Source organism: Apteryx mantelli, chromosome 20 (genome assembly GCF_036417845.1).
Source record: "Apteryx mantelli isolate bAptMan1 chromosome 20, bAptMan1.hap1, whole genome shotgun sequence".
Lineage (NCBI taxonomy): Eukaryota > Metazoa > Chordata > Aves > Apterygiformes > Apterygidae > Apteryx > Apteryx mantelli.
The window spans coordinates 16,099,870-16,168,142 of NC_089997.1; the positions used below are offsets into that span (position 1 = coordinate 16,099,870).

Sequence of the window (68,273 nt, forward strand, 5' to 3'; positions counted from 1 at the left end):
TGGGCCCCTCAGACATCTGGGTCTCCCCGGACGCCTGGGCCCTTCCAGGACGCCTGGGCCCCTCGGACATCTGGGCCCTTCCAGGACTCCTGGGCCCTTCCAGGACTCCTGGGCCCCTCGGACACCTGGGCCCCCCGGACGCCTGGGCCCTTCCAGGACTCCTGGGCCCCTCGGACACCTGGGCCCTTTGGACATCTCAGTCTCCCAGGACGCCTGGGCCCTTCCAGGACTCCTGGGCCCCTTGGACATCTGGGCCCCCCCGGACGCCTGGGCCCTTCCAGGACGCCTGGGCCCCTCGGACATCTGGGTCTCCCCAGACGCCTGGGCCCTTCCAGGACTCCTGGGCCCCTCGGACATCTGGGTCTCCCGGACATCTGGGTCTCCAGGACGCCTGGGCCCCTCGGACGCCTGGGCCCCTCGGACATCTGGGCCCCCCCGGACGCCTGGGCCCTTCCAGGACGCCTGGGCCCCTCGGACATCTGGGTCTCCCCGGACGCCTGGGCCCTTCCAGGACTCCTGGGCCCCTTGGACACCTGGGTCCCGCCGGACACCTGGGCCCTTCCAGGACGCCTGGGCCCCTCGGACATCTGGGTCTCCCCGGACGCCTGGGCCCTTCCAGGACTCCTGGGCCCCTTGGACACCTGGGTCCCGCCGGACACCTGGGCCCTTCCAGGACGCCTGGGCCCCTCGGACATCTGGGTCTCCCCGGACGCCTGGGCCCTTCCAGGACGCCTGGGCCCCTCGGACATCTGGGTCTCCAGGACGCCTGGGCCCTTCCAGGACTCCTGGGCCCCTCGGACATCTGGGTCTCCCTCGGACGCCTGGGCCCTTCCAGGACGCCTGGGCCCCTCGGACATCTGGGTCCCCCCGGACGCCTGGGCCCTTCCAGGACTCCTGGGCCCCTTGGACATCTGGGTCTCCAGGACGCCTGGGCCCTTCCAGGACTCCTGGGCCCCTCGGACATCTGGGTCCCCCCGGACGCCTGGGCCCTTCCAGGACGCCTGGGCCCCTCGGACATCTGGGTCTCCCCGGACGCCTGGGCCCTTCCAGGACGCCTGGGCCCTTCCAGGACGCCTGGGCCCCTCGGACATCTGGGTCTCCAGGACGCCTGGGCCCCTCCGACATCTGGGTCCCCCCAGACGCCTGGGCCCTTCCAGGACGCCTGGGCCCTTCCAGGACTCCTGGGCCCCTCGGACGCCTGGGCCCTTCCAGGACTCCTGGGCCCCTCGGACATCTGGGTCTCCCCGGACATCTGGGTCTCCAGGACGCCTGGGCCCCTCGGACGCCTGGGCCCCTCGGACATCTGGGTCCCCCCGGACGCCTGGGCCCTTCCAGGACGCCTGGGCCCCTCGGACATCTGGGTCTCCCCGGACGCCTGGGCCCTTCCAGGACGCCTGGGCCCTTCCAGGACTACTGGGCCCCTCGGACATCTGGGCCCTTCCAGGACTCCTGGGCCCCTCGGACATCTGGGTCTCCCCGGACACCTGGGCCCTTCCAGGACGCCTGGGCCCCTCGGACATCTGGGCCCCCCGGACGCCTGGGCCCTTCCAGGACTCCGGGGCCCCTTGGACACCTGGGTCCCGCCGGACGCCTGGGCCCTTCCAGGACGCCTGGGCCCTTCTAGGACGCCTGGGCCCCTCGGACATCTGGGTCCCCCCGGACGCCTGGGCCCTTCCAGGACGCCTGGGCCCCTCGGACACCTGGGCCCTTCCAGGACTCCTGGGCCCCTCGGACACCTGGGTCCCCCCGGACGCCTGGGCCCTTCCAGGACGCCTGGGCCCCTCAGACATCTGGGTCTCCCCGGACGCCTGGGCCCTTCCAGGACGCCTGGGCCCCTCGGACATCTGGGCCCTTCCAGGACTCCTGGGCCCTTCCAGGACTCCTGGGCCCCTCGGACACCTGGGTCCCGCCGGACGCCTGGGCCCTTCCAGGACGCCTGGGCCCCTCGGACACCTGGGCCCTTTGGACATCTCAGTCTCCCAGGACGCCTGGGCCCTTCCAGGACTCCTGGGCCCCTTGGACATCTGGGCCCCCCCGGACGCCTGGGCCCTTCCAGGACGCCTGGGCCCCTCGGACATCTGGGTCTCCCCAGACGCCTGGGCCCTTCCAGGACGCCTGGGCCCCTCGGACATCTGGGTCTCCCGGACATCTGGGTCTCCAGGACGCCTGGGCCCCTCGGACGCCTGGGCCCCTCGGACATCTGGGCCCCCCCGGACGCCTGGGCCCTTCCAGGACGCCTGGGCCCCTCGGACACCTGGGTCTCCCCGGACGCCTGGGCCCTTCCAGGACTCCTGGGCCCCTTGGACACCTGGGTCCCGCCGGACACCTGGGCCCTTCCAGGACGCCTGGGCCCCTCGGACATCTGGGTCTCCCCGGACGCCTGGGCCCTTCCAGGACTCCTGGGCCCCTTGGACACCTGGGTCCCGCCGGACACCTGGGCCCTTCCAGGACGCCTGGGCCCCTCGGACATCTGGGTCTCCCCGGACGCCTGGGCCCTTCCAGGACGCCTGGGCCCCTCGGACATCTGGGTCTCCAGGACGCCTGGGCCCTTCCAGGACTCCTGGGCCCCTCGGACATCTGGGTCTCCCTCGGACGCCTGGGCCCTTCCAGGACGCCTGGGCCCCTCGGACATCTGGGTCCCCCCGGACGCCTGGGCCCTTCCAGGACTCCTGGGCCCCTTGGACATCTGGGCTCTTCCAGGACGCCTGGGCCCTTTCAGGACGCCTGGGCCCCTCGGACATCTGGGCTCTTCCAGGACGCCTGGGCCCCTCGGACATCTGGGTCTCCCTCGGACGCCTGGGCCCTTCCAGGACTCCTGGGCCCCTCGGACATCTGGGTCTCCCTCGGACGCCTGGGCTCTTCCAGGACGCCTGGGCCCCTCGGACATCTGGGTCTCCCTCGGACGCCTGGGCCCTTCCAGGACTCCTGGGCCCCTCGGACATCTGGGTCTCCCTCGGACGCCTGGGCCCTTCCAGGACTCCTGGGCCCCTCGGACATCTGGGCCCCTCGGACATCTGGGTCGCCCCGGACGCCTGGGCCCTTCCAGGACTCCTGGGCCCCTCGGACACCTGGGTCTCCCCGGACGCCTGGGCCCTTCCAGGATGCCTGGGCCCCTCGGACACCTGGGTCTCCCCGGATGCCTGGGCCCTTCCAGGACGCTTTCCGCCCCTCGCGCCTCACCGGGAGGGTTCCCTTCGCCCACGCTCCTTTAGACGCGACCCGTCGAGCAAGGCTGGGACTAAGGTCGGACCCAGCCGCGGAATGATGCGGAATCCGAACGGAAAACCGACCTTTTTTAGGGAAGACGGTGGAGGAGGAGGGATGCGCCCGCCTGCCGGACGAGCCGCTGGTCGGACGGTTTCGGTGCCGGCTCGGGGCGGGCGGGTGGGTGCTGGGTGCTGCCTGCCCACGTCCCCCGTGGGGAGCTCCACAGCTGCCCTTCCGGCTCGGAGGTTTGCTCCGGAGCGTCGGCGCACCGGCTGCCCTGGTGGCTCCAAGGCCAAGGCCAAGGCCAAGACTAACGCCAAGACCAAGACTAACGCCAAGGCCAAGACCAAGACTAAGGGCAAGACCAAGGCCAAGGCCAAGACTAACGCCAAGACCAAGACTAAGGCCAAGACCAAGGCCAAGGCCAAGGCCAAGGCCAATATCAAGCCCAAGACCCAGAGCAAGGTCAAGACCAAGGCCAAGACCAAGACTAAGGCCAAGGCCAAAGCCAAGAGCTAGGCCAAGGCCAACATCAAGGCCAAGAGCAAGGCCAAGGCCAAGAGCAAGGCCAAGGCCAAGGCCAAGACTAAAGCCAAGGCCAAGACCAAGGCCAAGGCCAAGACCAAGACTAAGACTACAGCCAAGACCAAGGCCAAGACCAAGACTAAGGCCAAGGCCAAGGCCAAGAAGGCTCTTCAACATGAGTGACCTCACCACCATCACTGGAGCTTTTCTGCCTCCACCTCCACCTCTGGCTCCTCTTTCTCCATGCCCAAATGTCTCCCCGGCTCCTTCCTGCCGTCACCTTGGGCACCATGGCTGCCCCACAGCTGCCTGCGGGAGGACTACAGCTCCCAGCATGCCCTGCAATACCATGGCCGCCCCACAGCTGCCTGCGGGAGGACTACAGCTCCCAGCAGGCCCCACGGCACCATGGCCACCCCACAGCTGCCTGCGGGAGGACTACAGCTCCCAGCATGCCCTGCAGCACCATGGCCGCCATGAGGCCGAGGACGGGCGGGTCTCGGGGCCGTTGGGGCCCTGGAGCAGTTTGGGGCTGTTTTGGGGTCCGGGTCTGGGGATGACCATAGAGATGGGGCTGAGGGTGTCCTAGACGGTCGCTCCTCCAGGCGACCATAGAGACATGCTGGAGGCTAGACCAGAGGTGCTGCCTGGCCATAGAGATGGGGCTGAGGGTGTCCCAGACAGTCGCTCTTCCAGGCGACCATAGAGATATGCTGAGGCTGGACCAGAAGAGCCACCTGCCCATAGAGACGGGAGGGTGTTCCAGACAGTTTTTCCTCCTGGCAACCATAGAGATGCGCTGGAGGCTGGACCAGAGGTGCCACCTGGCCATAGAGATGGGGCAGAGGGTGTCCCAGACGGTCGCTCCTCCAGGCGACCATAGAGACATGCTGGAGGCCAGCCCAGAGGTGCTGCCTAACCATAGAGCTGGAGCACACCGTGTCCTAGATGGTCGCTCCTCCCGGCAACCATAGAGATGAGCTGGAGGTCGGACCAGAGGTGCTGATTCACCATAGAGATGGGGCCGAGGGTGTCCTGGACAGTCGCTCCTCCAGGCGACCATAGAGATATGCTGGAGGCCGGCCCAGAGGTGCTGCCTAATCATAGGGCTGGAGCACACCGTGTCCTAGATGGTCGCTCCTCCCAGCAACCATAGAGATGTGCTGGAGGTCGGACCAGAGGTGCTGCCTGACCATAGAGATGGGACTGAGGGTGTCCCGGACAGTCGCTCCTCCAGGCGACCATAGAGACGCGCAGGAGGCCTGCCCAGAGGAGCCATCTGGCCATAGAGACGGTGTGGGCAGAGCGCCCCCAACCATAGAGCTGCGGCACACACCCCCCAGCCCGCCCACCCCTCCCGCCGCGGCTGCTCTGGTCCGCGCTCTTGGTGGCCGGGAGGGGGCGGGGCTGAGGGCGGGCGTTATGCAAATGAGGCGGCCGGGGGGCTTTTCCCGGCGGCATTTGCGCAGCGCTGGCAGCGGCAGTATTGGGGTGGGGGGGGGGGGAGGCGCCCGGACACCTGGGCCCCTCGGACACGGGGTGAAGGTGGGGGGCAGCTTGGGGGGCAGCCGGACGCCTGGGCCCCCTGAATGCCTGCGGCGCCCGGACGCCTGGGCCCCTCCATTGCCTGGGTGCCGCGTCCACGCGCTGAGGGGGAGGCGGCTGGGGGGGGCTCGGACGCCTGGGCCCCTCGGACGCCTGGGCCCCTGGGACATGGGGTGGGGGCACTTGGGTGCCTGGGTTGCCCGGACGCCTGGGCCCCTCACGGCAAAGGGTGGGAAGGTTTGGTCAGGTGGGAGCAGGGGGCCCAGGCGTCCGGGGGAATCGGGGGACCCAGGCATCCGGGGCAGCCTCCAGCCGACCCCCCTTTCCCATATCCAGAGGGCCCAGGAGTCCAGGAGGGGCCCAGGCGTCCTGGAAGGCCCAGATGTCCGAGGGGCCCAGGCGTCCTGGAAGGGCCCAGGCGTCCGGGTGTGTCCTCCCCCTCCCCCACCCCGCAGCGCCTGCACAGGGGGCCCAGGCGTCCGGGGCCACCCAAAGGGCCCAGGCGTCCGGGCTCCCTCCCCAGCCCCTCGCTGCCTCTCTGCAGGGCCCAGGCCTCCGAGGGGCCCAGGCGTCCGGGGCACCCAGACACTCCAGCGCTCTCTGACCCATGTACTGGGGGCCCCGCACACCTGGGCCCCTCGGACGCCTGGGCCCCTCCTGCACCAGGGCAGGGGTTCGGCTGGGCAGAGAGGCCAGGATGCCTGGGCCCCCTGAATGCCCGGGTCTCCCGGACGCCTGGGCCCCTCGGACGCCTGGGCCCCCTGCACGTGTGCTGCAGGGTGGGGGCTGGGGACACTGCAGGACGCCTGGGCCCCTCGGACGTGGGGGGGGAAGGGGGGTCCGGGGGTGTCCGAGGGGCCCAGGCGTCCGGGCGCCCCCGTACATGGGTCAGGGGGAGCCTGAATGCCCAGGTCTCCCGGACGCCTGGGCCCCTCGGACATGGTGTGAGGTGGGGGACGCCCAGACACCTGGGCCCCGCAGGGATTTGGGTGCCCCCAATTCCCCCGGACGCCTGGGCCCCTCGCGGCAAAGGGTGGGAAGGTTTGGTCGGGTGGGAGCAGGGGGCCCAGGCATCCGGGGGCATCCGAGGGGCCCAGGCGTCCGGGTGCAGCCCCAGCCCCCACCCTGCAGCACACGCGCAGGAGGCCCAGGCGTCCAAGGGGCCCAGGCGTCCGGGAGACCCGGGCATTCAGGGGGCCCAGGCATCCTGGGGGGAAGCAGGTGTCCGGCAGCATTCGAGGGGCCCAGGTGTCCGGGCCCCCATACAAGGCTCGGGGGGGGGGGGGCCTGAGTGTCTGGATGCCCGGATGCCTGGGCCCCTTGGAGCCCCCCAGCCCCGTGGACGAGGGGCCCAGGCGTCCGGGGGAGTCAGGGGGACCCAATTCCCCGAGGGGCCCAGGCGTCCGGGGAACCCCCCCCCCCAATGCAGCCCCTCCCATATCAGTGCACAGAGGGCCCAGGCGTCCGGGCGTCCCCACCTCACACCGTGTCCGAGGGGCCCAGGCGTCCGGGGGCATCCGAGGGGCCCAGGCATCCAGGGCAGCCCCCAGCCGACCCCCCTTCCCCGTGTCCAGAGGGCCCAGGCATCCAGGAGGGGCCCAGGCGTCCGAGGGGCCCAGGCGTCCGGGAGACCTGGGCATTCAGGCACCGCCCGACCCATGTACAGCGGCTCCCGGACGCCTGGGCCCCTCGTCCATGGCATGAGGTGGTAGGTTGCCCGGATGCCTGGGCCCCTCAGAGCATTGGGTCTCCCGGACGCCTGGGCCCTTCCAGGACGCTTTCCGCCCCTCGCGCCTCACCGGGAGGGTTCCCTTCGCCCACGCTCCTTTAGACGCGACCCGTCGAGCAAGGCTGGGACTAAGGTCGGATCCAGCCGCGGAATGATGCGGAATCCGAACGGAAAACCGACCTTTTTTAGGGAAGACGGTGGAGGAGGAGGGATGCGCCCGCCTGCCGGACGAGCCGCTGGTCGGACGGTTTCGGTGCCGGCTCGGGGCGGGCGGGTGGGTGCTGGGTGCTGCCTGCCCACGTCCCCCGTGGGGAGCTCCACAGCTGCCCTTCCGGCTCGGAGGTTTGCTCCGGAGCGTCGGCGCACCGGCTGCCCTGGTGGCTCCAAGGCCAAGGCCAAGACCAAGACCAAGGCCAAGGCCAAGGCCAAGACCAAGACTAAGGCCAAGACCAAGGCCAAGGCCAAGACCAAGGCCAAGATCAAGGCCAAGGCCAAGGCCAAGACTAACGCCAAGACCAAGGCCAAGGCCAAGCCCAAGACCAAGACCAAGGCCAAGACCAAGGCCAAGGCCAATATCAAGGCCAAGACCCAGAGCAAGGTCAAGACCAAGGCCAAGACCAAGACTAAGGCCAAGGCCAAAGCCAAGAGCAAGGCCAAGGCCAACATCAAGGCCAAGACTAAGGCCAAGGCCAAGATCAAGACTAAGGCCAAGACCAAGACCAAGGCCAAGGCTAAAAGCAAGCCAAGGCCAATATCAAGGCCAAGACCAAGGCCAAGACTAAGGCCAAGGCCAAGATCAAGACTAAGGCCAAGACCAAGGCCAAGGCCAAGGCTAAAACCAAGCCAAGGCCAAGGCCAAGAGCAAGACCAAGGCCAAGAACAAGACCAAGGACAAGGACAAGACCAAGGCCAAGACCAAGACTAAGGCCAAGACCAAGAGCAAGGCCAAGACCAAGAGCAAGGCCAAGACTAAGGCCAAGGCCAAGACTAAAGCCAAAGCCAAGGCCAAGGCCAAGACCAAGACCAGACTACAGCCAAGACCAAGGCCAAGTGACCTCGCCACCATCGCTGGAGCTTTTCTGCCTCCACCTCCACCTCTGGCTCCTCTTTCTCCATGCCCAAATGTCTCCCCGGCTCCTTCCTGCCGTCGCCTTGGGCACCATGGCTGCCCCACAGCTGCCTGCGGGAGGACTACAGCTCCCAGCATGCCCCGCGGCACCATGGCTGCCCCACAGCTGCCTGCGGGAGGACTACAGCTCCCAGCATGCCCCATGGCACCATGGCTGCCCCACAGCTGCCTGCGGGAGGACTACAGCTCCCAGCATGCCCCGCGGCACCATGGCCACCACAAGGCCGAGGTCGGGCAGGGCTCGGGGCTGTTGGGGCCCTGCAGCAGTTTGGGGCTGTTTTGGGTTCCAGGTCTGGGGGTGACCATAGAGACGGGGCTGAGGGTGTCCTAGACGGTCGCTCCTCCAGGTGACCATAGAGATGTGCTGGAGGTCGGACCAGAGGAGCCACTTGACCATAGAGACAGAGCAGAGGGTGTCCTGGACGTTCGCTCCTCCAGGCGACCATAGAGACACGCTGGAGGCTAGACCAGAGGTGCTGCCTGGCCATAGAGATGGGGCTGAGGGTGTCCCAGACAGTCGCTCTTCCAGGTGACCATAGAGATATGCTGGAGGCTGGACCAGAAGAGCCACCTGCCCTTAGAGACGGGAGGGTGTCCCAGACAGTTTTTCCTTCTGGCAACCATAGAGATGCGGTGGAGGCTGGACCAGAGGTGCCACCTGCCCATAGAGATGGGGCAGAGGGCGTCCCAGACGGTCGCTCCTCCAGGCGACCATAGAGACATGCTGGAGGCCGGCCCAGAGGTGCTGCCTAATCATAGAGCTGGAGCACACCGTGTCCTAGATGGTCGCTCCTCCCGGCAATGATAGAGATGTGCTGGAGGTCGGACCAGAGGTGCTGCCTGACCATAGAGATGGGGGCCGAGGGTGTCCCGGACAGTCGCTCCTCCAGGCAACCATAGAGACATGCAGGAGGCCTGCCCAGAGGAGCCACCTGACCATAGAGATGGTGTGGGCAGAGCGTTCCCCCAACCATAGAGCCGCTGCACCCCCCCCAGCACGACCCCCCCCTCCCGCCGCGGCCGCTCTGGTCCGCACTCTCTGTGTCCGGGAGGGGGCGGGGCCTCGGGCGGGTGTTATGCAAATGAGGCGGCCAGGGGGGGCGTTTCCCGGCGCCCTTTGCGCGGAGCTGGCAGCAGCGGTATTGGGGCGGGGGGGGGGGGGGCTCGGACGCCTGGGCCCCTCGGACGCCTGGGCCCCTCCTGCCCCAGGGGAGGGGTTGGGCTGGGCAGCAACACCAGGACGCCTGGGCCCCTCGGACGCCTGGGCCCGCTCTGAACGAGGGGAAGGGAGGGACCTGGGGCTCTGGGGGGGTCCGAGGGGCCCAGGCGTCCGGGGGGATCGGGGGCACCCAATTCCCCAAGGGGCCCAGGCGTCCGGGCAAGATCCCACCTCACACCATGTCCAAGGGGCCCAGGTGTCCGAGGGGCCCAGGCGTCCGGGCACCCCCAACCCACCCCCCCTTCCTTCGTGTACCGAGGACGCCTGGGCCCCTAGGAGAATTGCGTCTCCCGGACGCCTGGGCCCCCCCAATGGCCCTGGGCCCCCCCAAGCTCTGAGGGGCCCAGGCGTCCGGGCCCGTACCAAGATTTTCCCCCCTCCCCCTGTGTGCACGGGGCCCAGGCGTCCGGGGAAACCGGCTCTCCGAGGGGCCCAGGGGTCTGGGCAGCCCCTCCAGGCCGCTCCCCCCCCCCCACGTGTACGGGGGCCCAGGTGTCCGGGCATCTTGGGAGCCTCCCTCCCCACCCAGTGCAGGAGGGGCCCAGGCGTCCGAGGGGCCCAGGCGTCCGGGAGGACCCAGATGTCCGAGGGGCCCAGGCGTCCTGGAAGGGCCCAGGCGTCCGGGGAGACCCAGATGTCCGAGGGGCCCAGAAGTCCTGGAAGGGCCCAGGCGTCCTGGAGATCCAGATGTCCAAGGGGCCCAGGCGTCCGGGCTCCCCCAAACAGGCCCCCCCTTCCCTTCTGTACAGAGGACGCCTGGGTCCCCCGGACGCCTGGGCCCCCTGTGCAGGTGCTGCGGGGTGGGGGAGGGGGAGGACACACCCGGACGCCTGGGCCCTTCCAGGACGCTTTCCGCCCCTCGCGCCTCACCGGGAGGGTTCCCTTCGCCCACGCTCCTTTAGACGCGACCCGTCGAGCAAGGCTGGGACTAAGGTCGGACCCAGCCGCGGAATGATGCGGAATCCGAACGGAAAACCGACCTTTTTTAGGGAAGACGGTGGAGGAGGAGGGATGCGCCCGCCTGCCGGACGAGCCGCTGGTCGGACGGTTTCGGTGCCGGCTCGGGGCGGGCGGGTGGGTGCTGGGTGCTGCCTGCCCACGTCCCCCGTGGGGAGCTCCACAGCTGCCCTTCCGGCTCGGAGGTTTGCTCCGGAGCGTCGGCGCACCGGCTGCCCTGGTGGCTCCAAGGCCAAGGCCAAAGCCAAGACCAAGACTAAGGCCAAGACCAAGGCCAAGGCCAAGACTAAGGCCAAGGCCAACATCAAGGCCAACATCAAGGCCAAGACCAAGACCAAGGCCAAGACTAAGGCCAAGGCCAACATCAAGACAAGGCCAAGGCCAAGGCCAGGACCAAGACCAAGGCCAACATCAAGGCCAAGGCCATGACCAAGGCCATGACCAAGGCCAACATCAAGGCCAAGACTAAGACTAAGGCCAAGGCCAACATCAAGGCCAAGGCCAAGAGCAAGGCGAAGACCAAGGCGAAGGCCAAGGCCAAGACTAAAGCCAAGGCCAAGGCCAATTCCAAGACCAAGGCCAAGACCAAGGCCAAGACCAAGACTAAGGCCAAGGCCAAGGCCAAGAAGGTTCTGCAACACAAGTGACCTCGCCACCATCGCTGGAGCTTTTCTGCCTCCACCTCCACCTCTGGCTCCTCTTTCTCCATGCCCAAATGTCTCCCCGGCTCCTTCCTGCTGCCACCTTGGGCACCATGGCTGCCCCACTGCTGCCTGCAGGAGGACTACAGCTCCCAGCATGCCCTGCGGCACCATGGCTGCCCCACAGCTGCCTGCGGGAGGACTACAGCTCCCAGCATGCCCCGCAGCACCATGGCTGCCCCACAGCTGCCTGCGGGAGGACTACAGCTCCCAGCATGCCCCGCGGCACCATGGCCGCCACGAGGCCGAGGTCGGGTGGGGCTCGGGGCTGTTGGGGCCCTGCAGCAGTTTGGGGCTGTTTTGGGGTCCGGGTCTGGGGGTGACCATAGAGACGGGGCTGAGGGTGTCCTAGACGGTCGCTCCTCCAGGTGACCATAGAGACGTGCTGGAGGCCCACCCAGAGGAGCCATCTGACCATAGAGACGAGGCAGAGGGTGTCCGAGATGGTCGCTCCTCCAGGTGACCATAGAGACATGCTGGAGGCTAGACCAGAGGTGCTGCCTGGCCATAGAGATGGGGCTGAGGGTGTCCCAGACAGTTGCTCTTCCTGGCGACCATAGAGATATGCTGGAGGCTGGACCAGAAGAACCACCTGCCCATAGAGACGGGCAGGTGTCCCAGGCAGTTTTTCCTCCTGGCAACCATAGAGATGCGCTGGAGGCTGGACCAGAGGTGCCACCTGGCCATAGAGATGGGGCAGAGGGTGTCCTAGATGGTTGCTCCTCCAGGCGACCATAGAGACATGCTGGAGGCCCACCCAGAGGAGCCACATGACCATAGAGACGAGATTGGGGGGGGTCCCAGGCGGTCGCTCCTCCAGGCGACCATAGAGACATGCTGGAGGCCCACCCAGAGGAGCCACATGACCATAGAGACGAGATTTGGGGGGGTCCCAGACGGTCGCTCCTCCAGGCGACCATAGAGACATGCTGGAGGCCGGTGCAGAGGTGCTGCCTAATCACAGAGCTGGAGCACACCGTGTCCTAGATGGTTGCTCCTCCCGGCAACCATAGAGATGTGCTGGAGGTCGGACCAGAGGTGCTGATTCACCATAGAGATGGGGCCGAGCGTGTCCCGGACAGTCGCTCCTCCAGGCGACCATAGAGGCACGCAGGAGGCCCGCCCAGAGGAGCTGCCGGGCCATAGAGACGGTGTGGGCAGAACGCCCCCAACCATAGAGCCGCAGAACTCCCCCCAGCCCGCCCCCCCTCCCGCCGCGGCCGCTCTGGTCCGCGCTCTTGGTGGCCGGGAGGGGGCGGGGCTGAGGGCGGGCGTTATGCAAATGAGGTGGCCGGGGGGCTTTTCCCGGCGGCATTTGCACAGCGCCGGCAGCGGCAGTATTGGGGTGGGGGGAGGGGAGGGGACCGGACGCCTGGGCCCCTCGGATGCCCCCGGACACCTGGGCTCCCTGCTCCCACCCGACCAAACCTTCCCACCCTTTGCCGCAAGGGGCCCAGGTGTCCGGGGGGGACCCAGATGTCCAAGGGGCCCAGGCGTCCTGGAAGGGCCCAGGAGTCCTGGAAGGGCCCAGGCGTCCTGGAAGGGCCCAGGCGTCCGGGTGTGTCCTCCCCCTCCCCCACCCCCCAGCACCTGCACAGGGGGCCCAGGTGTCCGGGGCCACCCGAAGGGCCCAGGCGTCCGGGCTCCCTCCCCAGCCCCTCGCTGCCTCTCTGCAGGGCCCAGGCGTCCGAGGGGCCCAGGCGTCCGGGAGACCTGGGCATTCAGGCGCCCCCTGACCCATGTACGGGGGTGCCCGGACGCCTGGGCCCCTCGTCCATGGCGGGGCTGGGGAGGCGCCCGGACGCCTGGGCCCTTCCCGTGCCTCTGAGCCTCGGACGCCTGGGCCCCTCGGACCCCCCCGGACCCCCCCCTCCCCCCCCATGTCCGAGGGGCCCAGGCGTCCTGCAGTGTCCCCAGCCGCCACCCTGCAGCACACGCGCAGGGGGCCCAGGCGTCCGAGGGGCCCAGGCGTCCTGGCGTCTCTGCCCAGCCCAACCCCTGCCCCGGTGCAGGAGGGTCCCAGGCGTCCGGGGACACCTGAAGGGCCCAGGCGTCCGAGGGGCCCAGGCATCCGGGTGCGTCCCCACCCCGCAGCGCCTGCACAGGGGGCCCAGGCGTCCGGAGGGGATGCAGGTGTCTGGGGGCGTCTGAGGGGCCCAGGCGTCCGGGTGCCCCCCAAGCCGCCCCCCCCTTCACCCTGTGTCCGAGGGGCCCAGGCGTCCAGAGAGGCGGCTACCCGGACGCCTGGGCCCTCTGTGCATGCGCTGCGGGGTGGGGGAGGGTGGGGACACACCCGGATGCCTGGGCCCTTCCAGGACACCTGGGCCCCTCGGACGCCTGGGCCCTCCATCCCCAGGGTGACAGGGGAGGTGTGGGGGGTCCCCGGACGCCTGGGCCCCTCATGCAGGGGCTGCGTCAGAGGCAGCTGGGAAGGCAGCCGGACGCCTGGGCCCCTCGGACGCCCCCAGACACCTGCATCCCCCCAGGACACCTGGGCCCCCTGAATGTCTGGGAGCCCCGGACGCCTGGGCCCCTCCAATGCCTCTGCTGCCTCCAATGCCCCCGGACGCCTGGGCCCTCTGTTCCCCGCAGAGTTGGTCAGGGCGTCCCGGACGCCTGGGCCCCTTAGAGAATTGGGTCGCCCTGATTCGCCCGGACGCCTGGGCCCCCTGCACACAGGGGGAGGGGGGCAACTCTTGGCGGGAGCCCGGACGCCTGGGCCCCTCAGAGCTGGGGGGGCCCAGGGCCATTGGGGGGGCCCAGGCGTCCGGGAGACCCAGGGCTCTGCGCAAGGGGCCCAGGTGTCCGGGGGAATTGGGGGCACCCAATTCCCCGAGGGGCCCAGGCGTCCGGGGGCAGCGGAGGCAGCGGAGGCATTGGAAGGGCCCAGGCATCTGAGGGGCCCAGGCGTCCGGGCCCCCCCCGCCAAGCCCTGTGACCAGAGGGCCCAGGTGTCCGGGCCCCCTCCAGCTCCAACCACTCTTCCCTAGCTACAAAGGGCCCAGGAGTCCGAGGGGCCCAGGCGTCCAGGACATTCAGGCGCCCACTGACCCTGTACGGGGGCACCCGGACGCCTGGGCCCCCTGTGCAGGGTGGAAGGGGGTCGGGAGTGTGGATTCCCCGGACGCCTGGGCCCCTCGGCTGTGGGGTTGGGGGATCCGGGGGCATCAGAGGGGCCCAGGCATCCGGGTGCCCCTGTACATGGTCGGGGGGCGCTGGAGTGTCTGGGTGCCCCGGACGCCTGGGCCCCTCGGACGCCTGGGCCCTGCAGAGAGGCAGCGAGGGGCTGGGCAGGGAGCCCGGACGCCTGGGCCCTTCGGGTGGCCCCGGACGCCTGGGCCCCCTGTGCAGGCGCTGCGGGGTGGGGGAGGGTGGGGACACACTCGGACGCCTGGGCCCTTCCAGGACGCCTGGGCCCCTCTGACATCTGGGCCTTCCAGGACGCCCAGAGGAGCCACCTGGCCATAGAGACGGTGTGGGCAGAGCGTCCCCCCAACCATAAAGCCGCGGTGCCGCCCAGCCCGCCCCCCCATCCCGCCGCGGCCGCTCTGGTCCGCGCTCTCGGTGCCCGGGAGGGGGCGGGGCCTCGGGCGGGTGTTATGCAAATGAGGTGGCCGGGGGGGCACATTTCCCAGCGGCCTTTGCGCGGCGCCGGCAGCGGCGGTATTGGGGCGGGGGGGGGGGAGGGGACCGGACGCCTGGGCCCCTCCAGTGCCTCTGAGCCTCGGATGCCCCTGGATCCCCCCCCCCACCCATGTCTGAGGGGCCCAGGCGTCCGGGTGCGGCCCCAGCCCCCACCCTGCAGCACACGCGCAGGGGGCCCAGGCGTCCGAGGGGCCCAGGCGTCTGGAGAGGCAGCTACCCGGATGCCTGGGCCCTCTGTACATGGGGGGAGGGTGAGTGGCTATTGGGGGGGTTGTGGCCCGGACGCCTGGGCCCTCAGGGAATTGGGTGCCCCCGATTCCCCCGGATGCCTGGGCCCCTCGCGCAGAGCCCTGGGTCTCCCGGACGCCTGGGCCCCTCGCGGCAAAGGGTGGGAAGGTTTGGTCGGGTGGGAGCAGGGGGCCCAGGCATCCGGGGGCATCCGAGGGGCCCAGGCATCCGGGGCTCCAGACATTCAGAGGGCCCAGGTGTCCTGAGGGGATGCAGGTGTCTGGGGGTGTCGGAGGGGCCCAGGCGTCCGGAGAGGTGGCCACACGGGGCTCCCGGACGCCTGGGCCCTCTGTGCATGGGGGAGGGGGTCAGGAGCGGGGATCTGCAGGACGCCTGGGCCCCTTGTCCATGGGGTTGGGGGCTCTGGGGGCGTCCGAGGGGCCCAGGGCGTCCGGGTGCCTTCCCAGCCGCCTCTGGACGCAGGCCCCTGGATGAGGGGCCCAGGCGTCCGGGGACCCCCCCCCCACTCCCCCGTCACCCTGTGGATGGAGGGCCCAGGCGTCCTGGAAGGGCCCAGGCGTCCGAGGGGACCCAGATGTCCGAGGGGCCCAGGCGTCCCGGAAGGGCCCAGGCGTCCGGGTGTGTCCTCCCCCTCCCCCACCCTGCAGCGCCTGCACAGGGGGCCCAGGCGTCCGGGGCCACCCGAAGGGCCCAGGCGTCCGGGCTCCCTCCCCAGCCCCTCGCTGCCTCTCTGCAGGGCCCAGGCGTCCGAGGGGCCCAGGCGTCCGGGGCACCCAGACACTCCAGCGCCCCCCGACCGTGTACAGGGGCACCCGGACGGCCTGGGCCCCTCCGATGCCCCCGGATCCCCCAACCCCACAGCCGAGGGGCCCGGGCGTCCGGGGAATCCCCGCTCCCGACCCCCTTCCACCCTGCACAGGGGGCCCCAGGCGTCCGGGGGAACTAGGCGTCCTCTGTACAGAAGGGAAGGGGGGGGCGCTTTGGGGGAGCCCGGACGCCTGGGCCCCTCGGACATCTGGGTCTTCCCGGACGCCTGGGCCCTTCCAGGACTCCTGGGCCCCTCGGACATCTGGGTCTCCCCGGACGCCTGGGTCTCCAGGACGCCTGGGCCCCTCGGACGCCTGGGCCCCTCGGACATCTGGGTCCCCTCGGACGCCTGGGCCCTTCCAGGACGCCTGGGCCCCTCGGACATCTGGGTCCCCTCGGACGCCTGGGCCCTTCCAGGACGCCAGGGCCCCTCGGACATCTGGGCCCTTCCAGGACGCCTGGGCCCCTTCGACATCTGGGTCTCCCCGGACACCTGGGCCCTTCCAGGACTCCTGGGCCCCTTGGACACCTGGGTCCCGCCGGACGCCTGGACCCTTCCAGGACGCCTGGGCCCCTCGGACATCTGGGTCTCCAGGACGCCTGGGCCCTTCCAGGACTCCTGGGCCCTTCTAGGACGCCTGGGCCCCTCGGACATCTGAGTCTCCAGGACGCCTGGGCCCTTCCAGGACTCCTGGGCCCCTCGGACATCTGGGTCCCGCCAGACGCCTGGGCCCTTCCAGGACGCCTGGGCCCCTCAAAGATCTGGGTCCCCCCGGACGCCTGGGCCCTTCCAGGACGCCTGGGCCCCTCGGACGCCTGGGCCCTTCCAGGACTCCTGGGCCCCTTGGACACCTGGGTCCCGCCGGACGCCTGGGCCCTTCCAGGACGCCTGGGCCCTTCCAGGACGCCTGGGCCCCTCGGACATCTGGGTCTCCCCGGACGCCTGGGCCCTTCCAGGACGCCTGGGCCCCTCGGACACCTGGGCCCCCCGGACGCCTGGGCCCTTCCAGGACTCCTGGGCCCCTCGGACACCTGGGCCCTTTGGACATCTCAGTCTCCCAGGACGCCTGGGCCCTTCCAGGACTCCTGGGCCCCTCGGACATCTGGGTCTCCCCGGACATCTGGGTCTCCAGGACGCCTGGGCCCCTCGGACGCCTGGGCCCCTCGGACATCTGGGTCCCCCCGGACGCCTGGGCCCTTCCAGGACGCCTGGGCCCCTCGGACATCTGGGTCTCCCCGGACGCCTGGGCCCTTCCAGGACTCCTGGGCCCCTCGGACATCTGGGTCCCCCCGGACGCCTGGGCCCTTCCAGGACGCCTGGGCCCCTCGGACATCTGGGTCCCCCTGGACGCCTGGGCCCCTCAGACATCTGGGTCTCCCCGGACGCCTGGGCCCTTCCAGGACTCCTGGGCCCCTCGGACATCTGGGTCCCCCCGGACGCCTGGGCCCTTCCAGGACGCCTGGGCCCTTCCAGGACGCTTTCCGCCCCTCGCGCCTCAACGGGAGGGTTCCCTTCGCCCACGCTCCAAGGCCAAGGCCAAGGCCAAGACTAACGCCAAGACCAAGACTAACGCCAAGGCCAAGACCAAGGCCAAGACCAAGACCAAGGCCATGACCAAGGCCAAGACCAAGACTAATGCCAAGACCAAAGCCAAGACCAAGGCCAAGGCCAAGGCCAAGACTAAGGCCAAGACCAAGACTAACACCAAGACCAAGGCCAAGACCAAGACTAAGGCCAAGGCCAACATCAAGGCCAAGAGCAAGGCCAAGACCAAGACTAAGGCCAAGACTAAAGCCAAGACCAAGATCAAGGCCAAGACTAAGGCCAAGGCCAACATCAAGGCCAAGAGCAAGGCCAAGACCAAGACTAAGGCCAAGACTAAAGCCAAGACCAAGGCCATGACCAAGACCAAGGCCAAGGCCAAGGCCAAGACTAAAGCCAAGACCAAGGCCATGACCAAGACCAAGGCCAAGGCCAAGGCCAAGACTAAGGCCAAGACCAAGACTAACACCAAGACCAAGGCCAAGACCAAGACTAAGGCCAAGGCCAACATCAAGGCCAAGAGCAAGGCCAAGGCCAACATCAAGGCCAAGACTAAGGCCAAGGCCAACACCAAGGCCAAGAGCAAGGCCAAGACCAAGACCAAGACTAAGGCCAAGACTAAAGCCAAGACCAAGACCAAGGCCATGACCAAGACCAAGGCCAAGGCAAGGGCAAGACCAAGGCCAAGACCAAGACTTAGGCCAAGGCCAAGGCCAAGAAGGTTCTGCAACACAAGTGACCTCGCCACCATCGCTGGAGCTTTTCTGCCTCCACCTCCACCTCTGGCTGCTCTTGCTCCATGCCCAAATGTCTCCCCGGCTCCTTCCTGCCGTCACCTTGGGCACCATGGCTGCCCCACTGCTGCCTGCGGGAGGACTACAGCTCCCAGCATGCCCCACGGCACCATGGCTGCCCCACAGCTGCCTGCGGGAGGACTACAGCTCCCAGCATGCCCCGCGGCACCATGGCCACCACGAGGCCGAGGTCCGGCAGGGCTCGGGGCTGTTGGGGCCCTGCAGCAATTTGGGGCTGTTTTGGGGTCCGTGGGGACCTTCGGGTCCAGGTCCATAGAGATGGGGCTGAGGGTGTCCTAGACGGTCGCTCCTCCAGGTGACCATAGAGATGTGCTGGAGGCCGGACCGGAGGAGCCACTGGACCATAGAGATGGAGCAGAGGGTGTCCCGGACGTTCGCTCCTCCAGGTGACCATAAAGACACACTGGAGGCTAGACCAGAGGTGCTGCCTGGCCATAGAGATGGGGTGGCTGAGGGTGTCCCAGACAGTCGCTCTTCCAGGCAACCATAGAGATATGCTGGAGGCTGGGCCAGAAGAGCCACCTGCCCATAGAGACGGGCAGGTGTCCCAGACAGTTTTTTCCTCCTGGCAACCATAGAGATGCGCTGGAGGCTGGACCAGAGGTGCCACCTGGCCATAGAGATGGGGCAGAGGGTGTCCCAGACGGTTGCTCCTCCAGGCGACCATAGAGACATGCTGGAGGCTGGCCCAGAGGAAATGCCTAACCATAGAGCTGGAGCACACCGTGTCCTAGATGGTCGCTCCTCCCAGCAACCATAGAGATACGCTGGAGGTCGGACCAGAGGTGCTGCCTGACCATAGAGATGGGGGCCGAGGGTGTCCCGGACAGTCGCTCCTCCAGGCAACCATAGAGACATGCAGGAGGCCTGCCCAGAGGAGCCACCTGACCATAGAGATGGTGTGGGCAGAGCGTTCCCCCAACCATAGAGCCGCTGCACCCCCCCCCCCAGCACGACCCCCCCTCCCGCCGCGGCCGCTCTGGTCCGCACTCTCTGTGTCCGGGAGGGGGCGGGGCCTCGGGCGGGTGTTATGCAAATGAGGCGGCCGGGGGGGCGTTTCCCGGCGCCCTTTGCGCGGAGCTGGCAGCAGCGGTATTGGGGCGGGGGGGGGCTCGGACGCCTGGGCCCCTCGGACGCCTGGGCCCCTCCTGCCCCAGGGGAGGGGTTGGGCTGGGCAGCAACACCAGGACGCCTGGGCCCCTCGGACGCCTGGGCCCGCTCTGAACGAGGGGAAGGGAGTGACCTGGGGCTCTGGGGGGGTCCGAGGGGCCCAGGCGTCCGGGGGGATCGGGGGCACCCAATTCCCCAAGGGGCCCAGGCGTCCGGGCAAGATCCCACCTCACACCATGTCCAAGGGGCCCAGGTGTCCGAGGGGCCCAGGCGTCCGGGCACCCCCAACCCGCCCCCCCCTTCCTTCGTGTACCGAGGACGCCTGGGCCCCTTGGACATGGTGTGAGGTGGGGGACGCCCGGACACCTGGGCCCCTCGGAGAGCCGGTTTCCCCGGACGCCTGGGCCCCTAGGAGAATTGCGTCTCCCGGACGCCTGGGCCCCCCCAATGGCCCTGGGCCCCCCCCAGCTCTGAGGGGCCCAGGCGTCCGGGCTCCCGCCAAGAGTTGCCCCCCTCCCCCTGTATGCAGGGGGCCCAGGCATCCGGGGGAATCAGGGCGACCCAATTCTCTAAGGGGCCCAGGCGTCCGGGACGCCCTGACCAACCCCGCGGGGAACAGAGGGCCCAGGCGTCCGGGGGCATTGGAGGCAGCAGAGGCATTGGAGGGGCCCAGGCGTCCGGGGCTCCCAGACATTCAGGGGGCCCAGGTGTCCTGGGGGGATGCAGGTGTCTGGGGGCGTCCGAGGGGCCCAGGCGTCCGGGTGCCTTCCCAGCTGCCTCTGACGCAGCCCCTGCATGAGGGGCCCAGGCGTCCGGGGACCCCCCACACCTCCCCTGTCACCCTGGGGATGGAGGGCCCAGGCGTCCGTGGGGCCCAGGCGTCCTGGAAGGGCCCAGGCATCCGGGTGTGTCCCCACCCTCCCCCACCCCGCAGCGCATGCACAGAGGGCCCAGGCGTCCGGGTAGCCGCCTCTCTGGACACCTGGGCCCCTCGGACGCCTGGGCCCCCTGCGCGTGTGCTGCAGGGTGGGGGCTGGGGACACTGCAGGACGCCTGGGCCCCTGGGACATGGGGGGGGGAGGGCGGGTCCAGGGGCGTCCGGGGGGCCCAGGCGTCCGGGGGCATCCGAGGCTCAGAGGCACTGGAAGGGCCCAGGTGTCCGGGCGCCTCCCCAGCCCCGCCATGGACGAGGGGCCCAGGCGTCCGGGAGACCCAATGCTCTGAGGGGCCCAGGCGTCCGGGCAACCTACCACCTCATGCCATGGACGAGGGGCCCAGGCGTCCGGGCACCCCTATACATGGGTCAGGGGGCGCCTGAATGTCCAGGTCTCCCGGACGCCTGGGCCCCTCGGACGCCTGGGCCCCTCGGAGAGCCGGTTTCCCCAGACGCCTGGGCCCTCTGTTCCCCGCGGGGTTGGTCAGGGCGTCCCGGACGCCTGGGCCCCTTAGAGACGGGTTGGGGGGGGTGCACGGGGAGGGCGCTCGGACGCCTGGGCCCCTCGGACGCCTGGGCCCCTCGCACACCCCCGGACCCCCCCTCCCCCCCCATGTCCGAGGGGCCCAGGCGTCCTGCAGTGTCCCCAGCCCCCACCCTGCAGCACACGCGCAGGGGGCCCAGGCGTCCGGGGCAGTCCCCAGCCAACCCCCCTTCCCTGTGTCCAGAGAGCCCAGGCGTCTGGGAGGGGCCCAGGCGTCCTCTGTACAGAAGGGAAGGGGGGGGGGTCAGTTTGGGGGTGCCCGGACGCCTGGGCCCCTCGGACATCTGGGTCTCCAGGACGCCTGGGCCCTTCCAGGACGCCTGGGCCCCTCGGACATCTGGGTCCCCCTGACGCCTGGGCCCTTCCAGGACTCCTGGGCCCCTCGGACATCCGGGTCTCCCCGGACGCCTGGGCCCTTCCAGGACTCCTGGGCCCCTCAGACATCTGGGTCCCCCCGGACGCCTGGGCCCTTCCAGGACTCCTGAGCCCCTCGGACATCTGGGTCCCCCCGGACGCCTGGGCCCTTCCAGGACGCCTGGGCCCTTCCAGGACGCTTTCCGCCCCTCGCGCCTCACCAGGAGGGTTCCCTTCGCCCACGCTCCTTTAGACGCGACCCGGCGAGCAAGGCTGGGACTAAGGTCGGATCCAGCCGCGGAATGATGCGGAATCCGAACGGAAAACCGACCTTTTTTAGGGAAGACGGTGGAGGAGGAGGGATGCGCCCGCCTGCCGGACGAGCCGCTGGTCGGACGGTTTCGGTGCCGGCTCGGGGCGGGCGGGTGGGTGCTGGGTGCTGCCTGCCCACGTCCCCCGTGGGGAGCTCCACAGCTGCCCTTCCGGCTCGGAGGTTTGCTCCGGAGCGTCGGCGCACCGGCTGCCCTGGTGGCTCCTAGGCCAAGGCCAAGGCCAAGACTAAGGCCAAGACCAAGACCAAGGCCAAGACCAAGGCAAAGACCAAGACTAAGGCCAAGACCAAGGCCAACATCAAGGCCAAGACCAAAGCCAAGACTAACGCCAAGGCCAAGATCAAGACTAAGGCCAAGACCAAGACTAACGCCAAGACCAAGGCCAAGACCAAGACCAAGGCCATGACCAAGGCCAAGACCAAGACAAATACCAAGACCAAAGCCAAGACCAGGACTAAGGCCAAAACCAAGGCCATGACCAAGACCAAGACCAAGACTAAGGCCAAGACTAAAGCCAAGACCAAGGCCATGACCAAGACCAAGGCCAAGACCAAGACCAAGGCCAACATCAAGGCCAAGACTAAAGCCAAGGCCAAGGCAAGGGCAAGACCAAGGCCAAGGCCAAGACCAAGACCAGACTACAGCCAAGACCAAGGCCAAGTGACCTTGCCACCATCGCTGGAGCTTTTCTGCCTCCACCTCCACCTCTGGCTCCTCTTTCTCCATGCCCAAATGTCTCCCCGGCTCCTTCCTGCCGTCACCTTGTGCACCATGGCTGCCCCACAGCTGCCTGCAGGAGGACTTCAGCTCCCAGCATGCCCCATGGCACCATGGCTGCCCCATGGCTGCCTGCGGGAGGACTACAGCTCCCAGCATGCCCCGCGGCACCATGGCTGCCCCACAGCTGCCTGCGGGAGGACTACAGTTCCCAGCATGCCCCGCGGCACCATGGCCGCCAGGAGGGTGAGGCCGGGCGGGGCTCGGGGCTGTTGGGGCCCTGCAGCAGTTTGGGGCTCTTTTGGGGTCCGGGTCTCGGGGTGACCATAGAGACGGGGCTGAGGATGTCCCAGACGGTCGCTCCTCCAGGTGACCATAGAGATGTGCTGGAGGCCAGACCGGAGGAGCCACTGGACCATAGAGATGGAGCAGAGGGTGTCCTGGACGTTCACTCCTCCAGGTGACCATGGAGACGCGCTGGAGGCCCGCCCAGAGGAGCTGCCGGGCCATCGAGATGGTGTGGGCAGAGCGCCCCCAACCATAGAGCTGCGGCACACCCCCCCCAGCCCGCCCACCTCTCCCGCCGCGGCCGCTCTGGTCCGCGCTCTCGGTGGCCGGGAGGGGGCGGGGCCGCGGGCGGGCGTTATGCAAATGAGGCGGCCGGGGGGGGGCGTTTCCCGGCGGCCTTTGCGCGGTGCCCGGCAGCGGCGGTATTGGGGCGGGGGGGGGAGGGGACCGGACGCCTGGGCCCCTCAGACATGGCGTGAAGGGGGGGGGCGGCTTGGGGGGCGCCCGGATGCCTGGGCCCCTCCATTGCCTGGGTGCTGCGTCCACGCGCTGAGGGGGAGGTGGCTGGGGGGGCTCGGACGCCTGGGCCCCTCAGACGCCTGGGCCCCTTGGACATCTGGGTCCCCCTGGACACCTGGGCCCTTCCAGGACGCCTGGGCCCCTCGGACACCTGGGCCCTTCCAGGACGCCTGGGCCCTTCCAGGACGCCTGGGCCCCTCGGACACCTGGGTCTCCCCGGACGCCTGGGCCCTTCCAGGACGCCTGGGCCCCTCGGACATCTGGGTCTCCCCGGACGCCTGGGCCCTTCCAGGACTCCTGGGCCCCTCGGACATCTGGGTCCCCCCGGACGCCTGGGCCCTTCCCGGACGCTTTCCGCCCCTCGCGCCTCACCGGGAGGGTTCCCTTCGCCCACGCTCCTTTAGACGCGACCCGTCGAGCAAGGCTGGGACTAAGGTCGGATCCAGCTGCGGAATGATGCAGAATCCGAACGGAAAACCGACCTTTTTTAGGGAAGACGGTGGAGGAGGAGGGATGCGCCCGCCTGCCGGACGAGCCGCTGGTCGGACGGTTTCGGTGCCGGCTCGGGGCGGGCGGGTGGGTGCTGGGTGCTGCCTGCCCACGTCCCCCGTGGGGAGCTCCACAGCTGCCCTTCCGGCTTGGAGGTTTGCTCCGGAGCGTCGGCGCACCGGCTGCCCTGGAGGCTCCAAGGCCAAGGCCAAAGCCAAGACCAAGACTAAGGCCAAGACCAAGGCCAAGGCCAAGACTAAGGCCAAGGCCAACATCAAGGCCAACATCAAGGCCAAGACCAAGACTAAGGCCAAGGCCAACATCAAGACAAGGCCAAGGCCAAGGCCAGGACCAAGACCAAGGCCAACATCAAGGCCAAGGCCATGACCAAGGCCATGACCAAGGCCAACATCAAGGCCAAGACTAAGACTAAGGCCAAGGCCAACATCAAGGCCAAGGCCAAGAGCAAGGCGAAGACCAAGGCCAAGACCAAGGCCAAGACTAAAGCCAAGGCCAAGGCCAATTCCAAGACCAAGGCCAAGACCAAGGCCAAGACCAAGACTAAGGCCAAGGCCAAGGCCAAGAAGGTTCTGCAACACAAGTGACCTCGCCACCATCGCTGGAGCTTTTCTGCCTCCACCTCCACCTCTGGCTGCTCTTGCTCCATGCCCAAATGTCTCCCCGGCTCCTTCCTGCTGCCACCTTGGGCACCATGGCTGCCCCACTGCTGCCTGCGGGAGGACTACAGCTCCCAGCATGCCCCATGGCACCATGGCTGCCCCACTGCTGCCTGCGGGAGGACTACAGCTCCCAGCATGCCCTGCGGCACCATGGCCGCCCCACAGCTGCCTGCGGGAGGACTACAGCTCCCAGCATGCCCCGCAGCACCATGGCTGCCCCACAGCTGCCTGCGGGAGGACTACAGCTCCCAGCATGCCCCGCGGCACCATGGCCGCCACGAGGCCGAGGTCGGGTGGGGCTCGGGGCTGTTGGGGCCCTGCAGCAGTTTGGGGCTGTTTTGGGGTCCGGGTCTGGGGGTGACCATAGAGACGGGGCTGAGGGTGTCCTAGACGGTCGCTCCTCCAGGTGACCATAGAGACGTGCTGGAGGCCCACCCAGAGGAGCCATCTGACCATAGAGACGAGGCAGAGGGTGTCCGAGATGGTCGCTCCTCCAGGTGACCATAGAGACATGCTGGAGGCTAGACCAGAGGTGCTGCCTGGCCATAGAGATGGGGCTGAGGGTGTCCCAGACAGTTGCTCTTCCTGGCGACCATAGAGATATGCTGGAGGCTGGACCAGAAGAACCACCTGCCCATAGAGACGGGCAGGTGTCCCAGGCAGTTTTTCCTCCTGGCAACCATAGAGATGCTCTGGAGGCTGGACCAGAGGTGCCACCTGGCCATAGAGATGGGGCAGAGGGTGTCCTAGATGGTTGCTCCTCCAGGCGACCATAGAGACATGCTGGAGGCCCACCCAGAGGAGCCACATGACCATAGAGACGAGATTTGGGGGGGTCCCAGACGGTCGCTCCTCCAGGCGACCATAGAGACATGCTGGAGGCCGGTGCAGAGGTGCTGCCTAATCACAGAGCTGGAGCACACCGTGTCCTAGATGGTCGCTCCTCCCGGCAACCATAGAGATGTGCTGGAGGTCGGACCAGAGGTGCTGATTCACCATAGAGATGGGGCCGAGCGTGTCCCGGACAGTCGCTCCTCCAGGCGACCATAGAGGCGCGCAGGAGGCCCGCCCAGAGGAGCTGCCGGGCCATAGAGACGGTGTGGGCAGAACGCCCCCAACCATAGAGCCGCAGAACTCCCCCCAGCCCGCCCCCCCTCCCGCCGCGGCCGCTCTGGTCCGCGCTCTTGGTGGCCGGGAGGGGGCGGGGCTGAGGGCGGGCGTTATGCAAATGAGGCGGCCGGGGGGCTTTTCCCGGCGGCATTTGCGCAGCGCCGGCAGCGGCAGTATTGGGGTGGGGGGAGGGGAGGGGACCGGACGCCTGGGCCCCTCGGATGCCCCCGGACACCTGGGCTCCCTGCTCCCACCCGACCAAACCTTCCCACCCTTTGCCGCAAGGGGCCCAGGTGTCCGGGGGGGACCCAGATGTCCAAGGGGCCCAGGCATCCTGGAAGGGCCCAGGAGTCCTGGAAGGGCCCAGGCGTCCGGGTGTGTCCTCCCCCTCCCCCACCCCCCAGCACCTGCACAGGGGGCCCAGGCGTCCAGGGCCACCCGAAGGGCCCAGGCGTCCGGGCTCCCTCCCCAGCCCCTCGCTGCCTCTCTGCAGGGCCCAGGCGTCCGAGGGGCCCAGGCGTCCGGGAGACCTGGGCATTCAGGCGCCCCCTGACCCATGTACGGGGGCGCCCGGACGCCTGGGCCCCTCGTCCACGGCATGAGGTGGTAGGTTGCCCGGACGCCTGGGCCCCTCAGAGCATTGGGTCTCCCGGACGCCTGGGCCCCTCGTCCATGGCGGGGCTGGGGAGGCGCCCGGACGCCTGGGCCCTTCCCGTGCCTCTGAGCCTCGGATGCCTGGGCCCCTCGGACCCCCCCCGGACCCCCCCCTCCCCCCCCATGTCCGAGGGGCCCAGGCGTCCGGGCGCCAACAGGCATTCAGGGGGCCCAGGCGTCCGGGTGCCCCCCAAGCCGCCCCCCCCCCCCTTCACCCTGTGTCCGAGGGGCCCAGGCGTCCGAGGGGCCCAGGTGTCCAGAGAGGCGGCTACCCGGACGCCTGGGCCCTCTGTGCATGCGCTGCGGGGTGGGGGAGGGTGGGGACACACCCGGATGCCTGGGCCCTTCCAGGACGCCTGGGCCCCTCGGACGCCTGGGCCCTCCATCCCCAGGGTGACAGGGGAGGTGTGGGGGGTCCCCGGACGCCTGGGCCCCTCATGCAGGGGCTGCGTCAGAGGCAGCTGGGAAGGCAGCCGGACGCCTGGGCCCCTCGGACGCCCCCAGACACCTGCATCCCCCCAGGACACCTGGGCCCCCTGAATGTCTGGGAGCCCCGGACGCCTGGGCCCCTCCAATGCCTCTGCTGCCTCCAATGCCCCCGGACGCCTGGGCCCTCTGTTCCCCGCGGGGTTGGTCAGGGCGTCCCGGACGCCTGGGCCCCTTAGAGAATTGGGTCGCCCTGATTCGCCCGGACGCCTGGGCCCCCTGCACACAGGGGGAGGGGGCAACTCTTGGCAGGGGCCCGGACGCCTGGGCCCCTCAGAGCTGGGGGGGCCCAGGGCCATTGCGGGGGCCCAGGCGTCCGGGAGACCCAGGGCTCTGCGCAAGGGGCCCAGGTGTCCGGGGGAATTGGGGGCACCCAATTCCCCGAGGGGCCCAGGCGTCCGGGGGCAGCGGAGGCAGCGGAGGCATTGGAAGGGCCCAGGCATCTGAGGGGCCCAGGCGTCCGGGAGACCCAGGGCTCTGCGCAAGGGGCCCAGGTGTCCGGGGGAATTGGGGGCACCCAATTCCCCGAGGGGCCCAGGCGTCCGGGGGCAGCGGAGGCAGCGGAGGCATTGGAAAGGCCCAGGCATCTGAGGGGCCCAGGCGTCCGGGCCCCCCCCGCCAAGCCCTGTGACCAGAGGGCCCAGGTGTCCGGGCCCCCTCCAGCTCCAACCACTCTTCCCTAGCTACAAAGGGCCCAGGAGTCCGAGGGGCCCAGGCGTCCAGGACATTCAGGCGCCCACTGACCCTGTACGGGGGCACCCGGACGCCTGGGCCCCCTGTGCAAGGTGGAAGGGGGTCGGGAGCGTGGATTCCCCGGACGCCTGGGCCCCTCGGCTGTGGGGTTGGGGGATCCGGGGGCATCAGAGGGGCCCAGGCGTCCGGGTGCCCCTGTACATGGTCGGGGGGCGCTGGAGTGTCTGGGTGCCCCGGACGCCTGGGCCCCTCGGAGGCCTGGGCCCTGCAGAGAGGCAGCGAGGGGCTGGGGAGGGAGCCCGGACGCCTGGGCCCTTCAGGTGGCCCCGGACGCCTGGGCCCCCTGTGCAGGCGCTGCGGGGTGGGGGAGGGTGGGGACACAGCCGGACGCCTGGGCCCTTCCAGGACTCCTGGGCCCCTTGGACACCTGGGTCCCCCCGGACGCCTGGGCCCTTCCAGGACACCTGGGCCCCTCAGACATCTGGGTCTCCCCGGACACCTGGGCCCCTCGGACACCTGGGTCTCCCAGGACGCCTGGGCCCTTCCAGGACACCTGGGCCCCTCGGACACCTGGGTCTCCCCGGACGCCTGGGCCCTTCCAGGACGCCTGGGCCCCTCGGACACCTGGGTCTCCCCGGACGCCTGGGCCCTTCCAGGACTCCTGGGCCCCTCAGACATCTGGGTCCCCCCGGACGCCTGGGCCCTTCCAGGACGCCTGGGCCCCTCGGACATCTGGGTCTCCCCGGACGCCTGGGCCCTTCCAGGACTCCTGGGCCCCTCAGACATCTGGGTCTCCCCGGACACCTGGGCCCTTCCAGGACGCCTGGGCCCCTCGGACATCTGGGTCCCCCCGGACGCCTGGGCCCTTCCAGGACGCTTTCCGCCCCTCGCGCCTCACCGGGAGGGTTCCCTTCGCCCACGCTCCTTTAGACGCGACCCGTCGAGCAAGGCTGGGACTAAGGTCGGATCCAGCCGCGGAATGATGCGGAATCCGAACGGAAAACCGACCTTTTTTAGGGAAGACAGTGGAGGAGGAGGGATGCGCCCGCCTGCCGGACGAGCCGCTGGTCGGACGGTTTCGGTGCCGGCTCGGGGCGGGCGGGTGGGTGCTGGGTGCTGCCTGCCCACGTCCCCCGTGGGGAGCTCCACAGCTGCCCTTCCGGCTCGGAGGTTTGCTCCGGAGCGTCGGCGCACCGGCTGCCCTGGTGCCTCCAAGGCCAAGGGCAAGACTAACACCAAGAGCAAGGCAAAGACCAAGACTAAGGCCAAGACCAAGGCCAACATCAAGGCCAAGACCAAAGCCAAGACTAACGCCAAGGCCAAGATCAAGACTAAGGCCAAGACCAAGACTAACGCCAAGCCAAGACCCAGAGCAAGGTCAAGACCAAGGCCAAGACCAAGACCAAGGCCATGACCAAGGCCAAGACCAAGACAAATACCAAGACCAAAGCCAAGACCAGGACTAAGGCCAAAACCAAGGCCATGACCAAGACCAAGGCCAAGACTAAGGCCAAGGCCAACATCAAGGCCAAGAGCAAGGCCAAGACCAAGACCAAGACTAAGGCCAAGACTAAAGCCAAGACCAAGGCCATGACCAAGACCAAGGCCAAGACCAAGACCAAGACCAAGGCCAACATCAAGGCCAAGACTAAGACCAAGACCAAGGCCAACATCAAGGCCAAGACTAAAGCCAAGACCAAGGCCAAGGCCAACATCAAGGCCAAGACTAAAGCCAAGGCCAAGGCAAGGGCAAGACCAAGGCCAAGGCCAAGACCAAGACTAAGACTACAGCCAAGACCAAGGCCAAGTGACCTCGCCACCATCGCTGGAGCTTTTCTGCCTCCACCTCCACCTCTGGCTCCTCCTTCTCCATGCCCAAATGTCTCCCCGGCTCCTTCCTGCCGTCACCTTGGACACCATGGCTGCCCCACAGCTGCCTGCAGGAGGACTACAGCTCCCAGCATGCCCTGAAGCACCATGGCTGCCCCATGGCTGCCTGCGGGAGGACTACAGCTCCCAGCATGCCCCGCGGCACCATGGCTGCCCCACAGCTGCCTGCAGGAGGACTACAGTTCCCAGCATGCCCCGCTGTACCATGGCTGCCCCACAGCTGCCTGCGGGAGGACTACAGCTCCCAGCATGCCCCGCGGCACCATGGCCACCACAAGGCCGAGGTCGGGCAGGGCTCGGGGCTGTTGGGGCCCTGCAGCAGTTTGGGGCTGTTTTGGGTTCCAGGTCTGGGGGTGACCATAGAGACGGGGCTGAGGGTGTCCTAGACGTTCGCTCCTCCAGGTGACCATAGAGATGTGCTGGAGGTCGGACCAGAGGAGCCACTTGACCATAGAGACAGAGCAGAGGGTGTCCTGGACGTTCGCTCCTCCAGGTGACCATAGAGACACGCTGGAGGCTAGACCAGAGGTGCTTCCTGGCCATAGAGATGGGGCTGAGGGTGTCCCAGACAGTCGCTCTTCCAGGTGACCATAGAGATATGCTGGAGGCTGGACCAGAAGAGCCACCTGCCCTTAGAGACGGGAGGGTGTCCCAGACAGTTTTTCCTTCTGGCAACCATAGAGATGCGGTGGAGGCTGGACCAGAGGTGCCACCTGCCCATAGAGATGGGGCAGAGGGCGTCCCAGACGGTCGCTCCTCCAGGCGACCATAGAGACATGCTGGAGGCCGGCCCAGAGGTGCTGCCTAATCATAGAGCTGGAGCACACCGTGTCCTAGATGGTCGCTCCTCCCGGCAACGATAGAGATGTGCTGGAGGTCGGACCAGAGGTGCTGCCTGACCATAGAGATGGCACTGAGGGGGGTCCCGGACAGTCGTTCCTCCAGGCGACCATAGAGGCGCGCAGGAGGCCTGCCCAGAGGAGCTGCCTGGCCATAGAGACGGTGTGGGCAGAGCGTCCCCCCAACCATAGAGCCGCGGCACTGCTCAGCCCGCCCCCCCTCCCGCCGCAGCTGCTCTGGTCCGCGATCTCGATGCCCGGGAGGGGGCGGGGCCACAGACGGGCATTATGCAAATGAGGCGGCCAGGGGGGGCGTTTCCCGGCGGCCTTTGCGCGGCGCCCAGCAGCGGCTGTATTGGGGTGGGGGGGGGGAGGGGACCAGACGCCTGGGCCCCTCGGACGCCTGGGCCCCTCGGACACGGAGTGAAGGGGGCGGGGCTTGGGGGGCACTCGGACGCCTGGGCCCCCTGAATGCCTGCGGCGCCCGGACGCCTGGGCCCCTCCATTGCCTGGGTGCCGCGTCCACGCGCTGAGGGGGAGGCGGCTGGGGGGGGCTCGGACGCCTGGGCCCCTCAGACGCCTGGGCCCCTCCTGCACCAGGGCAGGGGTTCGGCTGGGCAGAGACGCCAGGACGCCTGGGCCCCCTGAATGCCCGGGTCTCCCGGACGCCTGGGCCCCTCGGACGCCTGGGCCCCCTGCACGTGTGCTACAGGGTGGGGGCTGGGGACACTGCAGGACGCCTGGGCCCCTGGGACATGGGGGGGGAGGGCGGGTCCGGGGGCATCCGAGGCTCAGAGGCACTGGAAGGGCCCAGGCGTCCAGGTGCCTCCCCAGCCCCACCATGGACGCGGGGCCCAGGCGTCCGGGAGACCCAATGCTCTGAGGGGCCCAGGCGTCCGGGCAACCTACCACCTCATGCCATGGACGAGGGGCCCAGGCGTCCGGGTGCCCCCGTACATGGGTCAGGGGGCACCTGAATGCCCAGGTCTCCCGGACGCCTGGGCCCCTCGGACGCCTGGGCCCCTCGGAGAGCCGGTTTCCCCAGACGCCTGGGCCCTCTGTTCCCCGCGGGGTTGGTCAGGGCGTCCCGGACGCCTGGGCCCCTTAGAGACGGGTTGGGGGGGTGTGTGGGGAGGGCGCTCGGACGCCTGGGCCCCTGGGACGCCTGGGCCCCTCGCACACCCCCGGACCCCCCCCTCCCCCCCCATGTCCGAGGGGCCCAGGCGTCCTGCAGTGTCCCCAGCCCCCACCCTGCACCACACGCGCAGGGGGCCCAGGAGTCCGGGGCAGTCCCCAGCCAACCCCCCTTCCCTGTGTCCAGAGAGCCCAGGCGTCTGGGAGGGGCCCAGGCGTCCTCTGTACAGAAGGGAAGGGGGGGGGTCAGTTTGGGGGTGCCCGGATGCCTGGGCCCCTCGGACATCTGGGTCCCCCCGGACGCCTGGGCCCTTCCAGGACGCCTGGGCCCCTCGGACATCTGGGTCCCCCCGGACGCCTGGGCCCTTCCAGGACGCCTGGGCCCCTCGGACATCTGGGTCCCCCCGGACGCCTGGGCCCTTCCAGGACGCCTGGGCCCCTCGGACATCAGGGTCTCCCCAGACGCCTGGGCCCTTCCAGGACTCCTGGGCCCCTCGGACATCTGAGTCTCCCCGGACGCCTGGGCCCTTCCAGGACGCCTGGGCCCCTCGGACATCTGGGTCCCCCCGGACGCCTGGGCCCTTCCAGGACTCCTGAGCCCCTCGGACATCTGGGTCTCCCCGGACGCCTGGGCCCCTCGGACATCTGGGTCTCCCCGGACGCCTGGGCCCTTCCAGGACGCCTGGGCCCCTCAGACATCTGGGTCTCCAGGACGCCTGGGCCCTTCCAGGACGCCTGGGCCCCTTGGACACCTGGGTCCCGCCGGACGCCTGGGCCCTTCCAGGACGCCTGGGCCCTTCCAGGACGCCTGGGCCCCTCGGACATCTGGGTCTCCAGGACGCCTGGGCCCTTCCAGGACGCCTGGGCCCCTCGGACGCCTGGGCCCTTCCAGGACGCCTGGGCCCCTCGGACATCTGGGCCCCCCCGGACGCCTGGGCCCTTCCAGGACGCCTGGGCCCCTCGGACATCTGGGCCCCCCCGGACGCCTGGGCCCTTCCAGGACGCCTGGGCCCTTCCAGGACTCCTGGGCCCCTCGGACATCTGGGTCTCCAGGACGCCTGGGCCCTTCCAGGACTCCTGGGCCCTTCTAGGACGCCTGGGCCCCTCGGACATCTGGGTCTACCCGGACACCTGGGCCCTTCCAGGACGCCTGGGCCCCTCGGACATCTGGGACCCCCGGACGCCTGGGCCCTTCCAGGACTCCTGGGCCCCTCGGACACCTGGGCCCTTCCAGGACTCCTGGGCCCCTCGGACGTCTGGGTCCCCCCGGACGCCTGGGCCCTTCCAGGACGCCTGGGCCCTTCCAGGACTCCTGGGCCCCTCGGACACCTGGGCCCTTTGGACATCTCAGTCTCCCAGGACGCCTGGGCCCTTCCAGGACGCCTGGGCCCCTCAAAGATCTGGGTCCCCCCGGACGCCTGGGCCCTTCCAGGACGCCTGGGCCCCTCGGACACCTGGGCTCTTCCAGGACGCCTGGGCCCTTCCAGGACGCCTGGGCCCCTCGGACATCTGAGTCTCCCCGGACGCCTGGGCCCTTCCAGGACGCCTGGGCCCCTCGGACACCTGGGTCTCCAGGACGCCTGGGCCCTTCCAGGACGCCTGGGCCCTTCCACGACTCCTGGGCCCTTCCAGGACTTCTGGGCCCCTCGGACACCTGGGTCTCCCTCGGACGCCTGGGCCCTTCCAGGACTCCTGGGCCCCTCGGACACCTGGGTCTCCCCGGACGCCTGGGCCCTTCCAGGACGCCTGGGCCCCTCGGACATCTGGGCCCTTCCAGGACTCCTGGGCCCTTCCAGGACTCCTGGGCCCCTCGGACACCTGGGTCTCCCCGGACGCCTGGGCCCTTCCAGGACTCCTGGGCCCCTCTGACATCTCAGTCTCCCCGGATGCCTGGGCCCTTCCAGGACTCCTGGGCCCCTCGGACATCTGGGTCTCCCTCGGACACCTGGGCCCTTCCAGGACGGCTGGGCCCCTCGGACATCTGGGTCCCCCCGGACGCCTGGGCCCTTCCAGGACTCCTGGGCCCCTTGGACATCTGGGCTCTTCCAGGACGCCTGGGCCCTTCCAGGACGCCTGGGCCCCTCGGACATCTGAGTCTCCCCGGACGCCTGGGCCCTTCCAGGACGCCTGGGCCCCTCGGACACCTGGGTCTCCCCGGACGCCTGGGCCCTTCCAGGATGCCTGGGCCCCTCAGACATCTGGGCCCTTCCAGGACTCCTGGGCCCTTCCAGGACTCCTGGGCCCCTCGGACATCCGGGTCCCCCCGGACGCCTGGGCCCTTCCAGGACGCCTGGGCCCCTCGGACATCTGGGTCTTCAGGACGCCTGGGCCCTTCCAGGACGCCTGGGCCCCTCGGACATCTGGGTCTCCCCGGACATCTGGGTCTCCAGGACGCCTGGGCCCCTCGGACGCCTGGGCCCCTCGGACATCTGGGTCTCCCCGGACGCCTGGGCCCTTCCAGGACGCCTGGGCCCTTCCAGGACGCTTTCCGCCCCTCGCGCCTCACCGGGAGGGTTCCCTTCGCCCACGCTCCTTTAGACGCGACCCGTCGAGCAAGGCTGGGACTAAGGTTGGATCCAGCCGCGGAATGATGCGGAATCCGAACGGAAAACCGACCTTTTTTAGGGAAGACGGTGGAGGAGGAGGGATGCGCCCGCCTGCCGGACGAGCCGCTGGTCGGACGGTTTCGGTGCCGGCTCGGGGCGGGCGGGTGGGTGCTGGGTGCTGCCTGCCCACGTCCCCCGTGGGGAGCTCCACAGCTGCCCTTCCGGCTCGGAGGTTTGCTCCGGAGCGTCGGCGCATCGGCTGCCCTGGTGGCTCCTAGGCCAAGACTAAGGCCAAGACTAACACCAAGACCAAGGCCAAGACCAAGACAAAGGCCAAAGCCAAGACCAAAGCCAAGACCAAGACTAACACCAAGGCCAAGACCAAGAACAAGACTAAAGCCAAGACTAAAGCCAAGACCAAGGCCAAGACTAAGGCCAAGGCCAACATCAAGGCCAAGGCCTAGGCCAATGCCAAGACTAAGGCCAAGACCAAGGCCAAGGCCAAAACCAAGGCCAAGGTAAGGGCAAGACCAAGGCCAAGAATAAGCCAAGACCAAGACTAAGGCCAAAGCTAAGACCAAAGCCAAGCCCAAGACTAACGCCAAGGCCAAGACCAAGACTAACGCCAAGACCAAGGCCAAGACCAAGACTAACGCCAAGGCCAAGGCCAAGACCAAGGCAAAGGCCAAGACTAAGGCCAAGACCAAGACCAAGGCCATGACCAAGGCAAAGGCCAAGACTAAGGCCAAGGCCAAGATCAAGGCCAAGACCAAGACTAAGGCCAAGGCCAAGGCCAAGGCCAAGATTAAAGCCAAGGCCAAGATCAAGACTAAGGACAAGATCAAGACCAAGGCCAAGACCAATATCAAGGCCAAGACCAAGACTAAGGCCAAGACCAAGGCCAAGACTAAAGCCAAGGCCAAGATCAAGGCCAAGACTAAGGCCAAAGCCAAGACCAAAGCCAAGCCCAAGACTAACACCAAGGTCAAGACCAAGACTAATGCCAAGACCAAGGCCAAGACCAGAACTAAGGCCAAAACCAAGGCCAAGACCAAGGCCAAGACCAAGGCCAAGGCAAGGGCAAGACCAAGACCAAGGCCAAGACCAAAGCCAAAGCCAAGACCAAGACTAAGACTACAGCCAAGAACAAGGCCAAGTGACCTCGCCACCATCGCTGGAGCTTTTCTGCCTCCACCTCCACCTCCGGCTCCTCTTTCTCCATGCCCAAATGTCTCCCCGGCTCCTTCCTGCCGTCACCTTGGGCACCATGGCTGTCCCACAGCTGCCTGCGGGAGGACTACAGCTCCCAGCATGCCCCATGGCACCATGGCCGCCCCACAGCTGCCTGCAGGAGGACTACAGCTCCCAGCATGCCCTGCAGCACCATGGCTGCCCCACAGCTGCCTGCAGGAGGACTACAGTTCCCAGCATGCCCCGCTGTACCATGGCCGCCAGGAGGCCGAGGTCGGGTGAGGCTCGGGGCTGTTGGGGCCCTGCAGCAGTTTGGGGCTGTTTTGGGGTCCGGGTCTGGGGGTGACCATAGAGACGGGGCTGAGGGTGTCCTAGACGGTCGCTCCTCCAGGTGACCATAGAGATGTGCTGGAGGCTGGACCGGAGGAGCCACTGGACCATAGAGATGGAGCAGAGGGTGTCCTGGACGTTCACTCCTCCAGGTGACCATGGAGACGTGCTGGAGGTCCGCCCAGAGGAGCCACTTGACCATAGAGACGAGGTTGGGGGGGGGTCCCAGACGGTCGCTCCTCCAGGCGACCATAGAGACATGCTGGAGGCCGGCGCAGAGGTGCTGCCTAACCATAGAGCTGGAGCACACTGTGTCCTAGATGGTCACTCCTCCCGGCAACCATAGAGATGAGCTGGAGGTCGGACCAGAGGTGCTGCCTGGCCATAGAGATGGGACCGAGGGTGTCCCGGACAGTCGCTCCTCCAGGAGACCATAGAGACGCGCAGGAGACCCGCCCAGAGGAGCCGCCTGGCCATAGAGACAGTGTGGGCAGAGCGTCCCCAACCATAGAGCCGCGGCACCACCCCCAGCCCGCCCCCCCCTTCCGCCGCGGCCGCTCTGGTCCGCGCTCTCGGTGGCCAGGAGGGGGCGGGGCCGCGGGCGGGCGTTATGCAAATGAGGCGGCCGGGGGGGGCGTTTCCCAGCGGCCTTTGCGCGGTGCCCGGCAGCAGCGGTATTGGGGCGGGGGGGGGGAGGGGACCGGACGCCTGGGCCCCTCGGACATGGCGTGAAGGGGGGGGGCGGCTTGGGGGGCGCCCGGACGCCTGGGCCCCTCCATTGCCTGGGTGCCGCGTCCACGCGCTGAGGGGGAGGCGGCCGGGGGGGGCTCGGACGCCTGGGCCCCTCGGACGTCTCGGCCCCTCCTGCACCAGGGCAGGGGTTCGGCTGGGCAGAGACGCCAGGACGCCTGGGCCCCCTGAATGCCCGGGTCTCCCGGACGCCTGGGCCCCTCGGACGCCTGGGCCCCCTGCACGTGTGCTACAGGGTGGGGGCTGGGGACACTGCAGGACGCCTGGGCCCCTGGGACATGGGGGGGGAGGGGGGGTCCAGGGGCGTCCGGGGGGCCCAGGCGTCCGGGGGCATCCGAGGCTCAGAGGCACTGGAAGGGCCCAGGTGTCCGGGCGCCTCCCCAGCCCCGCCATGGACGAGGGGCCCAGGCGTCCGGGAGACCCAATGCTCTGAGGGGCCCAGGCGTCCGGGCACCCCCATACATGGGTCAGGGGGCGCCTGAATGCCCAGGTCTCCCGGACGCCTGGGCCCCTCGGACGCCTGGGCCCCTCGGAGAGCCGGTTTCCCCAGACGCCTGGGCCCTCTGTTCCCCGCGGGGTTGGTCAGGGCGTCCCGGACGCCTGGGCCCCTTAGAGACGGGTTGGGGGGGGTGCACGGGGAGGGCGCTCAGACGCCTGGGCCCCTCGGACATCTGGGTCTCCCTGGACGCCTGGGCCCTTCCAGGACGCCTGGGCCCCTCAGACATCTGGGTCCCCCCGGACACCTGGGCCCTTCCAGGACGCCTGGGCCCCTCGGACACCTGGTTCCCCCCGGACACCTGGGCCCTTCCAGGATGCCTGGGCCCCTCGGACATCTGGGTCTCCCCGGACGCCTGGGCCCTTCCAGGACGCTTTCCGCCCCTCGCGCCTCACCGGGAGGGTTCCCTTCGCCCACGCTCCTTTAGACGCGACCCGGCGAGCAAGGCTGGGACTAAGGTCGGATCCAGCTGCGGAATGATGCGGAATCCGAACGGAAAACCGACCTTTTTTAGGGAAGACGGTGGAGGAGGAGGGATGCGCCCGCCTGCCGGACGAGCCGCTGGTCGGACGGTTTCGGTGCCGGCTCGGGGCGGGCGGGTGGGTGCTGGGTGCTGCCTGCCCACGTCCCCCGTGGGGAGCTCCACAGCTGCCCTTCCGGCTCGGAGGTTTGCTCCGGAGCGTCGGCGCACCGGCTGCCCTGGTGGCTCCTAGGCCAAGGCCAAGACTAAGGCCAAGGCCAAGGCCAAGACCAAGACTAAGGCCAAGACCAAGGCCAAGGCCAAGACCAAGGCCAACATCAAGGCCAAGGCCAAGGCCAAGACTAACGCCAAGACCAAGACTAACGCCAAGCCCAAGACCAAGACCAAGGCCAAGGCCAAGTCCAATATCAAGGCCAAGACCCAGAGCAAGGTCAAGACCAAGGCCAAGACCAAGACTAAGGCCAAGGCCAAAGCCAAGAGCAAGGCCAAGGCCAACATCAAGGCCAAGACTAAGGCCAAGGCCAAGATCAAGACTAAGGCCAAGACCAAGACCAAGGCCAAGGCTAAAAGCAAGCCAAGGCCAATATCAAGGCCAAGACCAAGGCCAAGACTAAGGCCAAGGCCAAGATCAAGACTAAGGCCAAGACCAAGGCCAAGGCCAAGGCTAAAACCAAGCCAAGGCCAAGGCCAAGATCAAGGCCAAGACCAAGGCCAAGACCAAGACTAAGGCCAAGGCCAAGGCCAACATCAAGGCCAAGACCAAAGCCAAGACCAAGACTAAGGCCAAGACCAAGGCCAAGGCCATGACCAAGGCCAAGGCCAAGGCCAAGGCCAACATCAAGGCCAAGGTCAAGGCCAAGGCCAAGACTAAAGCCAAGGCCAAGGCCAAGGCCCTGACCAAGGCCAAGGCCAACATCAAGGCCAAGACCAAAGCCAAGACCAAGACTAAGGCCAAGGCCAACATCAAGGCCAAGGCCAAGACTAAGGCCAAGACTAAGGCCAAGACCAAGACCAAAGCCAAGGCGAAAACCAAGCCAAGGCCAAGGCCAAGATCAAGGCCAAGACCAAGGCCAAGGCCAAGACCAAAGCCAAGACTAAAGCCAAGGCCAAGATCAAGGCCAAGACTAAGGCCAAGACCAAGGCCAAGGCAAGGGCAAGACCAAGGCCAAGACTAAAGCCAAGACCAAGACTAAGGCCAAAGCCAAGACCAAAGCCAAGACCAAGACTAACACCAAGGTCAAGACCAAGACTAACGCCAAGACCAAGGCCAAGACCAGGACTAAGGCCAAAACCAAGGCCATGACCAAGACCAAGGCCAAGACTAAGGCCAAAGCCAACATCAAGGCCAAGACCAAGATGAAGGCCAAGGCCAAGGCTAAGACTAAAGCCAAGGCCAAGGCCAAGGCCAAAGCCAAGACCAAGGCCAAGTGACCTCGCCACCATCGCTGGAGCTTTTCTACCTCCACCTCCACCTCTGGCTCCTCTTGCTCCATGCCCAAATGTCTCCCCGGCTCCTTCCTGCTGCCACCTTGTGCCCCATGGCTGCCCCACTGCTGCCTGCGGGAGGACTACAGCTCCCAGCATGCCCCGCGGCACCATGGCTGCCCCACAGCTGCCTGCAGGAGGACTACAGCTCCCAGCATGCCCTGTGGCACCATGGCCGCCAGGAGGCCGAGGTCGGGCAGGGCTCGGGGCTGTTGGGGCCCTGCAGCAGTTTGGGGCTGTTTTGGGGTCCGGGGGGACCTTCGGGTCCGGGTCTGGGGGTGACCATAGAGACGGGGTTGAGGGTGTCCTAGACGGTCGCTCCTCCAGGTGACCATAGAGATGTGCTGGAGGCTGGACCGGAGGAGCCACTGGACCATAGAGATGGAGCAGAGGGTGTCCTGGACGTTCACTCCTCCAGGTGACCATGGAGACGTGCTGGAGGTCCGCCCAGAGGAGCCACTTGACCATAGAGACGAGGTTTGGGGGGGGTCCCAGACGGTCGCTCCTCCAGGCGACCATAGAGACATGCTGGAGGCCAGCGCAGAGGTGCTGCCTAACCATAGAGCTGGAGCACACCGTGTCCTAGATGGTCGCTCCTCCCGGCAACCATAGAGATGAGCTGGAGGTCAGACCAGAGGTGCTGCCTGACCATAGAGATGGGACCGAGGGTGTCCCGGACAGTCGCTCCTCCAGGAGACCATAGAGACGCGCAGGAGACCCGCCCAGAGGAGCCGCCTGGCCATAGAGACAGTGTGGGCAGAGCGTCCCCAACCATAGAGCCGCGGCACCACCCCCAGCCCGCCCCCCCCTTCCGCCGCGGCCGCTCTGGTCCGCGCTCTCGGTGGCCAGGAGGGGGCGGGGCCGCGGGCGGGCGTTATGCAAATGAGGCGGCCGGGGGGGGGCGTTTCCCGGCGGCCTTTGCGCGGTGCCCGGCAGCGGCGGTATTGGGGCGGGGGGGGGACGGGACCGGACGCCTGGGCCCCTCCATTGCCTGGGTGCCGCATCCACGCGCTGAGGGGGAGGCGGCTGGGGGGGGCTCGGACGCCTGGGCCCCTCGGACGTCTCGGCCCCTCCTGCACCAGGACAGGGGTTCGGCTGGGCAGAGACGCCAGGACGCCTGGGCCCCCTGAATGCCCGGGTCTCCCGGACGCCTGGGCCCCTCGGACGCCTGGGCCCCCTGCACGTGTGCTACAGGGTGGGGGCTGGGGACACTGCAGGACGCCTGGGCCCCTGGGACATGGGGGGGGAGGGGGGGTCCGGGGGCGTCCGAGGCTCAGAGGCACTGGAAGGGCCCAGGCGTCCAGGCGCCTCCCCAGCCCCACCATGGACGAGGGGCCCAGGCTTCCGGGAGACCCAATGCTCTGAGGGGCCCAGGCGTCCGGGCAACCTACCACCTCATGCCACGGACGAGGGGCCCAGGCGTCCGGGCGCCCCCGTACATGGGTCAGGGGGAGCCTGAATGCCCAGGTCTCCCGGACGCCTGGGCCGCTCGGACGCCTGGGCCCTGCAGAGAGGCAGCGAGGGGCTGGGGAGGGAGCCCGGACGCCTGGGCCCTTCGGGTGGCCCCGGACGCCTGGGCCCCGTGCACATGGGGGAAGGTGGTTGGGAGCAGGGATTCCCCGGACACCTGGGCCCCTCGGCTGTGGGGTTAGGGGGTCTGGAGGCGTCCGAGGGGCCCAGGCGTCCTGGAAGGACCCAGGCGTCCGGGGGGACCTAGATGTCCGAGGGGCCCAGGAATCCTGGAAGGGCCCAGGCGTCCGGGGAGACCCAGGTGTCCGAGGGGCCCACGAGTCCTGGAAGGGCCCAGGCGTCCGGGGAGACCCAGATGTCCGAGGGGCCCAGGAGTCCTGGAAGGGCCCAGGCGTCCGGGGGGACCCAGATGTCCAAGGGGCTCAGGAGTCCTGGAAGGGCCCAGGTGTCCGGGGAGACCAGGTGTCCGAGGGGCCCAGGCGTCCTGGAAGGGCCCAGGCGTCCTGGAGACCCAGATGTCCGAGGGGCCCAGGCATCCTGGAAGGGCCCAGGCGTCCGGGGAGACCCAGGTGTCTGAGGGGCTCAGGAGTCCGGGGGGACACAGGTGTCCGAGGGGCCCAGGCGTCCGGGGGGATCGGGGGGACCCAATTCCCCAAGGGGCCCAGGCGTCCGGGCAAGATCCCACCTCACACCATGTCCAAGGGGCCCAGGTGTCCGAGGGGCCCAGGTGTCCCTGGGACACTCCCCGGCGTCACCCCCTGCCCCTCCCGTCCAGGGGCCCAGGCGTTCGGGGGCATCGGAGGCAGCAGAGGCATTGGAGGGGCCCAGGCGTCCGAGGGGCCCAGGCGTCCGGGCACCCCCAAACTGCCCCCCCCCTTCCTTCGTGTACCGAGGACGCCTGGGCCCCCTGTGCAGGTGCTGCGGGGTGGGGGAGGGGGAGGACACACCCGGACGCCTGGGCCCTTCCAGGACTCCTGGGCCCCTCGGACACCTGGGTCTCCCCGGACGCCTGGGCCCTTCCAGGACTCCTGGGCCCCTCGGACATCTGGGTCTCCCCGGACACCTGGGCCCTTCGGACACCTGGGTCTCCCCGGACGCCTGGGCCCTTCCAGGACTCCTGGGCCCCTCGGACATCTGGGTCTCCCCGGATGCCTGGGCCCTTCCAGGACGCCTGGGCCCTTCCAGGACGCTTTCCGCCCCTCGCGCCTCACCGGGAGGGTTCCCTTCGCCCACGCTCCTTTAGACGCGACCCGTCGAGCAAGGCTGGGACTAAGGTCGGATCCAGCCGTGGAATGATGCGGAATCCGAACGGAAAACCGACCTTTTTTAGGGAAGACGGTGGAGGAGGAGGGATGCGCCCGCCTGCCGGACGAGCCGCTGGTCGGACGGTTTCGGTGCCGGCTCGGGGCGGGCGGGTGGGTGCTGGGTGCTGCCTGCCCACGTCCCCCGTGGGGAGCTCCACAGCTGCCCTTCCGGCTCGGAGGTTTGCTCCGGAGCGTCGGCGCATCGGCTGCCCTGGTGGCTCCAAGGCCAAGGCCAAGACTAAGGCCAAGGCCAAGGGCATGACCAAGGCCAAGACCAAGACTAAGGCCAAGACCAAGGCCAAGACCAAGGCCAAAGCCAAGACTAAGGCCAAGACCAAGGCCAAGACCAAGGCCAAGATCAAGGCCAAGACTAAGGCCAAGACTAAGGCCAAGGCCAAGATCAAGACAAAGGCCAAGACTAAGGCCAAAACCAAGCCAAGGCCAAGGCCAAGATCAAGACCAAGACTAAGGCCAAGACCAAGGCCATGACCAAGGCCAAGGCCAAGGCCAAGGCCAACATCAAGGCCAAGACTAAAGCCAAGGCCAAGACCAAGGCCAACATCAAGGCCAACATCAACACTAAGGCCAAGATCAAGGCCAACATCAAGACTAAGGCCAAGGCCAAGATCAAGACTAAGGCCAAGATCAAGGCCAAAACCAAGCCAAGGCCAAGACCAAGGCCAAGACCAAAGCCAAGACTAAGGCCAAGGCCAAGATCAAGACCAAGGCCAAGGCTAAGGCCAAGACCAAGACCAAAGCCAAGGCCAAAACCAAGCCAAGGCCAAGACCAAGACCAAGACTAAGGCCAAGACCAAGACCAAGACTAAGGCCAAGACCAAGGCCAACATCAAGACCAAGACCAAAGCCAAGGCCAAGGCCAAGACCAAGACTAAGACTACAGCCAAGACCAAGGCCAAGTGACCTCGCCACCATCACTGGAGCTTTTCTGCCTCCACCTCCACCTCTGGCTCCTCTTTCTCCATGCCCAAATGTCTCCCCGGCTCCTTCCTGCCGTCACCTTGGGCACCATGGCTGCCCCACAGCTGCCTGCGGGAGGACTACAGCTCCCAGCATGCCCTGCGGCACCATGGCTGCCCCACAGCTGCCTGCGGGAGGACTACAGCTCCCAGCATGCCCCATGGCACCATGGCTGCCCCACAGCTGCCTGCGGGAGGACTACAGCTCCCAGCAGGCCACGCTGCACCATGGCCACCACGAGGCCGAGGTCAGGCAGGGCTCGGGGCTGTTGGGGCCTGGAGCAGTTTGGGGCTGTTTTGGGGTCCGGGTCTGGGGGTGACCATAGAGACGGGGTTGAGGATGTCCTAGATGGTCGCTCCTCCAGGTGACCATAGAGATGTGCTGGAGACCAGACCGGAGGAGCCACTGGACCATAGAGATGGGGCAGAGGGTGTCCCAGACGGTTGCTCCTCCAGGTGACCATAGAGACGCACTGGAGGTCTGCCCAGAGGAGCCACTTCACCATAGAGACGAGGTTTGGGGGGGTCCCAGACGGTCGTTCCTCCAGGCGACCATAGAGACATGCCGGAGGCCAGCGCAGAGGTGCTGCCTAATCATAGAGCTGGAGCACACCGTGTCCTAGATGGTCGCTCCTCCTGGCGACCATAGAGACGTGCAGGAGGCCCGCCCAGAGGAGCTGCCGGGCCATCGAGATCGTGTGGGCAGAGCGCCCCCAACCATAGAGCTGCGGCACCCCCCCCAGCCCGACCCCCTCCCGCTGCGGCCGCTCTGGTCTGCGATCTCGATGTCCGGGAGGGGGTGGGGCCACGGGCGGGCATTATGCAAATGAGGCGAGCGGAAGGGGCGTTTCCCGGCGCCCTTTGCGCAGCGCCGGCAGCGGTGGTATTGGGGCGGGGGGGGAGGGGACCGGACGCCTGGGCCCCTCACGGCAAAGGGTGGGAAGGTTTGGACAGGTGGGAGCAGGGGGCCCAGGCGTCCGGGGGACCCAGGCATCCGGGGCAGCCTCCAGCCAATCCCCCCTTCTCCGTATCCAGGGGGCCCAGGCGTCCGGGCGCCCCCAACCCGACCCCCCCCTTCCCTTGCGTACAGAGGACGCCTGGGCCCCTCGGCCATGGGATTGGGGGGGTCTGGAGGCGTCCGAGGGGCCCAGGTGTCCAGGAGCCCTGGGCATTCAGGCGCCCCCTGACCCATGTATGCGGGTGCCCGGACGCCTGGGCCCCTCCATTGCCTGGGTGCTGCGTCCACGCGCTGAGGGGGAGGCGGCTGGGGGGGGCTCGGACGCCTGGGCCCCTCGGACGCCTGGGCCCTGCAGAGAGGCAGCGAGGGGCTGGGGAGGGAGCCCGGACGCCTGGGCCTTTCGGGTGGCCCCGGACGCCTGGGCCCCCTGTGCAGGCGCTGCGGGGTGGGGGAGGGGGAGGACACACCCGGACGCCTGGGCCCTTCCGGGACGCCTGGGCCCCTCGGACATCTGGGTCCCCTCGGACGCCTGGGCCCTTCCAGGACGCCTGGGCCCTCCATCCACAGGGTGACGGGGGAGGTGTGGGGGGGGGGTCCCCGGACGCCTGGGCCCCTCATCCAGGGGCTGCGTCAGAGGTGGCTGGGAAGGCACCCGGACGCCTGGGCCCCTCGGACGCCCCCAGAGCCCCCAACCCCATGGACAAGGGGCCCAGGCGTCCTGCAGATCCCCGCTCCTGACCCCCTCCCCCCATGCACAGAGGGCCCAGGCGTCCGGGAGCCCCGTGTGGCCACCTCTCCGGACGCCTGGGCCCCTCCGACGCCCCCAGACACCTGCATCCCCTCAGGACACCTGGGCCCTCTGAATGTCTGGGAGCCCCGGATGCCTGGGCCCCTCGGATGCCCCCGGATGCCTGGGCCCCCTGCTCCCACCCGACCAAACCTTCCCACCCTTTGCCGCGAGGGGCCCAGGCGTCCGGGAGACCCAGGGCTCTGCGCGAGGGGCCCAGGCATCCAGGGGAATCGGGGGCACCCAATTCCCTGAGGGGCCCAGGCGTCCGGGCCACAACCCCCCCCCCAATAGCCACTCACCCTCCCCCCATGTAAAGAGGGCCCAGGCGTCCGGGTAGCTGCCTCTCCAGACGCCTGGGCCCCTCGGACGCCTGGGCCCCCTGCGCGTGTGCTGCAGGGTGGGGGCTGGGGCCGCGCCCGGACGCCTGGGCCCCTCAGACATGGGTGGGGGGGGGGATCCAGGGGCATCCGAGGCTCAGAGGCACTGGAAGGGCCCAGGCGTCCGGGGGGACCCAGGTGTCCGAGGGGCCCAGGCGTCCTGGAAGGGCCCAGGCGTCCGGGGAGACCCAGATGTCCGAGGGGCCCAGGCGTCCTGGAAGGGCCCAGGCGTCCTGGAGACCCAGATGTCCGAGGGGCCCAGGAGTCCTGGAAGGGCCCAGGCATCCTGGAGACCCAGATGTCCGAGGGGCCCAGGCGTCCTGGAAGGGCCCAGGCGTCCGGGGAGACTCAGATGTCTGAGGGGCCCAGGCGTCCGGGGGGACCCAGATGTCCGAGGGGCCCAGGAGTCCTGGAAGGGCCCAGGAGTCCGGGGAGACCCAGGTGTCCGAGGGGCCCAGGAGTCCTGGAAGGGCCCAGGCGTCTGGGGGGACCCAGATGTCCGAGGGGCCCAGGAGTCCTGGAAGGGCCCAGGCGTCTGGGGGGACCCAGATGTCCGAGGGGCCCAGGAGTCCTGGAAGGGCCCAGGCGTCCGGGTGGACCCAGGTGTCCGAGGCGCCCAGGAGTCCTGGAAGGGCCCAGGCGTCCTGGAAGGGCCCAGGCGTCTGGGGGGATCCAGATGTCTGAGGGGCCCAGGAGTCCTGGAAGGGCCCAGGCGTCCGAGGGAGACCCAGATGTCCGAGGGGCCCAGGAGTCCTGGAAGGGCCCAGGCGTCCGGGGGGACCCGGATGTCCGAGGGGCCCAGGAGTCCTGGAAAGGCCCAGGCGTCCTGGAAGAGCCCAGATGTCCGAGGGGCCCAGGCGTCCTGGAAGGGCCCAGGCGTCCGAGGGAGACCCAGATGTCCGAGGGGCCCAGGCGTCCTGGAAGGGCCCAGGCGTCCGGGGAGACCCAGATGTCCGAGGGGCCCAGGCGTCCGGGAAGGGCCCAGGCGTCCGGGAGACCCAGATGTCCGAGGGGCCCAGGAGTCCTGGAAGGGCCCAGGCGTCCAGGGAGACCCAGATGTCCAAGGGGCCCAGGCGTCCTGGAAGGGCCCAGGCGTCCGGGGAGACCCAGATGTCCGAGGGGCCCAGGTGTCCTGGAAGGGCCCAGGCGTCCTGGAGACCCAGATGTCCGAGGGGCCCAGGCGTCCTAGAAGGGCCCAGGAGTCCTGGAAGGGCCCAGGCGTCCGGGGAGACCCAGATGTCCGAGGGGCCCAGGCATCCTGGAAGGGCCCAGGCGTCTGGGGGGACCCAGGAGTCCTGGAAGGGCCCAGGAGTCCTGGAAGGGCCCAGGCGTCCGAGGGGCCCAGGAGTCCGGGAGACCCAATTCTCTGAGGGGCCCAGGCGTCCTCTGTACATGGGGGAAGGGGGGGGGCAGTTAGGGGGTGCCCGGACGCCTGGGCCCTTCCAGGACTCCTGGGCCCCTCGGTCATCTGGATCTCCAGGACTCCTGGGCCCTTCCAGGACTCCTGGGCCCCTCGGACATCTGGATCTCCAGGACACCTGGGCCCTTCCAGGACTCCTTGGCCCCTCGGACATCTGGGTCCCCCCGGACGCCTGGGCCCTTCCAGGACGCCTGGGCCCCTCGGACATCTGGGTTCCCCCGGATGCCTGGGCCCTTCCAGGACGCCTGGGCCCCTCGGACACCTGGTCTCCCCGGACACCTGGGCCCTTCCAGGACTCCTTGGCCCCTCGGACATCTGGGTCCCCCCGGACGCCTGGGCCCTTCCAGGACGCCTGGGCCCCTCGGACATCTGGGTTCCCCCGGACGCCTGGGCCCTTCCAGGACTCCTTGGCCCCTCAAAGATCTGGGTCCCCCCGGACGCCTGGGCCCTTCCAGGACGCCTGGGCCCCTCGAACATCTGGGTCTCCATGGACGCCTGGGCCCTTCCAGGACTCCTGGGCCCCTCGGACATCTGGGTCCCCCCGGACGCCTGGGCCCTTCCAGGACGCTTTCCGCCCCTCGCGCCTCACCGGGAGGGTTCCCTTCGCCCACGCTCCTTTAGACGCGACCCGGCGAGCAAGGCTGGGACTAAGGTCGGATCCAGCCGCGGAATGATGCGGAATCCGAACGGAAAACCGACCTTTTTTAGGGAAGACGGTGGAGGAGGAGGGATGCGCCCGCCTGCCGGACGAGCCGCTGGTCGGACGGTTTCGGTGCCGGCTCGGGGCGGGCGGGTGGGTGCTGGGTGCTGCCTGCCCACGTCCCCCGTGGGGAGCTCCACAGCTGCCCTTCCGGCTCGGAGGTTTGCTCCGGAGCGTCGGCGCACCGGCTGCCCTGGAGGCTCCAAGGCCAAGGCCAAAGCCAAGACCAAGACTAAGGCCAAGACCAAGGCCAAGGCCAAGACTAAGGCCAAGGCCAACATCAAGGCCAACATCAAGGCCAAGACCAAGACCAAGGCCAAGACTAAGGCCAAGGCCAACATCAAGACAAGGCCAAGGCCAAGGCCAGGACCAAGACCAAGGCCAACATCAAGGCCAAGGCCATGACCAAGGCCATGACCAAGGCCAACATCAAGGCCAAGACTAAGACTAAGGCCAAGGCCAACATCAAGGCCAAGGCCAAGAGCAAGGCGAAGACCAAGGCGAAGGCCAAGGCCAAGACTAAAGCCAAGGCCAAGGCCAATTCCAAGACCAAGGCCAAGACCAAGGCCAAGACCAAGACTAAGGCCAAGGCCAAGGCCAAGAAGGTTCTGCAACACAAGTGACCTCGCCACCATCGCTGGAGCTTTTCTGCCTCCACCTCCACCTCTGGCTCCTCTTTCTCCATGCCCAAATGTCTCCCCGGCTCCTTCCTGCTGCCACCTTGGGCACCATGGCTGCCCCACTGCTGCCTGCGGGAGGACTACAGCTCCCAGCATGCCCTGCGGCACCATGGCCGCCCCACAGCTGCCTGCGGGAGGACTACAGCTCCCAGCATGCCCCGCAGCACCATGGCTGCCCCACAGCTGCCTGCGGGAGGACTACAGCTCCCAGCATGCCCCGCGGCACCATGGCCGCCACGAGGCCGAGGTCGGGTGGGGCTCGGGGCTGTTGGGGCCCTGCAGCAGTTTGGGGCTGTTTTGGGGTCCGGGTCTGGGGGTGACCATAGAGACGGGGCTGAGGGTGTCCTAGACGGTCGCTCCTCCAGGTGACCATAGAGACGTGCTGGAGGCCCACCCAGAGGAGCCATCTGACCATAGAGACGAGGCAGAGGGTGTCCGAGATGGTCGCTCCTCCAGGTGACCATAGAGACATGCTGGAGGCTAGACCAGAGGTGCTGCCTGGCCATAGAGATGGGGCTGAGGGTGTCCCAGACAGTTGCTCTTCCTGGCGACCATAGAGATATGCTGGAGGCTGGACCAGAAGAGCCACCTGCCCATAGAGACGGGCAGGTGTCCCAGGCAGTTTTTCCTCCTGGCAACCATAGAGATGCGCTGGAGGCTGGACCAGAGGTGCCACCTGGCCATAGAGATGGGGCAGAGGGTGTCCTAGATGGTTGCTCCTCCAGGCGACCATAGAGACATGCTGGAGGCCCACCCAGAGGAGCCACATGACCATAGAGACGAGATTGGGGGGGGTCCCAGGCGGTCGCTCCTCCAGGCGACCATAGAGACATGCTGGAGGCCCACCCAGAGGAGCCACATGACCATAGAGACGAGATTGGGGGGGGTCCCAGGCGGTCGCTCCTCCAGGCGACCATAGAGACATGCTGGAGGCCCACCCAGAGGAGCCACATGACCATAGAGACGAGATTGGGTGGGGTCCCAGGCGGTCGCTCCTCCAGGCGACCATAGAGACACGCTGGAGGCCGGTGCAGAGGTGCTGCCTAATCACAGAGCTGGAGCACACCGTGTCCTAGATGGTCGCTCCTCCCGACAACCATAGAGATGTGCTGGAGGTCGGACCAGAGGTGCTGATTCACCATAGAGATGGGGCCGAGCGTGTCCCGGACAGTCGCTCCTCCAGGCGACCATAGAGGCGCGCAGGAGGCCCGCCCAGAGGAGCTGCCGGGCCATAGAGACGGTGTGGGCAGAACGCCCCCAACCATAGAGCCGCAGAACTCCCCCCAGCCCGCCCCCCCTCCCGCCGCGGCCGCTCTGGTCTGCGCTCTTGGTGGCCGGGAGGGGGCGGGGCTGAGGGCGGGCGTTATGCAAATGAGGTGGCCGGGGGGCTTTTCCCGGCGGCATTTGCGCAGCGCCGGCAGCGGCAGTATTGGGGTGGGGGGAGGGGAGGGGACCGGACGCCTGGGCCCCTCGGATGCCCCCGGACACCTGGGCTCCCTGCTCCCACCCGACCAAACCTTCCCACCCTTTGCCGCAAGGGGCCCAGGTGTCCGGGGGGGACCCAGATGTCCAAGGGGCCCAGGCATCCTGGAAGGGCCCAGGAGTCCTGGAAGGGCCCAGGCGTCCTGGAAGGGCCCAGGCGTCCGGGTGTGTCCTCCCCCTCCCCCACCCCCCCAGCACCTGCACAGGGGGCCCAGGCGTCCGGGGCCACCCGAAGGGCCCAGGCGTCCGGGCTCCCTCCCCAGCCCCTCGCTGCCTCTCTGCAGGGCCCAGGCGTCCGAGGGGCCCAGGCGTCCGGGAGACCTGGGCATTCAGGCACCCCCTGACCCATGTACGGGGGTGCCCGGACGCCTGGGCCCCTCGTCCATGGCGGGGCTGGGGAGGCGCCCGGACGCCTGGGCCCTTCCAGTGCCTCTGAGCCTTGGATGCCCCCAGATGCCTGGGCCCCTCGGACCCCCCCGGACCCCCCCCTCCCCCCCCATGTCCGAGGGGCCCAGGCGTCCGGGCGCCAACAGGCATTCAGGGGGCCCAGGCCTCCGGGTGCCCCCCAAGCCGCCCCCCCCCCCCTTCACCCTGTGTCCGAGGGGCCCAGGCGTCCGAGGGGCCCAGGTGTCCAGAGAGGCGGCTACCCGGACGCCTGGGCCCTCTGTGCATGCGCTGCGGGGTGGGGGAGGGTGGGGACACACCCGGATGCCTGGGCCCTTCCAGGACGCCTGGGCCCCTCGGACGCCTGGGCCCTCCATCCCCAGGGTGACAGGGGAGGTGTGGGGGGTCCCCGGACGCCTGGGCCCCTCATCCAGGGGCTGCGTCAGAGGCAGCTGGGAAGGCAGCCGGACGCCTGGGCCCCTCGGACGCCCCCAGACACCTGCATCCCCCCAGGACACCTGGGCCCCCTGAATGTCTGGGAGCCCCGGACGCCTGGGCCCCTCCAATGCCTCTGCTGCCTCCAATGCCCCCGGACGCCTGGGCCCTCTGTTCCCCGCGGGGTTGGTCAGGGCGTCCCGGACGCCTGGGCCCCTTAGAGAATTGGGTCGCCCTGATTCGCCCGGACGCCTGGGCCCCCTGCACACAGGGGGAGGGGGCAACTCTTGGCGGGAGCCCGGACGCCTGGGCCCCTCAGAGATGGGGGGAGCCCAGGGCCATTGGGGGGGCCCAGGCGTCCGGGAGACCCAGGGCTCTGCGCAAGGGGCCCAGGTGTCCGGGGGAATTGGGGGCACCCAATTCCCCGAGGGGCCCAGGCGTCCGGGGGCAGCGGAGGCAGCGGAGGCATTGGAAGGGCCCAGGCATCTGAGGGGCCCAGGCGTCCGGGCCCCCCCCGCCAAGCCCTGTGACCAGAGGGCCCAGGCGTCCGGGCCCCCTCCAGCTCCAACCACTCTTCCCTAGCTACAAAGGGCCCAGGAGTCCGAGGGGCCCAGGCGTCCAGGACATTCAGGCGCCCACTGACCCTGTACGGGGGCACCCGGACGCCTGGGCCCCCTGTGCAGGGTGGAAGGGGGTCGGGAGCGTGGATTCCCCGGACGCCTGGGCCCCTCGGCTGTGGGGTTGGGGGATCCGGGGGCATCAGAGGGGCCCAGGCGTCCGGGTGCCCCTGTACACGGTCGGGGGGCGCTGGAGTGTCTGGGTGCCCCGGACGCCTGGGCCCCTCGGACGCCTGGGCCCTGCAGAGAGGCAGCGAGGGGCTGGGGAGGGAGCCCGGACGCCTGGGCCCCCTTCGCATGTGCTGGGGGGTGGGAACGCACCCGGACGCCTGGGCCCTTCTTACATGGCGTTGGGGGGGGGGGGGGGCACACGGACGCCTGGGCCCCTCCGATGCCCCCGGATCCCCCAACCCCACGGCCGAGGGGCCCAGGCGTCCGGGGAATCCCTGCTCCCGACCCCCTTCCACCCTGCACAGGGGGCCCAGGCGTCCGGGGGAACCAGGCGTCCTCTGTACAGAAGGAAAGGGGGGGGCGGTTTGGGGGTGCCCGGACGCCTGGGCCCCTCCCGGACGCCTGGGCCCTCTGGACATGGGGAAGGGGGGTCGGCTGGGGGCTGCCCCGGACGCCTGGGCCCCTCGGATGCCCCCGGACGCCTGGGCCCCCTGCTCCCACCCGACCAAACCTTCCCACCCTTTGCCGCGAGGGGCCCAGGCGTCCGGGAGCCCCCACCTCCCCCACCGCCCTGTGGATGGAGGGCCCAGGTGTCCGAGGGGCCCAGGCGTCCGAGCGCCCTCCCCGTGCCCCCCCCCAACCCATCTCTAAGGGGCCCAGGCGTCCGAGGGGCCCAGGCGTCCGGGGCACCCAGACACTCCAGCGCCCCCTGAGCCATGTACTGGGGGCCCGGACGCCTGGGCCCCTCCGACGCCCCCAGACACCTGCATCCCCCCAGGACGCCTGGGCCCCCTGAATGTCTGGGAGCCCCGGATGCCTGGGCCCCTCGGACATCTGAGTCTCCCCGGACGCCTGGGCCCTTCCAGGACGCCTGGGCCCCTCGGACACCTGGGTCTCCAGGACGCCTGGGCCCTTCCAGGACGCCTGGGCCCTTCCACGACTCCTGGGCCCTTCCAGGACTTCTGGGCCCCTCGGACACCTGGGTCTCCCTCGGACGCCTGGGCCCTTCCAGGACTCCTGGGCCCCTCGGACACCTGGGTCTCCCCGGACGCCTGGGCCCTTCCAGGACGCCTGGGCCCCTCGGACATCTGGGTCTCCCCGGACGCCTGGGCCCTTCCAGGACGCTTTCCGCCCCTCGCGCCTCACCGGGAGGGTTCCCTTCGCCCACGCTCCTTTAGACGCGACCCGTCGAGCAAGGCTGGGACTAAGGTCGGATCCAGCCGCGGAATGATGCGGAATCCGAACGGAAAACCGACCTTTTTTAGGGAAGACGGTGGAGGAGGAGGGATGCGCCCGCCTGCCGGACGAGCCGCTGGTCGGACGGTTTCGGTGCCGGCTCGGGGCGGGCGGGTGGGTGCTGGGTGCTGCCTGCCCACGTCCCCCGTGGGGAGCTCCACAGCTGCCCTTCCGGCTCGGAGGTTTGCTCCGGAGCGTCGGCGCACCGGCTGCCCTGGTGGCTCCTAGGCCAAGGCCAAGACTAAGGCCAAGACTAACGCCAAGGCCAAGACCAAGACTAACGTCAAGGCCAAGACTAACACCAAGACCAAGGCCATGACCAAGACCAAGGCCAAGACCATGGCCAAGCCTAAGACTAAGGCCAAGACCAAGGCCATGACGAAGACCAAGGCCAAGACTAAGGCCAAGACCAAAGCCAAGACCAAGACTAACACCAAGACCAAGGCCATGGCCAAGGCCAAGACCAAGACTAAGGCCAAGACCAAGGCCAACATCAAGGCCAAGACCAAAGCCAAGACTAACGCCAAGGCCAAGATCAAGACTAAGGCCAAGACCAAGACTAACGCCAAGCCAAGACCAAGACTAAGGCCAAGACCAAGGCCAAGACCAAGACAAATACCAAGACCAAAGCCAAGACCAGGACTAAGGCCAAAACCAAGGCCATGACCAAGACCAAGGCCAAGACTAAGGCCAAGGCCAACATCAAGGCCAAGAGCAAGGCCAAGACCAAGACCAAGACTAAGGCCAAGACTAAAGCCAAGACCAAGGCCATGACCAAGACCAAGGCCAAGACCAAGACCAAGGCCAACATCAAGGCCAAGACTAAAGCCAAGACCAAGGCCAAGGCCAACATCAAGGCCAAGACTAAAGCCAAGGCCAAGGCAAGGGCAAGACCAAGGCCAAGGCCAAGACCAAGACCAGACTACAGCCAAGACCAAGGCCAAGTGACCTCGCCACCATCGCTGGAGCTTTTCTGCCTCCACCTCCACCTCTGGCTCCTCCTTCTCCATGCCCAAATGTCTCCCCGGCTCCTTCCTGCCGTCACCTTGGGCACCATGGCTGCCCCACAGCTGCCTGCAGGAGGAGTACAGCTCCCAGCATGCCCCGCGGCACCATGGCTGCCCCACAGCTGCCTGCAGGAGGACTACAGCTCCCAGCATGCCCCGTGGCACCATGGCTGCCCCACAGCTGCCTGCGGGAGGACTACAGCTCCCAGCATGCCCCGCGGCACCATGGCCGCCAGGAGGGCGAGGCCGGGCGGGGCTCGGGGCTGTTGGGGCCCTGGAGCAGTTTGGGGCTCTTTTGGGGTCCGGGTCTCGGGGTGACCATAGAGACGGGGCTGAGGATGTCCCAGACGGTCGCTCCTCCAGGTGACCATAGAGATGTGCTGGAGGCCAGACCGGAGGAGCCACTGGACCACAGAGATGGAGCAGAGGGTGTCCTGGACGTTCACTCCTCCAGGTGACCATGGAGATGTGCTGGAGGCTGGCCCAGAGGTGCCACTTGACCATAGAGATGGGGCAGAGGGTGTCCCAGATGGTCGCTCCTCCAGGTGACCATAGAGACATGCTGGAGGCTAGACCAGAGGTGCTGCCTGGCCATAGAGATGGGGGGGGGGGCTGAGGGCGTCCCAGACAATCGCTCTTCCAGGTGACCATAGAGACATGCTGGAGGCCGGACCAGAAGAGCCACCTGCCCATAGAGACGGGCAGGTGTCCCAGACAGTTTTTCCTCCTGGCAACCATAGAGATGTGCCGGAGGCTGGACCAGAGGTGCCACTGGACCATAGAGATGGGGCAGAGGGCGTCCCAGATGGTCGCTCCTCCAGGCGACCATAGAGATGTGCTGGAGGTCCGCCCAGAGGAGCCACTTGACCATAGAGACGAGGTGGGGGGGGGGGGTCCCAGACGGTCGCTCCTCCAGGCGACCATAGAGACATGCTGGAGGCCAGCGCAGAGATGCTGCCTAATCATAGAGCTGGAGCACACCGTGTCCTAGATGGTCGCTCCTCCCGGCAACCATAGAGATGGGCTGGAGGTCGGACCAGAGGTGCTGCCTGACCATAGAGATGGGGCCGAGGGTGTCCCGGACAGTCGCTCCTCCAGGCGACCATAGAGATGCGCAGGAGGCCCGCCCAGAGGAGCCACCTGGCCATAGAGACAGTGTGGGCAGAGCGTCCCCAACCATAGAGCCGCGGCACCACCCCCAGCCCGCCCCCCCCTTCCGCCGCGGCCGCTCTGGTCCGCGCTCTCGGTGGCCAGGAGGGGGACGGGGCCTCGGGCGGGCGTTATGCAAATGAGGCGGCCGGGGGGCGTTTCCCAGCGGCCTTTGCGCGGCGCCGGCAGCGGCGGTATTGGGGTGGGGGGGGGGGAAGGGGACCGGACGCCTGGGCCCCTCAGACATGGCGTGAAGGGGGGGGGCGGCTTGGGGGGCGCCCGGACGCCTGGGCCCCTCCATTGCCTGGGTGCCGCGTCCACGCGCTGAGGGGGAGGCGGCCGGGGGGGGCTCGGACGCCTGGGCCCCTCGGACGCCTGGGCCCCTCGGACTCCTGGGCCCTCTGGACACGGGGAAGGGGGGTCGGCTGGGGGCTGCCCCGGACGCCTGGGCCCCTCGGATGCCCCCGGACACCTGGGCCCCCTGCTCCCACCCGACCAAACCTTCCCACCCTTTGCTGCGAGGGGCCCAGGCGTCCGGGAGCCCCCACCTCCCCCACCGCCCTGTGGATGGAGGGCCCAGGCGTCCGAGGGGCCCAGGCGTCCGGGGCACCCAGACACTCCAGCGCCCCCTGAGCCATGTACTGGGGGCCCGGACGCCTGGGCCCCTCCGACGCCCCCAGACACCTGCATCCCCCCAGGACGCCTGGGCCCCCTGAATGTCTGGGAGCCCTGGACGCCTGGGCCCTTTGGGTGGCCCCGGACGCCTGGGCCCCCTGCGCAGGTGCTGCGGGTTGGGGATGCACCCGGACGCCTGGGCCCCTCGTCCATGGGGTTGGGGCTCCAGGGGCATCAGAGGGGCCCAGGCGTCCGGGGCCCTCATGACCACTCCCCCCAGCTACAAAGGGCCCAGGTGTCCGGGAGACCCAATTCTCTGAGGGGCCCAGGCGTCCTCTGTACATGGGGGAAGGGGGGGGCAGTTTGGGGGTGCCTGGACGCCTGGGCCCCTCGGTCATCTGAGTCCCCCTGGACTCCTGGGCCCTTCCAGGACGCCTGGGCCCCTCGGACACCTGGGTCTCCCCGGACGCCTGGGCCCTTCCAGGACGCCTGGGCCCCTCGGACATCTGGGTCTCCCCGGACGCCTGGGCCCTTCCAGGACGCCTGGGCCCCTCGGACATCTGGGTCTCCCCGGACGCCTGGGCCCTTCCAGGACGCCTGGGCCCTTCCAGGACGCCTGGGCCCCTCGGACACCTGGGTCTCCCCGGACGCCTGGGCCCTTCCAGGACGCTTTCCGCCCCTCGCGCCTCACCGGGAGGGTTCCCTTCGCCCACGCTCCTTTAGACGCGACCCGTCGAGCAAGGCTGGGACTAAGGTCGGATCCAGCCGCAGAATGATGCGGAATCCGAACGGAAAACCGACCTTTTTTAGGGAAGACGGTGGAGGAGGAGGGATGCGCCCGCCTGCCGGACGAGCCGCTGGTCGGACGGTTTCGGTGCCGGCTCGGGGCGGGCGGGTGGGTGCTGGGTGCTGCCTGCCCACGTCCCCCGTGGGGAGCTCCACAGCTGCCCTTCCGGCTCGGAGGTTTGCTCCGGAGCGTCGGCGCATCGGCTGCCCTGGTGGCTCCTAGGCCAAGGCCAAGACTAAGGCCAAGACTAACGCCAAGGCCAAGACCAAGACTAACGCCAAGGCCAAGACTAACACCAAGACCAAGGCCATGACCAAGACCAAGGCCAAGACCATGGCCAAGCCTAAGACTAAGGCCAAGACCAAGGCCATGACGAAGACCAAGGCCAAGACTAAGGCCAAGACCAAAGCCAAGACCAAGACTAACACCAAGACCAAGGCCATGGCCAAGGCCAAGACCAAGACTAAGGCCAAGACCAAGGCCAACATCAAGGCCAAGACCAAAGCCAAGACTAACGCCAAGGCCAAGATCAAGACTAAGGCCAAGACCAAGACTAACGCCAAGCCAAGACCAAGACTAAGGCCAAGACCAAGGCCAAGACCAAGACAAATACCAAGACCAAAGCCAAGACCAGGACTAAGGCCAAAACCAAGGCCATGACCAAGACCAAGGCCAAGACTAAGGCCAAGGCCAACATCAAGGCCAAGAGCAAGGCCAAGACCAAGACCAAGACTAAGGCCAAGACTAAAGCCAAGACCAAGGCCATGACCAAGACCAAGGCCAAGACCAAGACCAAGGCCAACATCAAGGCCAAGACTAAAGCCAAGACCAAGGCCAAGGCCAACATCAAGGCCAAGACTAAAGCCAAGGCCAAGGCAAGGGCAAGACCAAGGCCAAGGCCAAGACCAAGACCAGACTACAGCCAAGACCAAGGCCAAGTGACCTTGCCACCATCGCTGGAGCTTTTCTGCCTCCACCTCCACCTCTGGCTCCTCCTTCTCCATGCCCAAATGTCTCCCCGGCTCCTTCCTGCCGTCACCTTGGGCACCATGGCTGCCCCACAGCTGCCTGCAGGAGGAGTACAGCTCCCAGCATGCCCCGCGGCACCATGGCTGCCCCACAGCTGCCTGCAGGAGGACTACAGCTCCCAGCATGCCCCGTGGCACCATGGCTGCCCCACAGCTGCCTGCGGGAGGACTACAGCTCCCAGCATGCCCCGCGGCACCATGGCCGCCAGGAGGGCGAGGCCGGGCGGGGCTCGGGGCTGTTGGGGCCCTGGAGCAGTTTGGGGCTCTTTTGGGGTCCGGGTCTCGGGGTGACCATAGAGACGGGGCTGAGGATGTCCCAGACGGTCGCTCCTCCAGGTGACCATAGAGATGTGCTGGAGGCCAGACCGGAGGAGCCACTGGACCACAGAGATGGAGCAGAGGGTGTCCTGGACGTTCACTCCTCCAGGTGACCATGGAGATGTGCTGGAGGCTGGCCCAGAGGTGCCACTTGACCATAGAGATGGGGCAGAGGGTGTCCCAGATGGTCGCTCCTCCAGGTGACCATAGAGACATGCTGGAGGCTAGACCAGAGGTGCTGCCTGGCCATAGAGATGGGGGGGGGGGGGCTGAGGGTGTCCCAGACAATCGCTCTTCCAGGTGACCATAGAGACATGCTGGAGGCCGGACCAGAAGAGCCACCTGCCCATAGAGACGGGCAGGTGTCCCAGACAGTTTTTCCTCCTGGCAACCATAGAGATGTGCCGGAGGCTGGACCAGAGGTGCCACTGGACCATAGAGATGGGGCAGAGGGCGTCCCAGATGGTCGCTCCTCCAGGCGACCATAGAGATGTGCTGGAGGTCCGCCCAGAGGAGCCACTTGACCATAGAGACGAGGTGGGGGGGGGGGGGTCCCAGACGGTCGCTCCTCCAGGCGACCATAGAGACATGCTGGAGGCCAGCGCAGAGATGCTGCCTAATCATAGAGCTGGAGCACACCGTGTCCTAGATGGTCGCTCCTCCCGGCAACCATAGAGATGGGCTGGAGGTCGGACCAGAGGTGCTGCCTGACCATAGAGATGGGGCCGAGGGTGTCCCGGACAGTCGCTCCTCCAGGCGACCATAGAGATGCGCAGGAGGCCCGCCCAGAGGAGCCGCCTGGCCATAGAGACAGTGTGGGCAGAGCGTCCCCAACCATAGAGCCGCGGCACCACCCCCAGCCCGCCCCCCCCTTCCGCCGCGGCCGCTCTGGTCCGCGCTCTCGGTGGCCAGGAGGGGGCGGGGCCGCGGGCGGGCGTTATGCAAATGAGGCGGCCGGGGGGCGTTTCCCAGCGGCCTTTGCGCGGTGCCCGGCAGCGGCGGTATTGGGGCGGGGGGGGGGAGGGGACCGGACACCTGGGCCCCTCGGACATGGCGTGAAGGGGGGGGGCGGCTTGGGGGGCGCCCGGACGCCTGGGCCCCTCCATTGCCTGGGTGCCGCGTCCACGTGCTGAGGGGGAGGCGGCTGGGGGGGGGGGGCTCGGACGCCTGGGCCCCTCGGACGCCTGGGTCCCTCCTGCACCAGGACAGGGGTTCGGCTGGGTAGAGACGCCAGGACGCCTGGGCCCCCTGAATGCCTGGGTCTCCCGGACGCCTGGGCCCCTCGGACGCCTGGGCCCCCTGCACGTGTGCTACAGGGTGGGGGCTGGGGACACTGCAGGACGCCTGGGCCCCTGGGACATGGGGGGGGAGGGCGGGTCCAGGGGCGTCCGGGGGGCCCAGGCGTCCGGGGGCATCCGAGGCTCAGAGGCACTGGAAGGGCCCAGGTGTCCGGGCGCCTCCCCAGCCCCGCCATGGACGAGGGGCCCAGGCGTCCGGGCACCCCCATACATGGGTCGGGGGCGCCTGAATGCCCAGGTCTCCCGGACGCCTGGGCCCCTCGGACGCCTGGGCCCCTCGGAGAGCCGGTTTCCCTGGACGCCTGGGCCCTCTGTTCCCCGCGGGGTTGGTCAGGGCGTCCCGGACGCCTGGGCCCCTTAGAGACGGGTTGGGGGGGGGTGCACGGGGAGGGCGCTCGGACGCCTGGGCCCCTCGGACGCCTGGGCCCCTCGGACACCCCCGGACACCCCCTCCCCCTCCATGTCCGAGGGGCCCAGGCGTCCTGCAGTGTTCCCAGCCCCCACCCTGCACCACACGCGCAGGGGGCCCAGGCGTCCGGGGCAGTCCCCAGCCAACCCCCCTTCCCTGTGTCCAGAGAGCCCAGGCGTCCTCTGTACAGAAGGGAAGGGGGGGGGTCAGTTTGGGGGTGCCCGGACGCCTGGGCCCCTCGGACATCTGGGTCCCTCCCGGACGCCTGGGCCCTTCCAGGACGCCTGGGCCCCTCGGACATCTGGGTCTCCCTGGACGCCTGGGCCCTTCCAGGACGCCTGGGCCCCTCGGACACCTGGGTCTCCCCGGACGCCTGGGCCCTTCCAGGACTCCTGAGCCCCTCGGACATCTGGGTCCCCCCGGACGCCTGGGCCCTTCCAGGACGCCTGGGCCCCTTGGACATCTGGGTCCCTCCCGGACGCCTGGGCCCTTCCAGGACGCCTGGGCCCCTCAGACATCTGGGTCTCCCCAGACGCCTGGGCCCTTCCAGGACTCCTGGGCCCCTCAAACATCTGGGTCCCTCCCGGACGCCTGGGCCCTTCCAGGACTCCTGGGCCCCTCAAACATCTGGGTCCCTCCCGGACGCCTGGGCCCTTCCAGGACGCCTGGGCCCCTCAAACATCTGGGTCTCCCCGGATGCCTGGGCCCTTCCAGGACTCCTGGGCCCCTCGGACACCTGGGTCTCCCCAGACGCCTGGGCCCTTCCAGGACGCCTGGGCCCCTCGGACATCTGGGTCCCCCCGGACGCCTGGGCCCTTCCAGGACTCCTGGGCCCCTCAGACATCTGGGTCTCCAGGACGCCTGGGCCCTTCCAGGACTCCTGGGCCCCTCAGACATCTGGGTCTCCAGGACGCCTGGGCCCTTCCAGGACGCCTGGGCCCCTCAGACATCTGGGTCTCCAGGATGCCTGGGCCCTTCCAGGACTCCTGGGCCTCTCGGACACCTGGGTCTCCCCGGACGCCTGGGCCCTTCCAGGACGCCTGGGCCCCTCGGACATCTGGGTCCCCCCGGACGCCTGGGCCCTTCCAGGACGCCTGGGCCCCTTGGACATCTGGGTCCCTCCCGGACGCCTGGGCCCTTCCAGGACGCCTGGGCCCCTCGGACACCTGGGTCTCCAGGACGCCTGGGCCCTTCCAGGACGCCTGGGCCCCTCGGACACCTGGGTCTCCAGGACGCCTGGGCCCTTCCAGGACTCCTGAGCCCCTCGGACATCTGGGTCCCCCCGGACGCCTGGGCCCCTCGGACACCTGGGTCTCCCCGGACGCCTGGGCCCTTCCAGGACGCTTTCCGCCCCTCGCGCCTCACCGGGAGGGTTCCCTTCGCCCACGCTCCTTTAGACGCGACCCGTCGAGCAAGGCTGGGACTAAGGTCGGATCCAGCCGCGGAATGATGCGGAATCCGAACGGAAAACCGACCTTTTTTAGGGAAGACGGTGGAGGAGGAGGGATGCGCCCGCCTGCCGGACGAGCCGCTGGTCGGACGGTTTCGGTGCCGGCTCGGGGCGGGCGGGTGGGTGCTGGGTGCTGCCTGCCCACGTCCCCCGTGGGGAGCTCCACAGCTGCCCTTCCGGCTCGGAGGTTTGCTCCGGAGCGTCGGCGCATCGGCTGCCCTGGTGGCTCCAAGGCCAAGGCCAAGACTAAGGCCAAGACCAAGGCCAAGGCCAAGACCAAAGCCAAGACCAAGACTAACGCCAAAGCCAAGGCCAACATCAAGACCAAGGCCAAGACTAAGGCCAAGACCAAGGCCAAGACTAAGGCCAAGGCCAACATCAAGACCAAGGCCCAGGCCAAGGCCAGGACTAAGGCCAAGGCCAAAATCAAGGCCAAGACCAAGGCCAAGGGCAAGGCCATGACCAAGGCCAAGGCCCACATCAAGGCCAAGAGCAAGGCCAACATCAAGGCCAAGACTAAGACTAAGGCCAAGGCCAACATCAAGGCCAAGGCCAAGAGCAAGGCGAAGACCAAGGTGAAGACCAAGGCCAAGACCAAGGCCAAGACTAAAGCCAAGGCAAAGGCCAATTCCAAGACCAAGGCCAAGACCAAGGCCAAGGCAAGGGCAAGACCAAGGCCAAGACCAAGACTAAGGCCAAGGCCAAGGCCAAGAAGGTTCTGCAACACAAGTGACCTCGCCACCATCGCTGGAGCTTTTCTGCCTCCACCTCCACCTCTGGCTGCTCTTGCTCCATGCCCAAATGTCTCCCCGGCTCCTTCCTGCCGTCACCTTGGGCACCATGGCTGCCCCACAGCTGCCTGCGGGAGGGCTACAGCTCCCAGCATGCCCCGCGGCACCATGGCCGCCACGAGGCCGAGGTCGGGCGGGGCTCGGGGCTGTTGGGGCCCTGCAGCAATTTGGGGCTGTTTTGGGGTCCGTGGGGACCTTCGGGTCCGGGTCCATAGAGACGGGGCTGAGGGTGTCCTAGACGGTCGCTCCTCCAGGTGACCATAGAGATGTGCTGGAGGCTGGACCGGAGGAGCCACTGGACCATAGAGATGGAGCAGAGGGTGTCCCGGACGTTCGCTCCTCCAGGCGACCATAGAGACGTGCCGGAGGCCCGCCCAGAGGAGCCGTCTGACCATAGAGATGAGGCAGAGAGTGTCCCAGATGGTCGCTCCTCCAGGCGACCATAGAGACACGCTGGAGGCTAGACCAGAGGTGCTGCCTGGCCATAGAGATGGGGCTGAGGGTGTCCCAGACAGTCGCTCTTCCAGGCGACCATAGAGATATGCTGGAGGCTGGACCAGAAGAGCCACCTGCCCATAGAGACGGGAGGGTGTCCCAGACAGTTTTTCCTCCTGACAACCATAGAGATGCGCTGGAGGCTGGACCAGAGGTGCCACTGGACCATAGAGATGGGGCAGAGGGCATCCCAGATGGTCGCTCCTCCAGGCGACCATAGAGATGTGCTGGAGGTCCGCCCAGAGGAGCCACTTGACCATAGAGACGAGGTGGGGGGGGTCCCAGACGGTCGCTCCTCCAGGCGACCATAGAGACATGCTGGAGGCCAGCGCAGAGGTGCTGCCTAATCATAGAGCTGGAGCACACCGTGTCCTAGATGGTCGCTCCTCCCGGCAACCATAGAGATGGGCTGGAGGTCGGACCAGAGGTGCTGCCTGACCATAGAGATGGGGCCGAGGGTGTCCCGGACAGTCGCTCCTCCAGGCGACCATAGAGATGCGCAGGAGGCCTGCCCAGAGGAGCCACCTGGCCATAGAGACAGTGTGGGCAGAGCGTCCCCAACCATAGAGCCGCGGCACCACCCCCAGCCCGCCCCCCCCTTCCGCCGCGGCCGCTCTGGTCCGCGCTCTCGGTGGCCAGGAGGGGGCGGGGCCGCGGGCGGGCGTTATGCAAATGAGGCGGCCGGGGGGGGGCGTTTCCCGGCGGCCTTTGCGCGGTGCCCGGCAGCGGCGGTATTGGGGCGGGGGGGGGGAGGGGACCGGATGCCTGGGCCCCTCGGACGCCTGGGCCCTGCAGAGAGGCAGCAAGGGGCAGGGGAGGGAGCCCGGACGCCTGGGCCCCCTGTACACGTGGGGGGGGGGGGCAGCCTGGAGGGGCTGCCCGGACGCCTGGGCCCCTCAGAGAGTCAGTTTCCCCGGATGCCTGGGCCCTCTGTTCCCCGCGGGGTTGGTCAGGGCGTCCCGGACGCCTGGGCCCCTTAGAGAATTGGGTCGCCCTGATTCGCCCGGACGCCTGGGCCCCCTGCACACAGGGGGAGGGGGGCAACTCTTGGCAGGGGCCCGGACGCCTGGGCCCCTCAGAGCTGGGGGGGCCCAGGGCCATTGGGGGGGCCCAGGCGTCCGGGAGACCCAGGGCTCTGCGCAAGGGGCCCAGGCGTCCGGGGGCGTCGGGGGCACCCAATTCTCCTAGGGGCCCAGGCGTCCGGGCCATAACCCCCCCCCAATAGCCGCTCACCCTCCCCCGGTGCACAGAGGGCCCAGGCGTCCGGGCGTCCCCCACCTCACACCATGTCCAAGGGGCCCAGGCGTCCGGGAGGGACCCAAACCGACCCCCCCCCATCTTGTGTCCAAGGGGCCCAGGCGTCCTCGGTACACGAAGGAAGGGGGGGGGCGCTGTGGGGGTGCCCGGACGCCTGGGCCCCTCGGACGCCTGGGCCCCTCCAATGCCTCTGCTGCCTCCAATGCCCCCGGACGCCTGGGCCCCTTAGACGGGAGGGGCAGGGGGTGACGCCGGGGAGTATCCCGGGGACACCTGGGCCCCTCGGACGCCTGGGCCCCTTGGACATGGTGTGAGGTGGGATCTTGCCCGGACGCCTGGGCCCCTTGGGGAACTGGGTGCCCCCGATCCCCCCGGACGCCTGGGCCCCTCGGACCCCCCCAGAGCCCCAGGTCACTCCCTTCCCCTCGTTCAGAGCGGGCCCAGGCATCCGAGGGGCCCAGGCGTCCGAGCGCCCTCCCCGTCCCCCCCCCAACCCGTCTCTAAGGGGCCCAGGTGTCCGGGACGCCCTGACCAACCCCGCAGGGAACAGAGGGCCCAGGCGTCCGGGGAAACCGGCTCTCCGTGGGGCCCAGGCGTCCGGGTGCCCCTTGGCGCCCCCCCTCCCCACCCATGTAGGAGGGGCCCAGGCGTCCGAGGGGCCCAGGCGTCCGGGGCTCCCAGACATTCAGGCGCCCCCTAACCATGTATGGGGGGGCCCGGACGCCTGGGCCCCTTGGAGAAATGAGTCACTCCCGGACGCCTGGGCCCCTCGGAGGCCTGGGCCCTGCATGGCGGCAGCGAGGGGCTGGGGAGGGAGCCCGGACGCCTGGGCCCTTTGGGTGGCCCCGGACGCCTGGGCCCCCTGTGCAGGTGCTGCGGGGTGGGGGAGGGGGAGGACACACCCGGACACCTGGGCCCTTCCAGGACTCCTGGGCCCCTCGGACACCTGGGTCTCCCCGGACGCCTGGGCCCTTCCAGAACTCCTGGGCCCTTCCAGGACGCCTGGGCCCCTCAGACATCTGGGTCCCCCCGGACGCCTGGGCCCTTCCAGGATGCCTGGGCCCTTCCAGGACTCCTGGGCCCCTCGGACACCTGGGTCCCCCGGACGCCTGGGCCCTTCCAGGACGCCAGGGCCCCTCGGACATCTGGGCCCTTCCAGGACGCCTGGGCCCCTTGGACATCTGGGACCCCCGGACGCCTGGGCCCTTCCAGGACGCCTGGGCCCCTCAGACATCTGGGTCCCCCCGGTCGCCTGGGCCCTTCCAGGACGCCTGGGCCCTTCCAGGACGCCTGGGCCCCTCGGACATCTGGGTCTCCCCGGACGCCTGGGCCCTTACAGGACGCCTGGGCCCCTCGGACATCTGGGTCTCCCCGGACACCTGGGCCCTTACAGGACGCCTGGGCCCCTCGGACATCTGGGTCCCCCCGGACGTCTGGGCCCTTCCAGGACTCCTGGGCCCCTCGGACACCTGGGTCTCCAGGACGCCTGGGCCCTTCCAGGACTCCTGGGCCCCTCGGACATCTGGGTCCCCCCAGACGCCTGGACCCTTCCAGGACGCCTGGGCCCCTCGGACATCTGGGTCTCCAGGACTCCTGGGCCCCTCGGACATCTGAGTCTGCCCGGACGCCTGGGCCCTTCCAGGACGCCTGGGCCCCTCGGACACCTGGGCCCTTCCAGGACTCCTGGGCCCCTCGGACATCTGAGTCTGCCCGGACGCCTGGGCCCTTCCAGGACGCCTGGGTCCCTCGGACATCTGGGCTCTTCCAGGACGCCTGGGCCCTTCCAGGACGCCTGGGCCCCTCGGACATCTGGGTCTCCCAGGACGCCTGGGCCCTTCCAGGACGCCTGGGTCCTTCCAGGACGCCTGGGCCCCTCGGACATCTGGGTCTCCAGGACTCCTGGGTCCTTCCAGGACTCCTGGGCCCCTCGGACACTTGGGTCCCCCCGGACGCCTGGGCCCTTCCAGGACGCCTGGGCCCCTCGGACATCTGGGTCTTCAGGACGCCTGGGCCCTTCCAGGACGCCTGGGCCCCTCGGACATCTGGGTCTTCAGGACGCCTGGGCCCTTCCAGGACGCCTGGGCCCCTCGGACATCTGGGACTCCAGGACGCCTGGGCCCTTCCAGGACGCCTGGGCCCCTCGGACGCCTGGGCCCTTCCAGGACTCCTGGGCACTTCCAGGACGCCTGGGCCCCTTGGACATCTGAGTCTCCCCGGACGCCTGGGCCCCTCGGACATCTGGGTCTCCCCGGACGCCTGGGCCCCTCGAACATCTGGGTCCCCCTGGACTCCTAGGCCCTTCCAGGACGCCTGGGCCCCTCGGACATCTGGGTCCCCCCGGACGCCTGGGCCCTTCCAGGACGCCTGGGCCCCTCGGACATCTGGGTCCCCCCGGACGCCTGGGCCCAGTCATCCAGCTCCCCCTAAACTGCCCCCCACCCCATGTCCCAGGGGCCCAGGCATCCGGGCCCCTCCCCCAATGGTCCCCCCCCAAACCATCTCCGAGGGACCCAGGCGTCCGAGGGGCCCAGGCGTCCGGCTCCCTCCCTCTCCCAGTCCCGCCGCTCACTGCCACGTCCACTGCCGGCGCCGCGCAAAGGCCGCCGGGAAACGCGGCCCCAGCGCGCTCATTTGCATAACAGCGCCCACGGCCCCGCCCCTCCCGGCCACTGAGAGCGCGGGCCGGAGCGGCCGCGGCCAGAGGGGGCGGGCTGGGCAGCACCGCGGCTCTATGGTTGGGGGCGCTCTGCCCGCGCTGTCTCTATGGTCTCCGCAGCGGAGGAGCGGTCTGCAAGGTGCCGCCCTGCGACTCTATGGTCGCCTGGAGTAGCGACTGTCTGGGACATCATCTGCCCCATCTCTATGGTCAGGTGGCTGCTCTGGGCCGGCCTCCAGCATATCTCTATTGTTCCCCGGAGGAGCAGCCATCTGGGACACCCTCTAAACTCCTCTCTATGGTCAGGGAGCTGTTCTGGTCTGGCCTCCAGCACATCTCTATGGTCTCCCCAGCAGAGGGACACTCTGGGATTCCCCTGCCAGTCCTCTATGCCACAGGGGCAGCTTGCATCTTCTCTCCCTCTCTATGGTTCCCCCCCCAAACTCCCTCTCTATGGTCACCAGCAGGCAGCCCCTCTGGTGCCTCTTCACCCCCCTCTCTATGGCTTCACCCCACAGCCATTAGCGCTGTTACTGGGGGGGGGTCACACCCGGGCCACGAGCGCCATGTCACGCGTGTCCCCCGCGGGGCCTAAGCGTGTCCCGTGCATGTGACACACGTGTCCCACCCTTGTCACACGTGTGTCACCCCTGTGTCACACCCGGGCCACGAGCGCCATGCGTCACGCGTGTCCCATGCGGGGCCTAAGCGTGTTGCACGTGTCATGCCCGTGTCACCCCCATGTCACATGCATGTCACATGTGTCACCAGCCCCCCACGGGTGTCACCGGCACCTGGCAGGTGTCACCGGCCCCCTACGGGTGTCACCAGCCCCCCACGGGTGTCACCAGCACCCGGTGGGTGTCACCTCCAGCAGCTCCTGGGCGTCCTCAAGGGTCATCAGCACCCTGGGGACACAGGGGGGCACCCGTTAGCTGGGGGGGGGGCACCCCGGGACCCCCTGCCACCCATGGGTGCCTCCCCGGCCTCTGGGGGGGGTCGGGGCCATCAGTGGCGGGATTGAAGGGGGTTAAGGGGGGGCAGGACCCCAAATTCCCCCCCAGGGACCCCAAATTCCCCCTCGGGGGTGGTGGCACCCACCACGGGTCACCCAAGGGCGACAGCACCCAGGATTTTGGGGGGGGGGAGGAGGGAGGGAAGGGGGAGGGGTGGCGGCAGCCGCTGAGGCTTGTCCCCCCCCCTTGTCCCCCCCCCCAGGGCTTGTCACCCCCCCTTGTCACCCTCCCCCTCAAGGCTTGTCACCCCCCCTCAGGGCTTGTCACCCCCCCTTGTCCCCCCCCTCAGGGCTCGTCCCCCCCCTTGTCCCCCTCCTCAGGGCTTGCCCCCCCCCTCAGGGCTTGTCACCCCCCCTTGTCACCCCCCTTAGGGCTTGTTCCCCCCCCCCTCAGGGCTTGTCACCCCACCCCAGGCTTGTCCCCCCCTTGTCCCCCCCGTCAGGGCTCGTCCCCCCCCTTGTCCCCCTTCCCTCAGGGCTTGTCCCCCCCCCCGTCAGCCTCCCTCAGGGTTTGTCCCCCCCTTGTCCCCCCCCTCAGGGCTCGTCCCCCCCCCCAGGGCTTGTCCCCTCCCCCTCAGGGCTTGTCACCTCCCTTGTCACCCCCCCAGGGCTTGTCCCCTCCCCCTCAGGGCTTGTCCCCCCCCCCTCAGCCCTTGTCCCTCAGGGCCTCGCCCATCGCCCCCCCCCCCCCCACGGCACCGCCGCGCCCGGCCGCCGCCGCCGCCGCCATGGCGCCGCCGCGCCCGTTGCGAGCCAGGCGCGCGCCCCGCCCCGCCCCTCGCGCCGCCGCCGCCCAATGGGAGCGCGCCGCCGCGCCCGCGCCCCGCCCCCCCGGCACCGCCCAATTGGGAGCGCGCCGCCGCGCCCGCGCCCGCCCCCCCGCCCCCGGCGCCGCCCAATGGAGCCGCGGGAGGGGGGGGAGGAGGCGGGAGGAGGGAGGGAGGAGGAGGCGCATGCGCGCAGCGAGGGCGGGCAAAATGGCGGCGCCGGTCGCCTAGCAACGCGGGGCGCGGAGAGGAGGAGGGGGAGAAAATGGCCGCCCGGAGACGGGCCCCGCCCGGAGGGTAAACACGGGGCTGGGCGCGGCCCTGGGGCCCCTATGGCGCCTATAGCCCCCCCGTAACCCCCCCAGGCCCGTAGTTCCTGCTGCCCTCTCCCAGCCCTGGAGCCCCTATAGCCCCCCCCAGCCCCTATAGACCCCCCCGCCCCCCCCCCGCAGAGCCCCCTCCTCGGCCCCTATAGCCCCCATACCGCCCTCGCCACCCTCCTAGCCCCCCAGCCCCTATAGCCCCCCCATTACCCTCCTCACGACCCTCCTGCCCCCCCCAGCCCCTATAGCCCCCATATACCCCCCTCACCACCCTCCTGCCCCCCAGCCCCTATAGCCCCCCCATACCCCCCTCACGACCCTCCTGCCCCCCCAGCCCCTATAGCCCCCCATACCCTCCTCACGACCCTCCTGCCCCCCCCAGCCCCTATAGCCCCCATATACCCCCCTCACCACCCTCCTGCCCCCCCAGCCCCTATAGCCCCCCCATACCCCCCTCACGACCCTCCTGCCCCCCCAGCCCCTATAGCCCCCCATACCCTCCTCACGACCCTCCTGCCCCCCCAGCCCCTATAGCCCCCATATACCCCCCTCACCACCCTCCTGCCCCCCCAGCCCCTATAGCCCCCCCATACCCCCCTCACGACCCTCCTGCCCCCCCAGCCCCTATAGCCCCCCATACCCTCCTCACGACCCTCCTGCCCCCCCCAGCCCCTATAGCCCCCCCATACCCCCCTCACAACCTTCCTGCCCCCCCAGCCCCTATAGCCCCCCCATATACCCCCCTCACGACCCTCCTGCCCCACAGCCCCTATAGCCCCCATATACCCCCTCACGACCCTCCTGCCCCCCCAGCCCCTATAGCCCCCCCATACCCCCCTCACGACCCTCCTGCCCCCCCAGCCCCTATAGCCCCCCATATACCCCCCTTGCCACCCTCCTGCCCCCCAGCCCCTATAGCCCCCCATATACCCCCCTCGCGACCCTCCTGCCCCCCCAGCCCCTATAGCCCCCATATACCCCCCTCACGACCCTCCTGCCCCCCCAGCCCCTATAGCCCCCCATACCCCCCTCACAACCCTCCTGCCCCCCCCAGCCCCTATAGCCCCCATATACCCCCCCTCACCACCCTCCTGCCCCCCAGACCCTATAGCCCCCCCATACCCCCCTGCCCACCCCACACAGTCTCCCCCAGCCCCTATAGCCCCCCCATACCACTCCCCCCTCCCCTCTCCCCTCTCCTATAGCCTCCACGCCGCCCCCTCCCCCCCGGCCCCTATACCCCCCCATGCCATCCCCCTTCCCCCCTCCCCCCGGGCCCCTATAGCCCCCACACCACCTCCGTGGCCCCTATAGCCCCCCCACACACACACTGTGCCCCCTCCCCTGCTGGCCCCTATAGCCCCCCCCACCATCCCCCTCCTGGCGCCTATAGCCCCCCCCATAACGCCCCCCTTCCCCCAGCCCCTATAGCCCCCATATGATCCCCCCCCCCAGCCTGTATAGCCCCCTCGCTGCCCCCCAGCCCCTATAGCCCCCATAACACCCCCCTCCTGGCCCCTATAGCCCCCATATGATCCCCTCCAGCCTGTATAGCCCCCTCACTGCCCCCCAGCCCCTATAGCCCCCACACTGTCCCCCCCCACCCCTATAGCCCCCCTGGCCCCTATAGCCCCCATATGGTCCCCCCCGGCCCCTATAGCCCCCATACGGTCTCCTCCCCTCCCCCCCCCCGGGTGGGGCCGGTTCCAGTTCTGTTCCGGCTCCGTTTCTGCCCCGTGGCGCCGGGATCCGCCCCGGGTGGGGGGGGGGAGGGGGGGGATCCT

General features: G+C 68.7%; 2 protein-coding genes across 2 annotated transcripts; both read left to right on the forward strand.

Moving 5' to 3' along the window:
• The first annotated feature begins 28,391 nt into the window (after positions 1 to 28,391).
• LOC136993814 (neurofilament heavy polypeptide-like) lies at positions 28,392 to 38,069 on the forward strand. Its single transcript, XM_067308761.1, has 7 exons — positions 28,392 to 28,515; positions 33,470 to 33,519; positions 33,669 to 33,848; positions 34,153 to 34,464; positions 34,973 to 35,122; positions 36,967 to 37,207; positions 37,852 to 38,069. Exons 1-7 carry the CDS (start codon positions 28,392 to 28,394, stop codon positions 38,067 to 38,069), a joined length of 1,275 nt encoding a protein of 424 aa, XP_067164862.1.
• Positions 38,070 to 46,532: 8,463 nt separating this feature from the next.
• Positions 46,533 to 60,422, forward strand: LOC136993815 (neurofilament heavy polypeptide-like). Its single transcript, XM_067308762.1, has 5 exons — positions 46,533 to 46,724; positions 51,353 to 51,526; positions 54,905 to 55,078; positions 59,677 to 59,844; positions 60,231 to 60,422. Exons 1-5 carry the CDS (start codon positions 46,533 to 46,535, stop codon positions 60,420 to 60,422), a joined length of 900 nt encoding a protein of 299 aa, XP_067164863.1.
• The last annotated feature ends 7,851 nt before the right edge of the window (positions 60,423 to 68,273 follow it).

Coding starts and splice junctions, on each gene's coding strand:
- LOC136993814 (XM_067308761.1), top strand. CDS start 28,392: ATGACCAAGGCCAAGACCAAGACAAATACCAAGACCAAAGCCAAGACC. Junction 34,465..34,972: donor AGGCCAAGACCAAGGCCAAG/GCAAGGGCAAGA, acceptor TCGCTCCTCCAG/GTGACCATAGAGATGTGCTG. Junction 37,208..37,851: donor GACCAAGGCCAAGGCTAAAA/GCAAGCCAAGGC, acceptor CCAAGACCAAAG/CCAAGACCAAGACTAACACC.
- LOC136993815 (XM_067308762.1), top strand. CDS start 46,533: ATGACCAAGGCCAACATCAAGGCCAAGACTAAGACTAAGGCCAAGGCC. Junction 55,079..59,676: donor AGACCAAGGCCAAGACTAAG/GCCAAGACCAAA, acceptor ATCAAGGCCAAG/AGCAAGGCCAACATCAAGGC. Junction 59,845..60,230: donor AGGCCAAGACCAAGGCCAAG/GCAAGGGCAAGA, acceptor TCGCTCCTCCAG/GTGACCATAGAGATGTGCTG.